General features: G+C 56.1%; 3 protein-coding genes across 3 annotated transcripts; all 3 read right to left on the bottom strand.

Moving 5' to 3' along the window:
- Positions 1 to 2144: 2144 nt before the first annotated feature.
- Positions 2145 to 6491, bottom strand: SLC25A6 (solute carrier family 25 member 6). The gene is made up of 4 exons (XM_052663927.1): positions 6300 to 6491; positions 4128 to 4614; positions 2838 to 2978; positions 2145 to 2438 (listed from the first exon to the last, which is right to left on the bottom strand). The coding sequence occupies exons 1-4, from the start codon at positions 6408 to 6410 to the stop codon at positions 2281 to 2283; spliced, it is 897 nt and encodes a 298-aa protein (XP_052519887.1). The 5' UTR covers positions 6411 to 6491; the 3' UTR covers positions 2145 to 2280.
- A 5054-nt stretch (positions 6492 to 11545) lies between these two features.
- On the bottom strand, positions 11546 to 31535 carry ASMTL (acetylserotonin O-methyltransferase like). Its single transcript, XM_052662924.1, has 13 exons — positions 31406 to 31535; positions 29662 to 29793; positions 28791 to 28838; positions 26258 to 26322; positions 25563 to 25624; positions 23827 to 23935; positions 22436 to 22817; positions 21185 to 21347; positions 18463 to 18626; positions 17093 to 17225; positions 15932 to 16075; positions 13067 to 13189; positions 11546 to 12467 (listed from the first exon to the last, which is right to left on the bottom strand). Exons 1-13 carry the CDS (start codon positions 31496 to 31498, stop codon positions 12256 to 12258), a joined length of 1830 nt encoding a protein of 609 aa, XP_052518884.1. The 5' UTR covers positions 31499 to 31535; the 3' UTR covers positions 11546 to 12255.
- Positions 31536 to 38593: 7058 nt separating this feature from the next.
- Positions 38594 to 39658, bottom strand: P2RY8 (P2Y receptor family member 8). Its single transcript, XM_052662925.1, has one exon. The coding sequence runs from the start codon at positions 39656 to 39658 to the stop codon at positions 38594 to 38596; it is 1065 nt and encodes a 354-aa protein (XP_052518885.1).
- Positions 39659 to 71629: the final 31971 nt, after the last annotated feature.

A 71629-nucleotide genomic window follows, 5' to 3' on the forward strand; every position in this document is an offset into this window, starting at 1 on the left:
GCATAGCAACCCACTCCAGTGTTCTTGCCTGGAGAACCCCATTGACAGAGGAGCCAGGTAGTCCATGGGGTCGCACAGACATGACTGAAGTTAACATATACACACACACAGAAAACCCAGGGGAAAGGACTCAGCCCGCACGCGCACACACACACACACAGAAAACCCAGGGGAAAGGAGTCAGCCCGAGTGCGCGCGCACACACACACACAGAGAAAACCCAGGGGAAAGGACTCAGCCCGGCCCCCACAGAACTCAGGGCTTCTCAGGAGACCTCAGACCTCTTTACCCTTGTTTACACGCTTCAATTTCTGGCTGCAAAGAACTCACCCCAAACCGCAGAGGCGGGGTTGCCACGCCTGAGGGAGGGAAGCCAGCCGAGCGAGCACCTGTGGTTATTCCACTGGAGGTGCTTAAGGCACCCGGTAACACGGTGCCCCCAGTCTGCCCCCGCCATCAGCGGAGGTCTGGGCTGACAGGTTCCTGACTCAGCGGCTAGGCCCGGTCGGAAATCAGGACACTTCTGCCTGGTGGGCGCCGGCCTCAACCCCCCTGGGTGAGTGCGGGGCGGTCTCATCCCCGTCAGGCAGTGTGGGCTGGGCGACCTTGGGGACAGCTGGCTCCAACTTCCTGTTCCCGGAGTGACCTCACCCTGATCTGCAGATTATCCAAGCCCTGCCTTCTAAGCCAGCCTGGCGGTGGGGCGCTGTGACCCGCAGACCACCCCCACCTGACCTCTCCAGCCGCTGGGTCCTGACAGCTACAAGGGGAGCCGAGGGACGCCTCTGTGTGCACCCGCTGAGGGCTCAGGCTGGTGATGACCCCACAGACACGCTCCCCGACCCCTAAAGACACCCCCAGGGGGCCTCAGATCCCATCCCACGCACCGCCACACCCCCCACCCTGACATCGGCCGGGGAGGCCTGGTGGGTCCCCGGCGGAGTTTTGTCCCTGCAGTATTAGGGCTCAGGTTTCTGCAGAAATGCTGAGCTGCACAGGGCTGGGGGTAGGGGGTGTGTGTGTTCAGTCCGCCAGTCATGTCTGCCACCCCGTGGGCTGTGGCCCGCCAGGCTCCTCTGTCCATGGGATTCTCCAAGCAGGAAGACTGGAGTGGGTTGCTGTTTCCATAGCCAGAGGATCTTTACCACCCAGGGATGGAACCCAGTTCTGTGACATTGCAAGGGTGACAGCTGAGAGCCTAAAAGCTGGTGAAGAATCCGTCTGCAATGCAGACCTGGGTAGGGGAGGTCCCTTGGAGAAGGGATTGGCAACCCACTCCAGTGTTCTCCCCTGGAGAATCTCACGCACAGAGGAGCTTGTTGGGCTTCAGCCCGTGTGGTCACACAACTTAGCAACTACACCACCAGGGAAGCCCCAGGGTGCCCACCATAGAGGGGATCCCACAGTGAACCCTGGGCACGGGTGGATCACACAGCTGCCCCCACATTGGGGGTCCTGTGTGGTTAAATCCCAGCTACAGCTGAGAAGGCTGAGCGCCCAAGGATTGATGCTTCTGAACTGTGGTGCTGGAGAAGCCTCTTGAGAGTCCCTTGGACTGCAAGGAGATTCAACCAGTCCATCCTGAAGGAAATCAGTCCTAAATATTCACTGGAAGGACTGATGCCCAAGCTGAAGCTCCAATCCTTTGGCCACGTGATGCGAAGAACTGACTCTTTGGAAAAGACCCTGATGCTGGGGAAGACTGAAGGCAGGAGGAGAAGGGGACGACAGAGATGGCTGGATGGCATCACTGACTGGATGGACCTGAGCTTGAGCAAATTCCGGGAGTTGGTGATGGACAGGGAGGCCTGGTCTCCCACCTGGAGACCCTGTGGTCGGCTCGCGGACTGCCCCTCAAAGCCTCTCTGCTCAGAAACGAGACCAGCGCCTGTGTGTCCTGATTTTATTGTTCCGCAGCGGAAATGCCCGACGGAGAAACATAATCGCGAGTATTCGGCTGTGCAAAAGAGAAGATAGTGCTTAAGTACAAATGGAGACATGATTTTCTTAAATAAATACTTAAACACGGGTCGGTCCTACAAGCACCTGGAGTCTAGGTCTGGTGTGCGGAGCTGCCTCGACTGTGGACCCATGGAGACCCCCCCGATTGCCCTCTCCCCCCACCCCAATCAAGACGTGGACCCAGGGCCGATGGTCTGCCAGTGAGGCGCCCCCGGCGCGGGGCGGCCCGGCCCCGGCAGGGACGCTGGAATCTCTGGAAGTCGGTGGTCCGTCACAGTGCGGGATGACGCGGGGCGGTCGCGGCGGCCGGCCAGGCGTTTAGATGACCTTCTTGAGCTCGTCGTAAAGGACCAGCACGAAGGCGCCGCCCATGCCGCGCAGCACGTTGGACCAGGCGCCCTTGAAGAAGGCCTTGCCGCCCTCGTCCTGGAGGATCTTCCGCCAGCAGTCCACGGTGCCCTTGTACATGATGTCGGCTGTGGGGAGACGGCGCGGTCACGGCGCGCTCGGACCCGGCGCCCGGGGGGCCCGGCAGGGCTGCTGAGGCCGGGGCCGCCGCGTGCGCGCCAGGAGCTCTGAGCGGAGAGGCGGCGGCTCTGGGCATGCGCTCTCGGGAGGGGCTCAAGCCCAGGACGCCAGCCCCCACGAGGCTCGGGGACGCCAGGGCCAAGACCGAGCGAGCCGCGGGCGCCCGCGGGGGACGCCCGTATCAGATCGCAGGGCGCCCGCGGGCCCCGTGCCCGCCGCGCCCCGCCCGCCCCCACGAGGCCCGGCTGCTGCTCTCCGGGCGCAGACGCTGCCCCCGCGCCCGTCAGCGCCGCCCTGAGCGCGTGCTCCGCGCAGCGCCCCCCGCCTGCGCCTCCCGCGGCCGGTACCTCCTTTGCGCCCCGACTGCATCATCATGCGGCGCCGCACGGTGTCGAAGGGGTAGGAGACCACGCCCGCCACGGCCGTCACGGTCTGCGCGATCATCCAGCTCACCACGATGTGCGTGTTCTTGGGGTCGGGGAGCATGCCTGCGGGGGCGGGGGGGGGGGGCACGGGGTGAGGCCCCAGGGCCGCCCACACCTCCACGTGGAGTTCCCAGCTCCTCCGGGGACACTTGCCGGGTCGGACTGGGGTCAGCACACGCCCTGCCAGCCGGCGGGACGGGCCCCGCTGGCAAGGAGGGGACGCTCGCTCTGACGTCTGCTGCACTGTAAACGGTGCCAGCCGGCCCGGCCCCGCCTCCGGGGCGGCTCACCTACAGGGACTGAGGGGTGCCGTCCCCCAGGTCGTGGCGGAGCCCCAAACCCCGGCACTAGAGGATGGAAGTGCACGCATAGGAACGCTACCGTCCCTAACTGTACGTGTGTACGGGAAATCAAACATTTCACAGACAAAACCAAGACCACACAGAAAGATGCTAACTCACTACAACTCGGGGCCCTTAACAGGTCAGGGCAGACAGACACACAGGGAGGGGCAGTGAGGAGGGAAGGCTCCGGAGGGACCGGCCCCGCCCCCACCTGGGTCCGACTCCAGCCTCCAGGACTGGAAGCAATAAAGCTGTGCTGCCCAAGCTGCCCTTTCTGTGCTATCTGCCCAGGCCAACCAGGAATCCCTCTTATCAATGGTGATGAATTTACATGTATTCCTAACCCTCAGGAACCTAGAAGGTAGCTGTCTTTGGAAATGAGGGTGGTGGCTCAGATGCTAAAGGATCTGCCTGCAATGCCGGAGACCCGGGTTCTTTTCCTGGGTCGAGAAGATCCCCTGGAGAAGTAAACAGCAATCCACTCCAGCACTCTTGCTTGGAAAATCCCATGGATGGAGGAGCCTGATAGGCTACAGTCCCTGGGGTCACAAAGAGTTGGACACGACTGAGTGACTTCACTTTCACTTTCAAGAGAGAATGAAGGTGAAATGAGGTCACCAGGCGGCTCTGGGGTCAGACAGACACACCCAGAGGGAGGAGCGCATGAGGACTCCGGGAGTCCACTCGCCAGGAGAGAGCCCCGCCCACACCTGGGTCTCAGCCTCCAGCTGCCAGGGCTGGGAGCCCTCAGCTATCAGCAGCTGAGGTGCCTCCGCCCTCCCCCCAGGACTAGTCCCCTGCCCCAGGGAGCAGAAGGCCCCGGCCCTCCCGGTGCCGCCCCCACCGTCGCCTCCGGCAGGGAGCTCACCCTTGGCGGTGTCGTAGATGCCGAAGTAGGCGGCACGGTAGATGATGATGCCCTGTACCGACACGTTGAAGCCCTGGTACAGCCCGCGGATGCCGTCGGACTTGGTGATCTTCACCAGACAGTCTCCCAGGCCCCTGAACTCGCGCTCACTGCCCGACTTGCCCACGTCGGCCGCCAGGCGGGTTCGGGCGAAATCCAGCGGGTAGACGAAGCACAGGGAGGTGGCCCCGGCCGCCCCGCCCGAGGCCAGGTTGCCTGCGAAGTACCTCCAGAACTGCGTGTGCTTGTCCACGCCCCCCAGGAAGATCTGCTTGTACTTGTCCTTGAAAGCGAAGTTGAGGGCTTGCGTGGGGAAGTAGCGGATGACGTTGGCCAGGTTGCCCCGCCAGAAGGACAGCACGCCCTGCTCCTTGGGGATACGCACAATGCAGTCCACGATGCCCTTGTACTGCTTGTCGGCCGCGATCTGCTTGCTCGCGTGCTGCACCTGGGGGCGGCGGAGGGAGACACAGGGCTCTACTGGGGGCCTGGGCACACCGCCGTGACTTAGAGGAGATTCTGGTGAAACTCAGACAGCTCTGAGTGACTGCTCCGAAGAGGTGAGGGAAAGGTCGGTATGGATGGGATTCTGCTCAACAGAAGTTCATACGAGCTAGGACATATTTTCGCAGAGCGTTTCTTACAGTCTCAAGGTGCATTTGTCACCGTGAAGGTTTTTAATGCTTTTTCACACACGACAGACAGGGAAGCTTGGCGTGCTGCACCCTGGGGCGGGAGTGAGGGGGAACAGGGCTTCACCCAAGGCCTAGGGCAGACCTCCATGGCCACTTATAAAAAATACACGGCCCGACAGTGGCGAGTTAAGATCTGGGGCAAGACGAGGACTACACCCCCGGGGGAGAGCAGCTCAGATAGCTGAGAGATTGAGCCAAAGAGGTGAGACTGGATGAGATTCTGGTCAATGGGAAGTTCCTAGAGCAAGCACCCATTCTCGCAGAGCCTTTCTCAGAGCCTCAAGGAGCACTCGTCACAGTAAAAGTTTTTAGTGCTTTTCTAAACGATGGGCAGGGAAGCCTGGCGTGCTGCAGCCCATGGGGTTGGCAATGATCGGACACGTTTGAGCGACTGAACTGAAACATGAGGTGGGCAAGCAAGAAGTGGGCTCACAATCAGCCACTGGAAACATCTGTCTGATGACCTGGCCTGTCACTTTTTCCCAGAACCCGCATGCCTCATTCCTGCTCTCCACCCTGAAGTCCTTTCCCGGGGTTTGAAGGTCAGCAGCACCTGATTCAATACTCATAGAGACGGCTCAGACGGTCGAGAATCACCCTGCAATGCAGGAGACCCGGGTTTCACCCCTGAGTCAGGAAGATCCGCTGGAGGAGGGCATGGCAACCCATTCCAGTATCCTTGCCTGGAGAATCTCATGGACAGAGGAGCCTGGCAGGGCTACAGTCCATGGGGTCGCAAGAGTCGGACACGACTGACCTACTACCGCTTTCAGAGGTAAACAGCAGGTGCCCACAAGCGCCAATGTGCGGTTGACACCTGCAGAGGTCACCAACGACAGACGTGTCGTTAATAAGACATTTACACGGGGCCTTTAAGCTCTCCTAGCATCCTTCCTGGGGAATCCTATTTTCTTTAGGGGCTGCAATCCCATCGCAACGCTAATTCCACTGGCTCCCCATTTGTGACGCTCCAAACAGACCAGCGCAGTTTATTCCACCTCAGACCCGCGCAAACAAGTGCGAACAGTGGGCAAGACCAGTACAACTGCGGGGACTAAAGATCTTCCCCCGTCCACGGCCCAAGGGGACGGGACCCCGCCCACAGCCTCGCAGGGTCCGTCCACGCGGCTCTCCCCGAGCGCATGCGCACCCCAAGTCTGCAGCCCCCCAGCGCGCACGCGCGGAGGGCGCCACCGCCGGCCGCCCGGCGCGCACGCGGCCCCCCGCGCCCCAATGCGGACATCGCCGCCGGGCGCCCCCCGCGCAGGCGCTCCCTCGCGGCGGTGCCCACGTGACGCGACCCCCCGGAAGCCAGCCGGGCCGGCCGCGCGCGGACAAAGCGGCGCGACCTCCCCGCTTCCGGTCCCGCGGTCGCGCGCGCCCCCGAGCTCCCCGGGGCCCGGCGCCGGCGGCCGCGCGCCAGCAGCCTGACACGCACCTGCAGCAGCAGCTTGACGCGCTCGATCGGGGCCACGGCCGTCTTGGAGATGGCGGCGGCGATGCCCCCGGCCAGGAAATCCTTGGCGAAGGAGATGGCCTGTTCCGTCATGGCGGCGGGCGGAGAGCGGAGCGGAGGCGCAGAGAAGCAGAGAGAGAGCCGGAAGGTGAGCGCCGCTGGCTCAGCGCTGCCGCCGCCGGGACCGAAAGGACAGGGCGGCCACCGCGCAGCCGCTAAGGGGCCCGCGCCCCGCCCCGCGGCCCCCGCGCGCCGCGCCCATTGGCTGCGCCGCCGCCCGGGCCCCGCCCCCTGGGTGCGCGCACCGCCCCCGCGCGGGCTGCCGGGAGCGGCGCCTCGTCCCGCCCCGTTTGTCCATACGGCCTCGCCCATTGGCTGCGCCGCCGCCCCGGCCCCGCCCCCTGGGTGCGCGCCGCGCCTCCCGCGGGCTGCCGGGAGCTGCGCCTCGCCCCGCCCCGCGGGCCCCCGCGCGCCGCGCCCATTGGCTGCGCCGCCGCCCCGGCCCCGCCCCTGGCCCGCGCGTCCCGCCGCGGGGCATGTCGGGAACCGCGACCCGCCTCTGCGCCGAGCGCGCCCCGGGCGGGTCGCGCCGGGTTGCGTGGCGGCCACTGTGACCTTTTCAAGGTCATGCTTGGCCTGGCGGCGGCGACGAGCGACACTGGCGTAGGGGACAGGCCGGGCTTTGCGAAGCCCCGCGCCCTCTCTTCTCGCAGTCGTAGCACCGGGCGCTCGGGTCCGCAGGCTCGTCCAGTCTGGCCGGTCCGATCGCTGGGGCCCCGGCGCCGCGCCGCAGACCGCCGAGTCCGGCCCGCGACCCCGCATCCCCCAACCCAGCCGCCCGGAAAGGTCCTGATGACCCCTGGCGCCCTCCGGGCCCCTGCTCGCCCCGCGGGACGAGCGATGCAGTCTGTGGGCTCTGACCCAGCGTACGAGACGGCCCCGAACCCCGGCCGGCCCGGCTCCGGAGTAGGGTTTGCCTGTGCGCAGCCCGGGAGACCCGGGTCCGCCCAGGAGAGCGCCTCCGGAGGACCGAGCACCCCCGGCTCTGACCCTGATGACTCTGGGTGCATTTGGGGGTCCCGGGATGGAGGAGGTCCCGCTGCATTTCCAGGACCCACTGGGGCTCAGACTCGGGGAGTCCCTGTCAAGCCGGGCACTGCGACTTGGGTGGCGGGGGTGTTTCCTAGAAGAACAGGGGCACGTGTGTTGGTTTCACAGGCTCACTGACACGCTCACGTGTGTATACGTGTGTCTACTGACACGCTCACGTATGCAGCCATTGCACATGCCCACGCGCCGACAGGTGTGCACACACGTCACACGCCGCGGTATAGGCCCCCTGCCTCCAAGGGCTTGTCCGGAGACCTTGATATTTGGAAGGCCTTACGCATGCAGTGTTCGCTCAGTCGTGTCTGATGAGGACTGCAGCCGTGGGAGGCAGCATCTCAGATAGCTGAGAGACTGCTCCAAAGTGGCAGTGGGGGAAAGTCAATATATGAGGTTTTGGTGAAGGGGGAGTTCAATGCCGTGAAGCAGTTTACAAAAGGTTTTTGTTAGTCTTGAGGATCTGATGTCACCCTGAAGGGATTTAGTGCTTCTGTAGGTATGAAGGACTGATGTTGAAGCTGAAAGTCCAACCCTTTGGCCATCTGATGCGAAGAGCTGACTTCATTTGAAAAGACCCTGATGCTGGGAAAGATTGAAGGCGGGAGGAGAAGGGGACGACAGAGGATGAGATGGATGGCATCACTGACTCAATGGGCATGAGTTTGAGTAAACTCCAGGACTTGGTGATGGACAGGGAGGCCGGGCATGCTGCAGTCCATGGGGTCGCAAAGAGTCGAACACAACTGAGCGAGTGAACTGAGCTGAACTGGACTAGATATGAGGAGTTGCAAGGATTGAGATCATAAAATCTGTTCCTAAAAACAGAGAGACCTGTCCCACCACATTCCCCGGAGCACAGAGTGCCTCACTCCACCCTGAACTCCCTCAGGGATTGTTGAAGGTCAACAGCGATAGCAGCATGGGGTTCAATCTCCGTAGAGGCAGATGGCAAATTGCCTTTGTTGTCCAGTCATCTGGACAATGCTTTGTTGTCCAGTGCTCTTTAAGTGCCGATTTGTAGTTGACACGACCCAGTAGACCGTAGCCCTCCAGGCTCCTCTGTCCGTGGGATCCTCCAGGCAAGATTACTGGAGTGGGTTGCCATTTCTCTCTCCAGGGGATCTTGCCCACCCAGGGAGTGAACCCAGATCTCCCGCATTGCAGGCAGGTTCTTTTCCCATCTGAGCCACCAAAGGAAGACCCTGTGAGCTCTTTATTGAAACAAGTACTAAGTGTATCGTCCTGTGAATTTTCACAAAGCGAAAGCCGAAGTGCGTCAGTAGCCAGGTCCAGAAAACAAATTCTTTGTAGCGACGCAGGTGCAAGAATTCTTTCTTAATTTGCCTCTCTCTGCCCTGTTGCTTTTTCCTCTTTCTATCCCCCTTCGTCTTTTTTCTTTATGCCCCTCCCCCCACATTGGCTCTGATGGTCAAGAACCTGCCTGCAGCCAGGTTTCGATGGCGGGGTCTGGAAGATCCCCTGGAGGAGGGCATGGCAACCCAAGTCCGGTATTGTTGCCCGGGAAACCCATGGACAGAGGAGCCTGGTGGGCTACAGTCCATGGGGTCGCAAAGAGTCTGACACGACTGAGTGACTGACACTTCGCTGTTTCTGTTGCTTCTTTCTCATCCCTGCCCCTCTGTCCTTTCTGCCGCCCCGCCCTCCTCATGAGGGGGTCTCCTGCAAGTGACGCTGGATGGAGGGATGGATGCTAGGGGCTGCTGACCCACGAGAGCCGAGGCACCCCCCCACCCCAGCCCCTGGTGTCCTGGCAGGAGGGCCTTCCTGAGTCCTCTTCCTGGGGAGAGGCAGGTAAGAGGTGAGGCCTGAGAATGGCTGGGCCCCAGAGGGGTGGGGACAGATCAGGTCGCTGACAGCAGATGACGATCGCAGCGGGGCTAAGTGCCTTGGTGTTCTGGCATCTTCTGAGGCTTCACTGAAGCTGGCCTGGGGCCTGGAGGATGGAGCTGGCTGGTGGCCCAGCCCGGTTCCGGCCGGTCACGACCACACGGCGCTGGAAGAGAGGGCGAGGCCGCCCTGGGTTCTGGGCGGGGACGCATCGCTGGCTCCGGGGCACGCCCGGGTGAGGGAGGCGTCCCTCCTGTCATCTGCGGTTTCTACACATCGGGTACCCGCCCGTGTGGGCGGGGCGGGACCCTGCGATGCTTATCTCTGCCCGCTGGGCCAAGGAGGATTTTCCAGCCGGAGCTGGTCCTTCAGGCTGCGAGGCCCTGGCACTCTGAACTTTGCTTTAAGAGCCGGCGTTGGGCACCCCAGGATGGCTCTCTGCAGCCTTGGTGGTGGAGGCGGTTAACCTCTGCGCCACCCTGTCCCCTCCCCTATGTGACGGACCCCCCCCCCCAACTCCCTGGGGTCCTGCATGCATCCCAGGGGTCCCCCCTCCCCCTGGCCCTGACTCCTCAGCCTCTTGCTCTGTGCGGGAAGGACTGGATCAGTGTGACGTCTGTCCTCGCTAACTAGGCCGCAGAACGTGTTTCTCCTTTAAAAGCACTTCACGTGGGCCTTAGATGGGTGTCTGCTCCCTGTGTGTTCTGGGAGGACGGCTGGGGGGCATCGGTGGCCCAGGCCTTGCGCTCCCCTAACGGCTGACCCGGGAGGGCGGCAGGACCACAGACACCCTGGGTGTTGGGGGAAAGACTGCACCCGTGGGAATTAGGATGGGGATGGTTAAGGGAGGTGGGATGGTGGGTGGGGATGGGGGAAGGAAGGGGTTCTGTTCCAGGACTCCGGGGGGCAGGGGTGCAGAGACCAAAGGCTGGTCCCTATTCCTCAGCACCGGCCCGAGCTTTAATTCCGACGTGCACAGCGTTAGAGGCTGCGTACCCGAGAGATGGTTTTTGTCCTGTCACGTCCGACTCCCCGACCCCACAGACTGTAGCCAGACTGCTGGAGCGGGTTGCCGTTTCCTCCTCCAGGGGGGTCTTCCCGACCCCGGGATCGAAGCCAGGTCTCCTGCACTGCAGGCAGATGCTTTACTGTCTGAGCCACAGGGAAGCTCCAGCAGTCTTGGCTGAGAAATCCCACGGACAGAGGAGCCTGGCGGGCTGCAGGCCGTGTGGGTTGCAAAAAAAAAAAAAAGCCAGACAGGACTCTTAACGACTCAGCGACATCTGAAAGATGGCTGGGTTAACTAAAAGAGGTGGTTAAAGACGATTGGCTGAGTATCGCAAGAGCTGAGGGGCACATTTCGGGGGTGGGGGGGAATGGGGTGCACGAGCCAAGCTCTCTGTGAGTCCCCCCTCGGTGTCAGCCAGAGACAGCATTGCCGTCTGCTCAGTCGCTCAGGTGTGTCTGACTCTCTGCGACCCCATGGACTGCAGCCCACCAGGCTCCTCTGTCCATGGGATTCTCCAGGCAAGAATCTTGGAGTGGGTCGCCATGCCCTCCCTCCAGGGGGTCTTCCCAGTGCAGGGATGAAACTGACATCTCCTCCATCGGCAAGTGGCCTTTTTGTTTGTTTCTTTTTTACCACTAGCGCCGCCAGGATCAGACCCTGCCTTTAAGGGACCTGGTCTGGTGACTGATGGGTGGCCCGCTCCGTGACCGTGCCTGCTGGAGACCCCCAGGGATCCTACAGGGAATGTTGGTGAGGTGGGCAGGCCGGACACACTGGTGGTCAAGTTACATCCTTTTGGCCTATGGTCGTGCCCACCCACGCACCCCAGAGGTGTGAAGAGGGCAGATGTGAGCCCGTGATGGGTCCAGACAGTCCTCCTGGGCAGTGGGCAGGCCGTCATCTGCTGAGTGAGTAAATGAATGGATTGCGCCTGGAGGGTGGGGCCAGGCCCTGGCAAATTCTAACCTAGAAATCCTTGTGCAGGCTCAGTTGCTTTGGTCGTCTCCGACTCTCTGCAACCCCGTGGACCGCAGCCCCCCAGCCTCCCCTGTCCGTGGGATTCTCGAGGCAAGGATACTGCCGTGGGTCACCATTTCCTCCTCCAGGGGATCTTCCCCACCTGGGGATCGAACCTGCGGCTCTTAGGTCTCCGGCACTAGCAGGCGGGCTCTTTGCCCCTAGCGCACCTGCTTGTTCGCGTTCGAAGCGATGAAGAGACGGGTTGCATGTCCGTCAGCCGTATTCCACCTCTCGCGTTTAATGTGGTTTTTTTTTTTTAACTGCGAAGAGTCCCAACAGGAAAAGGAGAGTGAGGCGGATAAGGCCCCCACGGGCCGGCGCGCCTCGCTTCCGCAGACGTTAGCTGCCGTCAGCCTCCAGCTGGGGGTCTCGCTCGGGCGTGTCCTTGGCTCGCGGGCCTGGTCGTGCGTGTGGGACCCCTGAGTCCGCCTGCATTAGGCGGACTGCAGCAAGGGCTCTCGGGGTGGGGTGGGGGGCTCGGGTACGCCCCCTCCCCGCGGGCGGGTGTTCAGACCCCTCTGGTTAGAAGGGAAAGTTGCTTCTAGGGAACCTGTTGTCCCGAGGGACCGCGCCCCCCACGCGCCCCCGGGGCTGGCTTTGCACGTCACTTGTTGTCACTGGGGGCCCAGCCCGGCTGCGACCAGGTGCCCTCGGGGCGACGACCGCGCCCCCTGGCTTTCCTGGGGGTCCCCTCTGTCGGTCGCCTCCAGCCCCGGGGCGCCCCAGGCCCCTCTCCGAGTCCCCGCGACGCTCCCCCACCAGGCACTCCCAGCCCGCGCAGCCTTCCGCTCCCGGGTTGGGGGTGCGCACGTCCTGGGCCCAGGGCGCCCCTACAGACGCGCGCGGAGACTGCCCGCTTTCCGCCTCCTTTAATCATCGTTGCCCCGCGAGACACCTCTTCTCTGGGAATCACCCCGGCCGGCTCGCGCTGTGACCCTCGCGGCGGGGCGACCCTCAGGGTGGGGCCCGGGTCCCCAGGACCACGTGCAGCAGGCCTCCCGCGCGCGCCGCCTGCACGTCCTGGAAGCCGAGCCGCTGCACGAGGCGCCGGTACTGCCCGGGGCGCCGTCCCACCCCCAGGGTCCGCAGCCCGGGGGGCCTCCGCGCCGCCCCGCTGGCCTCCTCCTCCTCCGCGGGCGCCAGTTCGGCCAGCAGGAGGCCAGCGCCTGGGGAGACAGACACGGAGATAAGGGGAAGGGACCGGCAGGCGTCGCAGGACCCAGCCCGCGGTGCCCCCGGGGCTCCCCGCGGGAGGACTTCCCGGTGGGGAAGGTGGGGGGAATTCTGTCCGCAGGCCCAGAGCCGCAGCCTCTGCGATGCCCGGAGCTGCGCTGTGCTCAGTCCCCCAGCCGTGTCCGACTCTGCGACCCCCTGGACTGCAGCCCGCCAGGCTCCTCTGTCCGTGGGATTCTCCAGGCAGGAATACTGGAGTGGGTCGCCTTTCCCTTCGCCAGGGGATCTTCCCAACCCAGGGATCGAACCTGTATCTCCCGCATTGCGGGCAGGTTCTTTAGCCACCAGGGGGAGCCCATGAGACCCGCATTCGCATACTGCTGCGGGAAAGCTCAGAAATGAATGAGGACAACTGGGAATCAGCTATGTCCCGGGCAGACGGTAAACTGGGCCCCGGACCCCGAGCCGGATGGGTGGGGAGGCGGACTGTGAAACATTCATTCCGTTTCTTTCTTTCTTTTTTGGATGGGAAATTGTCTTTAAGTGTGAAGAAAGGCAAGTGCACGGAGAAAAGGCAAGTCCAGGGTCTCACCTGGTTTGCAGCTGCCGGAGATCCGGCTCAGGAGCCCGTGGAGTCGGTCGTCCGGCCAGTCGTGCAGGAGGCTGCAGAGAATGTATAGGTCTGCGGGCGGGAGGCTGTCGCTGGAAAGGTCACCTGGTTTAAACACAGACGGGGTGGAGGCGTGGAGGCCACAGGGACCCCTGCGGCCAGCGTCCTACACACAGATGTGACACACAGACACAGTGACACACAGACACACAGCGACACACACAATTATATACAGACACACACAGTGACACAGACACATACAGCTATATACACAATTATACACACACTGTGACACACAGACACAGCGACACAGACACACAGCTACACACAGACACAGTGACACACAGACACACAGCGACACACAATTATATACAGACACACACAGTGACAGACACATACAGCTATATACACAATTATACACAGATACACAGCGACACATGGATGTAACACACACAACTACATACAGACACACAGCGACACAGACACACAGCTATAGACACACAGCTACACAGACACAGTGACACACAGACACAGCTACACACAGACACACAGCGACACACAGACACACAGCTACACACAGACACAGGTATACACACAATTATACACAGAGACACACACAGCTATACACACAATTATATACAGACACACAGTGACACACAGACACACAGCGACACAGACACAACTACACACAGACACACAACTATAGACACACAGCTACACACAGACACAGTGACACAGACACACAGCGACACACACAATTATATACAGACACACACAGTGACACACAGACACATACAGCTATATACACAATTATACACAGACACACAGCGACACATGGATGTAACACACACAACTACACACAGACACACAGCGACACACACACAGCTACAGACACACAGCTACACACAGACACAGTGACACACAGACACAGCTACACACAGACACACAGCGACACACAGACACACAGCTACACACAGACAGGTATACACCCAATTATACACAGACACAGTGACACACACAGCTATACACACAATTATATACAGACACACAGCGACACACAGACACACAACTACACACAGACACACAGCTATAGACACACAGCTACACACACAGTGACACACAGACACACACAATTATATACAGACATACACAGTGACACACAGACACATACAGCTATATACACAATTATACACAGACACACAGCGACACATGGATGTAACACACACAACTACACATAGACACACAGCGACACACAGACACACAGCTATAGACACACAGCTACACACAGACACAGTGACACACAGACACAGCAACACACAGACACACAGGTACACACAGACACAGGTATACACACAATTATACACAGAGACACAGTGACACACAGACACACAGCTATACACACAATTATATACAGACATACAGCGACACACAGATGTAACACACAGACACACAGACACAGAGACACACAGCTACATAAAGACACACAGCTACACAGACACACAGCTATAGACACACAGCTACACACAGACACAGTGACACAGAGACACCTACACACAGACACACATAGAGACACAGACACAACTACACACAGACAGACAGCTACACACCGACACAGGTATATACACAATTATACAGAGACAGTGACACACAGACACAGCTATACACACAATTATATAAAGACACAGCGACACACAGATGTAACACAGACACAGCTACACAGAGACACAGAGCTACACACGGACACACAGCTACATACAGATACACAGACACAGCTACACACAGTGACACACAGACACAGGGACACACAGACACACAGCTGTACACAATTATACAGAGACACACAGTGACACAGACACACAGCTATACACACAATTATATACAAACACACAGCGAGACACAGATGTAACACACAGTTATACACAGACACACACAGTGACGCACAGACACATGCAGCTACACACACATACAGACGCACAGACACAGGCAGAAACGTAGACGTACACAGGCCACAGAGAGACAGATACGCACCCTGAGGCACACTCACGCGGAAGCATGCATGTGTACACAGACACGTGCACACACAACACCCCGGTGGCCCAGACAGTAAGGACTCCACCCCCAGTGCAGGAGACGCGGGTTCAATCCCTGGGTCGGGAAGGTCGCCTGGAGGAGGGCCTGGCAACCCCCTCCGCCATTCCTGCCTGGGGAATCCCCATGGACAGAGGAGCCTGGCGGGCTAGTCCACGGGGTCTCAGAGGGTGAACAGCTAACACTTTTCCACTTCACACGCACAGACACGCAGACACACAGGAACGTGCATGCATAGACACACAGACCCACGGGCACATACATGTTTAGACATACACACAGACCACACATGCATGCATGCATACACACACAGACACACATGCACATACTCACAGGCACGCACTCAGATACACACTCAGATACAGAGACAGAGATGGAGACACAAAGACACACTCACAAACCACACATGGACACACTCACAGGCACGCACACTCAGATACAGAGACAGATGGAGACACAAAGACACACACACAGACCGCATACGTGTGCGCGCTCAGTCGTGTCCAGCTCTCTGACACCCCATGGACTGTGGCCCCGCCAAACTCCTCTGTCTGCTGGATTTCCCAGGAAAGAATACTGGAGTGGGTGCCACCTCCTCCTCCAGGGGATCTTCCCGACCCAGGGACCGACCCACATCTCCGGCTTCGGCAAGCTGGCTCCTTACCACTGCGCCACCAGGGAAGCCCCACTCACCCCATACAGGAGACAGACAAGGCCGCCCAAAGACGGACAGCAGGCAGGCAAGGACGCCGCACTAACCTGGCACAAAGTGGACCCGCTCTGACGGCTGTGCGTCGGTCTGGAAGTCCCTGGCAAGCCTGATGACCTCTGGGAGGTCAAACACAGTCACCTGCAGGCGCGGGTACTCCTGGACGAGCTTGTGGGCCAGGGCGCCCGTGCAGCCTGTGGGAAGACACGTGGACTCTGGGCCATCCTGGCCTGTCTCCAGAGGTGCAGCTCTGGCAGGGCCAAATCAGCGCGCTCGGACGTGACCTGAGCCTGTGCCCTCAAAGGAGGTCAGCCAGTGGGGAGACCTCTGCTGTCTCAAGCTCAGGGCCTTGGGGAGCGGTGCTGGGGCAAGCGCTGGCCCGAGCCAGGTGAGCAGGGTGGACAGAGATCCACGGGGAACCCTTAGAGCAGAGTTCTAGAGAGTTATACGCTTTCCTTCTCCGTTCTGTTGCGGGAATGCAGATGTGATGGCTGGTGCCACAGCAGCCACTCTGGGCCACTCTGGAGGAGAGCTCTGCAGAGGATGGGAAAATGCAAGCTGGCAGCTCAGGAGCCCTCCTAGGACCCCAATCCCACCGCACCCCTTGGGAAAGCATCTGCTCCTCCTCCGACCCATGTCCGGGGGGAAGCACTGGCTGGGAGGGGTGGAGGATGTGTGTGTGTGTGTGGCATAATCAGAGCTCGTGAGATGGCAGCAGACAGGTTCCACGGTCCCCTCCTCTGCTTGGCAGCCCCCAGGAAGGGTCTGATAAACTCTACGAGGGTCCCGAGCCATCCCTGGGACCTCCTAGCACTTGGGAATATCACCCCAAGCCCCGCATCCACCCAGGATACACGTAGATGCTTGTGTGGTTTGTAGAGATAAACCCATTTTCCAAGTCTTATTAGTAGGTGGTGCATATTAGTCGCTCAGTCGTGTCCAATTCCGCAGCCCCGTGGACTCATAGCCCCGCCAGGCTCCTCTGTCCCTGGGGATTCTCCAGGCAAGAACACTGGAGCGGGTTGCCATTCCCTTCTCCAGGAGATCTTCCCGACCTAGGGATTGAACTTGGGTCTCCTGCCTTGCAGGCGGATTCTTTCCCATCTGAACCACTGGGTTAGCCTATCTGCAGGTACGGCAGCTGCAGCTTCCGACAAGAGAAGGAACGCTCGCACCCGTTTGCCTGACTCCTGTCGGGCGAAGGGACGTACCTCCCAGGTGGCAGGCGGAGGTGAATGGGGACAGGTCAAAGGCCGTGGCCACGTGCTGGGCGGTCAGCTTGCTGAGGCCATGCGAGGCCCTCATGAACTGCAGGGTCGCCTCTGTGCTCCACTTGTGGGGGCCCTGAAACGGAACAGGATCTCAGGAGAGACCCACCGGGGGCCCAGGCGGTCCTGCATCCGGGATGACGTTCTGCGTGGCATCTCTTGAGGGCAGGGGGCATCGAGGGCTTCCCTGGTGGATCAGACGGTAAAGAGTCCGCGTGCCGTGCAGGAGACCTGGGCTCCACGTCTGGGTGGGGAAGACCCCCTGGAGGAGGGCATGGCAACCCACTCCAGTATCCTTGCCTGGAGCATCCCATGCGCAGAGGAGCCTGGGGGGCCACAGTCCATGGGGTCGCAGACAGTCAGACACGACCGAGGGACTAAACATGGGGGGCTCGGTAGGCAGATGGGGAGGGGCCCGGGGGACACAGCAAGGGAGGGAGGGGAGGACAAGAACCAGGAACAAGGAGCCAGGAACTGCGTCCTCACCGGACACTAAGCCCAGCCTCGCCGGGATCTCAGACGTCCAGCTTCTACAGCCATAGGAAATAAATGTCTTCCGTTTCTAAGTGAAAAGAAGCTGAGAGTCGCTGAGTCTTGTCCAACTCTTTGTGACCCGTGGACTATACAGTCCGTGGGATTCTCCAGGCCACAGTAGTGGACTGGGTTGCCGTGCCCTCCTCCAGGGGACCGTTTTCAGCCAGGGATCGAACCCCGGTTTCCCGCATTGCAGGCAGATTCTTTACCATCTGAGGCACCAGGGAAGCAAGTTGCTCAGTTGTGTCCGACTCTTTGCAACCCCGTGGACAGTCCATGGGATTCTCCAGGCCAGAATACTGGAGTGGGTTGCCATTTCCTCCTCCAGGGGAATCTCCACAACCCAGGGATCAAACCCAGGTCTCTGGCATTGCAGGCAGCTTCTTCACCAGCCGAGCCACCAGGGAAGCCCCACCCGCACCCCCGCCCAGACCCACTGAACACCCCCCCAAGGCTCTCTCTGGAGGGTCGGGAGCCAGGAGGCAGGGCAGGGAGGGATTTGCAGACTCCGAGCTCACAAGGCACACTCTCTGCACAATCTAACCTCACGAAGGAAACGGGGGGCATTGGCTTGCGGCAGCCCCTTCATGGAAACACCCTCTTCGGCAGCTGTGGGCGGCTGGGTGCCCCCCACGCCGTCCCTAAGAGCCCGCATCCACAGCCTCCCACTGGGATAACGGGTTCTGATGGTCCCTGGGTCTGGGATGCTTTCGGTGCCCGTGGCCAGTCCCTCAGCGGCAGAGACGGCACGTGAGAAGCAGCGTCAGGTTCTGGGGTACCTGCAGCAGCGGCTCTGGGGTCCACGCTGCCCCCTCCCGCACGGCCCGGCCCAGGTGCGTGAAGGCGTCCCAGACGGGCCCGTCGTGGTAGGCGGCCAGGCCGTGGAGAGACTGCTCGCCGTCCGACGCCAGGTGCAGGCTGGCCGTCTCCGTGTTGCTGTAACCTGAAAGGACGGGGCGTCGTGAGACCCCCATAAGGGCTGCCCTGAACATCAGAGGGACGGGGAGGGGAGCGGGGGGAGCCGCCGCTCGGGTTCCCGGCGGGGTTAGCGCAAGCATCGTCCGGCCGACAGCGTGACGCCCTCGCACGCGCCCGACTCTCTGCAACCCCATGGACTGCAGCCCGCCGGCTCCTCTATCCATGGGACTCTCCAAGCCAGAATACTGGAGTGGGTTGCCACTTCCTCCTCCAGGGGATCTTCCCGACTCAGGGGCCGAACCCGCGTCTCTTGCACTGGCAGGCAGGTTCTTCTCCACGGAGCCCCCTGGGAAGCCCGTCTATGTATCAGCCTGTCTGTTTAGTATCTGTCCATCACCTCCATCTCTCTCTCGCGTCTGTTAACCATCTATCTGTCCGTGTATATACGTATCATCTCCCTGTCTGTTCAGCAGCTGTCATCTGTGTGTGAATAAATCTATACCTGTCATCTGTCATCTCAGCTCATCTATTGTTTATCCATCGACACATCTGTTGCCTATCCGTCAATCCCTCCATCTATCACCCATTTATCCATCATCTATCTCTCTACCCTGGAGAAGGAAACGGCGACCCGCTCCAGTACTCTTGCCTGGAAAATCCCATGGATGGAGGAGCCTGGTGGGCTACAGGCCATGGGGTCGCAAAGAGTCGGACATGACTGAGCGACTTCACTTTCCCTTTTCACTTAATCGGTCTACCTATCTGGCTATCATCTGTTATCAGTTTATATCTCTTAATCTATCAGTGTGTCTACTATCTGTTTATCCGCCTGTCTGTCCGTCAGCCTGTATTTATCTCATGTGCCTGTCTTCCTGTCATCCACCCATCCCCTTATCCTATTTTCTGTTTATCTGTCTATCTGCCCTCTGTTTCTTTGTCAGCTATCTGTCTGGGGACCTTTCTGCCAACTATCAGTTCATCCATCTACTTGCCATTTACATGTCTATACATTCACCTGTGAATCAGCCACGCTACCTATCATTTACCCATCCACCCATCTATCTACTGGGCTCCCAGGGGCCTCAGCAGTAAACAATCTTGTGGCCACTGCAGGAGACACAGAAGACGCAAGTTTGATCCCTGGGTGGGGAAGATCCCCTGGAGGCGGGAATGGCAACCAACTCCAGTCTTCTTGCCTAGAGAATCCCGGGGACAGAGGAGCCTGGTGGGCTACAGTCCGTGGGGTCTCAAAAAAGCTGGCCATGCCTGCAGCGCCTGAGCAAGCGGCATGCATCTGTTACCTGTTTGCCCACCCGTGAGTCCATCCATCCATCCGTCTAAGCATCATTCCACTGTCAGACAGCCTCTAGGCATGCACCTCGCCTGTCTGCCTACCTGATCAGATGAGTAAGGATACGCAGGTATGTATGCTGCGCACACACACACACCCTATGAGTTGTTTCCTTGGAGAACCTTGGCTGATACAACCCCTCTGAGTCCATAAGGAAATCTCTCTCTTGAACATCACACACATACACACACACACACACCCCTAGTTCCTCCTAAACATCACACACACACACACATACACCTGTTTCCTCCTAGACATCACACATACACACACAGACACACATTTCCTCCTAAACATCTCTTTCTCACACACACACACGTTTCCTCCTAAACAACACAGACACATACACCTATTTCTTCCTAACATCAAACACACAGACCTGTTTCCTCCTAAACACCACACACACACATACACCTGTTTCCTCCTAGACATCACACACACACACACACCTTTCCTCCTGAACATCACGCACACACACACACACGTTTCCTCCTAAACATCACACACAGACACATACACCTGTTTCCTCCTAACATCACACACACACCTGTTTCCTCCTGAACAACACACACACACAAACTGTTTCCTCCTAAACATCACACACACACACAGAGCTGTTTCCTCCTAAACATCTCTCTCACACACACCTGTTTCCTTCTAAACATCACGCACACACACACCTTTCCTCCTAAACATCACACACACACACACCTTTCCAACATCACACACACACACAGCTGTTTCCCCCTAAACATCTCTCACACACACACCTTTCCTCCTAAACATCATGTACACACACACACACCTTTCCAACATCACACACACACACACACAGAGCTGTTTCCTCCTCAACATCTCTCTCACACACACACCTGTTTCCTCCAAACATCACACACACACACCTGTTTCCTTCTAAACATCACACACACACGCACCTTTCCTCCTAAACATCACATAGACACACACACCTTTCCTCCTAAACGTCACATACACACACACACACACAGCTGTTTCCCCCTGAACATCTCTCACACACACACCTTTCCTCCTAAACATCACACACACACCCCTCTTTCCTCTTTGCCCCGCCCCCCTCCCCACCTCTGGGAACCGCCCTGCGCCCGGGACACAGGGCCGGCAGGTCTGCCCATCTCTGCTCAGGAGCCACCATCACTTGGCGGCCGGGTCCTGCCTGCGGAGCTGCCGCGACGACACCCGGGAAGCCCCCTCACCTCTGTCCGACTTGTTCAGCAACCCCAGGGCTGCACAGACGTCAAGCAGGCGCGCGGTGCCTCCCACCGAGGCGTCAATTTCGCGGGCGACGTCCGCGGCCGACAGGGGTCCTCGGTCTTTCAGTACATCGAACACTTGGAGCTTGCAGGCCATGAGCAGGACCTGACCGTGAAGGAGGGCCACAGTCAGGCTACGACGTGTCTGACCGATCGCTTGTGACCCCCATGGACGGCGGCGAGGCAGGGGGAGGGGGCCCGGGACTGTCAGAAACGCCCCGCCCATCAGGGAGCCTTCTTCCGCAGGGGAGAGTTGGCTTCAGGCTCCAGCTTGCACGAGGCTTGCTCCAGGGAAGAACAAGTCGGTGAGGGTTAAGCAGAAAAGCTCTCTCGGCAGAGAAAACCCAGCGTGCCACAGTCAAGGGGCGCGTGGTAGCTCCCCACGGTGCCCACGTCGAGACCACAAGCCCTGGGACCTTGAGGTGAGGCTGTGTGTGGACTTGGGCGCTCTCTGCAGGATACACACTGTCCATGCCGCTCACCACACACCTCACGGGACAGCCTGACCTCCCCGCGGCTCTCGTAACAAAGGGGCCTTCCCCGGACACGTGGGGCACAGGGTGGTGTGAGCCCTGTCAGCCTCAAACACCCACATGGACCCCGCCCCAGCCCTGCCAGCCGTGCTCAAACACGATGACACTCACGTCCTGACCCCCAGAATGTGCGAACGAGGCCTTCTGTGGAGATAAAACGTGAGCCCTGTCAGGCTCAGACACCCACACGGACCCCACCCCAGCCATGCCAGCCACGTTCAAACACGATGATGCTCACGTCCTGACCCCCAGAATGTGCGAACAAGGCCTTCTGTGGAAATAAAATGTTTTCATAGACGTGATGGAGTGAAGGGTCTGAGATGAGGTTCCTCCTGGATGGGGGTGGCCCTAAACCCTGTGACAGGGTCCTTATAAGACACACAGAGGAGAGACACGAACGCAGAGGAGAAGCCACGTGGAGACGGAGGCGGAGACGGGAGGGAGGCGGCCACCAGCCCAGGGACGCACGCCTGGAGCTCCCGGAAGCTGGAAGGGGCGGGGAGGACCCTCGCCTGGAACCTCTGCAGGAAGCTCAGCCCTGGGACCCCTTGACCTCAGATGTCTGGTCCCCAGGGCTGGGGTGGTGGGTGTGTGATGGATGCCTGTGGTTTGAAGCGCTCCCCATGCTGGGGGTCAGCTGACTGCGAATGCACATAGGTACCTTGGATGCTTTGAAGCCATCCATCAGCTCCAGGAGGCCCGCGGGGAGCCGGGGCTGGCTGTCCGTCACCCCGTTCAGGTCCGCCTCCTGGGTGCGGGGAGCCTGCAGCTGCGCCCCGCCAGCCTGCAGGCCCTCACTGGCCCGAGCGGGGTCAGAGCCGCCTCCCTCGGCGTCGCTGAGATCCTCGAACGTGTCGACAGCCGGGATGGAGTCGTGCTGGACCCGCCGCGGGGCGCCGGGGGCCCGGGGTGCGTGGTACAGGCGTGCCAGCTCCTTGCAGAACCGGTTCAGCGGGAAGCCCACCACGTTGAGGAAGTCGCCGCGGACGTACTCCACCAACATCCCACCCAGCGCCTGGATCCCGTAGCCGCCGGCCTTGTCCCTGCACGGCGGGAAGCAGAGAAGAGATGGACACGGTGATGCTGAGCTTTGCTGGGTGCGCACACCCGGCCGGCCCTGGGCAGCCGTGTGCCGGGAGTGGCCGGCTCCAGGACCAGCCCCCAGGAGCATCCGTCGGTCCCGCCCCCAGGACGGGATGAAGGCTCCATGGCGGCTTCTGGGGGTGTGCGAGGGGGCACCTGCCCCCACACCAGGCCTGGGCCTCCTGAGGGGGTGAGCTTCGCCCACAAGAGACTGGGGCCCCCCAGTGGGGTTTTCCCGCATGTCTCTGACTGGAGCCTCAATAGGACGACTCCTCGCGGGGGTCCACAGCCCGGGTCTTCCCGGAAACCTCTGCTGAGACCTCCTTACAGGGGAAAAGGGGTCCAGCCTTTTCTGTCCATCCTGACTGAGCCCCCAGCCCTTCTCAACTCTAACCAGCACCCCCCCACAGACCAGGGTGGACAGAACGGCAGGAGCTGGGATTTGGGGTGTGGGGGGTTTCCTTGAAGTGCCAAAGGGCTTCCCAGGTGGCACTAGTCGTAAAGAATCTGCCTGCAATGCAGGGGACACGGGTTCGATCCCCAGGTTGGGAAGATTTCCTGGAGAAGGGTCTGGCAACCCACTCCAGTGTTCTTTCCCGGAGAATCCCATGGACAGAGGAGCCTGGTGGGCTATAGTCCGTGGGGTTGCAGAGAGTCAGACACGGCTAAGTGACTATCACGGACACTGGGTGGGGAGACCAGCCCCATGGCAGCATCTGCCCTGACCCGCCCGACCCACAGCGGTGCCCTTTGCTGGGGGAGACGGCAGTGGTGTCGGGATGGGGGGGCGGGGTAAGACATCCTTCCATCCTTCCTAAGCACGCTGCCCGGACCTGGGCCCCTGGGCCCGTGGCAGGCACAGGCCCCCAGCGCGGGCTCAGGCCTGGCCTGTCTCCTGCCCACGGCGGGCATTCAGCACCGCGGTTCCGGACAGAGACTGGGTTCAGCACCGCGGTTGCGGACACTCACATGGGCTCCCCGCTGTCGATGTATTCCCACAGCAGCTCCTCCGACAGCTCCGAGAACTTCACCGTGGTCTCCTCATAGAACTCGGACACCTCAGTGTCCAGCTGACTGTCTGCAAGGAAGTGCGCGCTGTGGTGAGGGGACGCAACCGCTGCCCCTGGGGGCCCGTGGGTCTAACCCTTTGAGCCCAGGAGGAGGCAAGCCTGATGCTGAAGCTGAAGCTCCAGTGCTTTGTCCACCTCATGAGATGAACTGACTCACTGGAAAAGACCCCGATGCTGGGAAAAGATTGAAGGCAGGAGAAGGGGACGACAGAGGATGAGATGGTTGCATGGCATCACTGACTCAACGGACATGGGTTTGAGTAAACTCCAGGAGTTGGTGATGGACAGGGAAGCCTGGTGTGCTGCAGTCCACGGGGTGGCAGAGAGTCAGACATGCCTGAGCGAGTGGACAGCAACAAAGCCTGAGCTTTGCATGCGATCCACACACACACACACACACACACAGAGGATCATTAATACGGGATAAAGGATTCTCCACTGTAGACAGGGAAACAGAGACAGAATAAAACAGAAAGTGAAGTGAAAGTGTTGGTTGCTCAGTCGTGTCCGACTCTTTCCGACCCCAGGGACCGTAGCTCTCCAGGCTCCTCTGTCCATGGGATTCTCCAGGCAAGAATGCTGGAGTGGGCTGCCATTTCCTCCTCCAGGGGATCCTCCCCACCCAGTGACTGAACCTAGGTCTCCTGCACTGCAGACAGATCCTTTACCGTCTGAGCCGCCAGGGAAGCTGATAAAACATTTATGGACTGGAGTTATCATTATGACAGGGTAATTCTGGGATCTTCATGAGGCTTTCGGCTGTAGGGTTGGAAATGCCCCATGCACGTAGCATGCTGGGCACACAGGGGCCACTTGTGAGAAATCTCCACACCAGGCATCCCGGGGTCAACGAGTGTGTGCTTGCAAGGTCGGTGTCTCAGTCGTGTCCGACACTTTCTGATCCCAGGCTCCTCCGTCCCTGAGATTCTCCGGGTAAGAACACTGGAGTGGGCTGCCATTCCCTTCTCCAGGGGATCTTCCTGACCCAGGGATCGAACTCCCATCTCTTGTGTCTCCTGCATTGCCAGGTGGGTTCTTTACCGCTGAGCCACCCGGGAAGCCCCCAGCAGGCTCCATGGTGCTCCTTGAACTTCACGCCCACCTAGAACCTCAGAACAGGACTTTATATGGAAACAGGGTCTCTGCAGGCGTGATGAAGTGAAGGGTCCGAGATAAGGTTCCCCCTGGATGAGGATGGCCCTAAACCCCATGACAGGGTCCTTCCTGGGGCTAAAATCCCTTTTAAGCAGCTTTAAAAGTTATTCCTCAGGCTTTTTGTGCTTTAAAAAAAAAATTAAAAAACTTCTCATCATGGTATGTCGTAATGCCTGCCAATGGGAGCCAAACTTCTCCACCGTTCAGACCAGAGAGCTCAAAGGGAGGCTCTGGGTGGGTCGTGTTGGACGAGGTGGAATGTCCCCCGCACCCTACATGGGGTCCACTGGGTGCTCACGGTGAACCCCCATATTCCCACGTGGGACCCCAACGTTCCCAGGCTAGGTGGGAGGGCGGGCCCACGTGGTAGCAAAGACAGGGACGCCCCAGGGCGCCCAGGTCCTCCTCCCAGGAGCCCCGGCTGCTCCGACGGTGGCCCTGACTCCCAGGGGAGGTGGGGGACGCGGGCCGTCCAGGTACCTTTGGTGCAGCAGTGGACAATGGCCACGCCCGTGAACACGCTGTGCTCCTTCCCGCTGAGCCTGCAACACACGGCCGGGCCGGACGGGTGAGCGTCCGGAGCGTCTCTGGGAAGCAGGGCGACCCCTGCCCCGCAGCACGAGGCCCCTGTCCACCCACCGGCCCCACCCCCCCTCATCACCGCCGCTGCGCGATCGCCAAGGAAACCGTCCCAGGGGGACCGTGAAGCTTCCCCGCGAGACTGTGGTCACTGCACTGAGGGGCTGGGGGGGGTGGTCAGGCCATCTCATGGGACCACGTGGACCCTGATGGGAGCGGCCGGCAGGGCACAGAGGACCCAGATCCTGGCCACTCTGGGCTGCCCCTTTCCTGGGTCCCTGTGCAGTCCTGGGCCTGGACACTCAGCATGACCGAGCCAGGAGGAGACCCTGAGTGTGGGGGGATGGTATGGGGAGTCGGAGCCCGGTTAAGAGTCGAGGTCGGTTCAAGGGCATGGCCTGGTCCTCTGACCTGAACCAGGAGGGGCTGTCTACGGGAGACAGCGGATATGATGCCCATGGCAGACACGGGGACATAATGGGTAATGAGTGGGTGGACAGACGGCTGATGAGTGGATGCTGACGGTGAGTGGGCAGATGGCAAGCGGCCCAGCCTCTGTCCCACGTGTCCCCGGAGGGCCGCCGGGACCCACCCACCTCGAGAGCATGCGGTAGGCGTCCTGCTTGTCCACCGGCTTCTCCAGGATCAGCCCCCCGACCGCCTGGAGAGAAACGCCACGGAGACTTGCTTCTGCTCCCCGAGCTGCTCTGCGCCAGCTGCACTCTCCACCGTTTTAGACTTATGTATTTTTTTTTTCCTTTAATTTAGGTGAGATTCGTATAATATGGCACTCACCATGTTAAATGAAACCACGTGGTACATTTCCACTGTTGGGTGAGGGTCGCTATCCAGCTCCCCAAGTCTTCCATCATCTGGAACACCCCATCCCCACAAGCTGGTCTCCCCACCTCACTCCCCAGCCCCTGACAACTGCTGATCCGATTCCTTCCTCAGTGGATTTCCCTATTCTGGATATTTCATACAAATTCAGTAATATGTACCCTTCTGCGTCCTGCTTCTGTCACTGAGTGCTGTGTGCTCGAGGCCTATCCACATTGTAGCCTGTGTTGGGGCTTCCCTCCTTTTCATGACTGCGTCATATTCCACTGTGTGGATGGACCCCATGCTGCTTATCCATCCATCCACCTGTCATTCTATCCATCCAACCACCTACCCATCTGTGCATCATCCATCCATCCACCCATCATCCATCCACCCATCCATCTAGCCAACCATCCATCAGTCCATCCAACCATCTACCCAACCATCCATCCATGCATCTTCTATCCATCTATCCATCCATCCATTATCCACCCATCCATCCAACCATCTACACAACCATCTACCCACTCATCCACCATCCATCCATCCATCAACCATCCATCCATCCATCATCCATCCACTCATCCATTTATCCATCCAACCATCTACCCAACCATCCATCCATGCATCTTCTATCCATCTATCCATCCACCCATTCATCCATCTGTCCATCCAACCTTCTACTCATCATTCATCCACCCATCCATCCATCAATCCATCATCTATTCATCATCCATCCAACCATCCATTTATCCATCCAACCATCTACCCAACTATCCATCCATCTACCCATCCATCCATCCACCTATCAACTCAACCATCCATCCATCTATCCATCCACCCAACCACCCATCATTTATCCATCCAACAATCTGTCCATCTATCAATCCATCTATCCATTCATTCATCCATCCAACCATCTACCCATCCATCCATCATCTATCCATCTATCCATCCATCATCCACCCATCCCTCCAACCATCTACCCAAACATCCATCCATCATCCACCCACCCATCCATCAACCATCCATCCATTCATCCTTACATCCACCCAACCATCCACCCATCCATCGTCCATCCAACCATCAACTCAACCATCCATCCATCTATCCATCCATCCATCCATCCACCCACCCACCCATCATTTATCCATCCAACCATCTGTCCATCTATCAGTCCATCTATCCATCCAACCATCTACCCATTCATCTATCCATGCATCTTCCATCCATCTATCTATCCATTATCCATCCATCCATTATCCACCCATTCCTCCAACCATCTATCCATCCATCATCCATCCACCCATCAACTCAACCATCCATGCATCTATCCATCCACCATCCATCCACACACCCACTCATCATTTATCCATCCAACCACCTGTCCATCTATCAATCCATCAATCCATCCATCCAACCATCTATGCATTCATCCATCCATGCATCTTCTGTCCATCTATCCATCCATCCATTATCCACCCATCCCTCCATCTACCCAACCATCCATCCATCCACCCATCCACCCACCCATCCATCAACCATCCATCCATTCATCCTTCCATCCACCCAACCATCCACCCATCCATCATCCATCTATCAACCCAACCATCCAACCATCTATCCATCCATCCATTAACCATCCATCCATTCCTCCTTCCATCCACCCATCCATCATCCATCCAACCACCAACCCAACCACCCATTCGTCCATCATCCATCCATCCATCCATCATCCACTGACACACTCCTCCAGGGACAATGCTGCTATGAACAGCTCAGCAACAAGGCCCAGCATCCCTGGGCGATGCGCCCCATCAGGCCAGCCGGGGTCTCAGACAGACAGCCATGCCCGGCGAGACAGAGCTGCTCTACGGGTCACTGTGATGACCCGTCCGAAGGCCCGACTCTCGGTGGCCAAAACCCCTATCTCGGGGAGATTACTTTTCCCCAGGTCCTGACCCGCCAGCCCCGAGAACAGGACATTATCCGATAATAGGATCTTTGCAGATGTAACAGAATCTACCAGTAGGTCGTACTGGAGCCAGGCGCATCATAATCCGTGATGGATGGTGTTCCCGTAACAGGAGAGACACAGAGCAGAGGCCGCGTGGAGATGGAGGCAGAGACGGGAGGGAGGCGGCCACCACTCCAGAGACGCCCAGGAATTGGGAGAAAAAAGCGTCAGCAGCCGGGAGAGAGAGAAGCCTGGGGCGGATTCTCCCCCAGGTCTCACAGAAAGAACCCGCCTTCCCAAGGCCTGGATTTCAGCCGCCAGTGACACAGAAAGCCGGAAAGCAGGCTCACCACGATGGTGTCGGCTCCGATGACCACGTCCGGGGCCCGCAGGTCCTTCTGCAAGAAACGCAGACTCGGCTTTAGGCAGGACGAGCCTGTACGTCTTACACATTTTCACGTCACGACGCGCGGCACCCAGCATCACAGCTTAGTTAAGGATCCAGTCTTGCTCTAGAGAGCAAGCCTGGACTGTCCTCAAGCCACCGATCAAGGGAGACAGTGGAAGAGAAAGCTAGCCGCTCAGTCGCGTCTGACTCTGCGACCCCGCGGACTGCAGCCCGCCAGGCTCCTCTGTCCCTGGGATTTTCCAGGCAAGAGCACTGGAGTGGCTGCCATCGCCTGCTCCGGTAAATGCCACAGTATATAGTATATTATGTGGCAATTTAGTGTTAAAGCTGCATTAATTCTAGATCACGCTCAGTCGCTCAGTCGCGTTCAAGTCTCTGCGACCCCATGGACTGTAGCCGCCAGGCTCCTCTGTCCATGGGATTCTCCAGGCGAGAATACTGGAGTGGGTTGCCATTTCCTCCTCCAGTATTCTATCCAGAATCCAGGGAATTCTGTATCATAAATGATGCTGTTATATTAGTCACAGTAGCACACGGCATGGTAACATCTCGGAATAGACTACGTACATGAATTCTTTATCCTGAATGGCGCTCTGATATGAATTGCAACAGCACCTTACGTACTAGCAAAGTGACGGATAACACTGTATAAACGATACCATCCCGTGAATTACACGTGTCCACGACACAGGGACACTCAGTCGCAGAGAAGCTACACCTACCGCCTGCTGCAAAGGGCACTGATTTACAACAGGTGTGAGTGAAACCTGAGGACACCCCGCTGGCAGGAGACCCAGGAAAGGAGCCCTCGCCTGGTGCATCCGGTCGGCCACCTCCAGCGCCTTCTGCTTGGCCGTTTCCACGGCGTACGCGTGCGGGGCGGCGAACGAGCCCTTGTGCAGCTTCTCCTTGAACCTGGACGGAACCACCTCGAACCTGAGGCCCTGGAACAGGAGAGAAGAGGGGTTTGGGTGGGGGGAGCCCCAGGATGCTGACAGTGGGCAGGAACTGAAAGTCCCTGCCCAGCCCCCCTTCCCTGACTATGGACACTGACCAAGGGCCGACGCCCGGCTGCTGCGTGAGTGTGACCGGTGTGTGTGGAGCGGGGGCGGGCGGCTCGGGGACCCTGGTGGGAAGAGCTCTGTGCACGCAGAGGCCAGCAGGGCACTATTGATTGGGGTGCAGCCCCGAGGGGTCAGAGGGCTCCTGGAGAGTCCCAAAGGCCGGCATTTCGCCCTTACAGCGGTCAGACTACTGAGACGGCAGCACCTGCAGGAAAGGCTGCGTGTGTGTGGGAACAACTAGGCTGCTCTGACTTGGTGCCCGACACAGGCGACCCGGCAGTGCCTGCGGAAGGCGGGTCACGGACACCGCTGCCTCCAGAGTCGGGGCTGGGGGGTCTTGGCCACACAGGGTCAAACTCCCCCTCCCGCTCTCCCCACACAGGGACCTCTGTGAGCAGCCTCTGCCTCTTACTTTTCTGCACCCCAGCGCCCTCCCCACCTCCATCGTGGACCTCCCAGACCCCCAGTTAACCCCTGGGTCACACTATGAGACACCCCCCACCTCCGGTTCTGTACCCTCGCTGGGAGATACATATAGCGCTTCTCATTCTGTACCTGCCCCCCACCCAGCCCAGCTCACGCCCCCCCCAGCCCAGCTCACGCCCCCTACCCAGCCCAGCTCACGCCCCCCCCAGCTCAGCTCACGCCCCCCCCAGCCCAGCTCACGCCCCCCACCCAGGCAAGAATTTCTGGCTCTATCTGTTCCCCTAGCTGGTCTCCCCACTTCTCTGCCCCCCGCCAGATAGGGCCGCCCCATGCAGACCAAGCCCTGTCCAGGCGCTCTGTCCCCTTCCCCGCCGCCCCCCGCCCAACACCAGCTCCAGCACACAGACTTGACCTTGGCCCGGCAACCCCACACCCCCTGGCCAGCAGATCGCCAGGTCACTGAGCCCTGGCTGGAAGACCCTGGCCCTCCCCCGATCACGGACACAATAGATCTGGACCCTGGTCACTAGGGTCCTACTTACTCTCTGGCCACCGCAGGCCCCAGTCCTGCAGACCCCGGATATCCAGTCACTTAGGCCCCCAGCCCTGCAGATTCCTGACCCCCACGCCCTGCTCACCAGACCCTCAGTCACAAGGCTTCTGTCCAGAGACCCTGCATCTTTGACCCCGTCAGTCGGTCCCACTGCTGACCCCGGGCCTGCAAATACCCACCCTCTCTTACATCCCCCCCTCCCAAGTCAGTAGGATCCCCAATAACTAAGCAGTGGCCCTGCAGACCCACCAAGGCGCCTGTTATCTCCCGCGCCGCGCCCCGCCCACGAAGCCTAGGTCATCAGGACCCTCGGGCACTCGTCTCCGACCTCCGGACACTGGCCAAAGCCCTCCCCTAACTACTAAGACGCCCCCAGTTTCTAGGCCCCGGACCCGCAACTCCGGGGCCCATCCGGGAGGCCCGGGTCACGGCGCCGGGGGTCCCGAGGCCTCGGGTCACTAGGCCCGGGCCCGCAGGCCCTGCCCCCCCAGACCCCGGGCCCGGGCCACTCACCGCATTGCTGAGGATCTCCCGGCGGCGCGGGGAGGAGCTGGCCAACACCACGCGCTTGTGCTGCAGCGTCCCGATCACCGGGCGCAGCAGCATGGCGCCACGCGCCCGCGCCGGGAGACCAGGGCCGGGAGACCCGCGCTGCGCGCGCAGCTCCCCGGCCCAGGCCCCGCCCCATTCTAGGCCCGTCCCCGGTCGCTGGAGCCACGCCCAGGCCTCATCACCAATGAAACCCCGCCTCGGCCCGCACAGGCCCCGCCCCAGGCCCCTGCCCACCATGAAGACCCGCCCCATCCGTCGGAGCCACGCCCAAGCCTTGCCACCAACGAAGCCCCGCCCCAGGCCCGCCCACAGCCGGACCTCACCACCAATGAAGACTTCGCCCAGGCCGCACCACCAACGAAACCCCGCCTCTGCCCGCCCACGGCCGGGCCTCACTATCAATGAAAGCTCGCTCCAGGCGGGCCACCAGCGAAGCCCCGCCCCAGCAGCTGGAGCCACGCCCAGGCCTCTCTGCCCAAGGCCACGCCCTCCCCCGAGGCAGGTGAGGCTCCGGCGGCGCATCCGGGCAGCCAGGGAACGAAGCCCCGCCCCACCCTCGAAGCCCCGCCTCCAGCTCTCCCCGCCCCCAGCGGCTGGGGATTCCGGCCAGGCCCGGGCGGAGGGCGGGACCCGGTGCCCGCAAGGCATCTTGGGAGCGCAGAGACGGGGGTCCCCGGGGCTCGATGCAGCGGAGACGGGGGTCCCCGGGGCTCGATGGGGGCGGAGACGGGGGTCTCTAGGGCTTCATGGGCCGGAGACGGGGGTCTCTAGGATCTGATGGGGGCGGAGACGGGGGTCCCGGGGGCTCGATGGGGGCGGAGACGGCGGTCCCCCGGGGCTCGATCGGGGCGGAGACGGCGGTCCCCCGGGGCTCGATGGGGGCGGAGACGGGGGTCCCGGGGGCTCGATCGGGGCGGAGACGGGGGTCTCTAGGGCTCGATGGGGGCGGAGACGGGGGTCTCTAGGGCTTCATGGGCCGGAGACGGGGGTCTCTAGGATCTGATGGGGGCGGAGACGGGGGTCCCCGGGGGCTCGATGGGGGCGGAGACGGGGGTCTCTAGGATCTGATGGGGGCGGAGACGGGGGTCCCGGGGGCTCGATGGGGGCGGAGACGGGGGTCCCCGGGGCTCGATGGGGGCGGAGACGGGGGTCCCCGGGGGCTCGATGGGGGCGGAGACGGGGGTCTCTAGGATCTGATGGGGGCGGAGACGGGGGTCCCCGGGGCTCGATGGGGGCGGAGACGGGGGTCCCGGGGGCTCGATCGGGGCGGAGACGGGGGTCCCCGGGGCTCGATGGGGGCGGAGACGGGGGTCCCGGGGGCTCGATCGGGGCGGAGACGGGGGTCTCTAGGGCTCGATGGGGGCGGAGACGGGGGTCTCTAGGGCTTCATGGGCCGGAGACGGGGGTCTCTAGGATCTGATGGGGGCGGAGACGGGGGTCCCCGGGGGCTCGATGGGGGCGGAGACGGGGGTCCCCGGGGGCTCGATGGGGGCGGAGACGGGGGTCCCCGGGGCTCGATGGGGGCGGAGACGGGGGTCTCTAGGATCTGATGGGGGCGGAGACGGGGGTCCCCGGGGGCTCGATGGGGGCGGAGACGGGGGTCTCTAGGATCTGATGGGGGCGGAGACGGGGGTCCCCGGGGGCTCGATGGGGGCGGAGACGGGGGTCTCTAGGATCTGATGGGGGCGGAGACGGGGGTCCCCGGGGCTCGATGGGGGCGGAGACGGGGGTCCCGGGGGCTCGATCGGGGCGGAGACGGGGGTCCCGGGGGCTCGATGGGGGCGGAGACGGGGGTCCCCGGGGCTCGATGGGGGCGGAGACGGGGGTCTCTAGGGCTCGATGGGGGCGGAGACGGGGGTCCCCGGGGCTCGATGGGGGCGGAGACGGGGGTCTCTAGGGCTCGATGGGGGCGGAGACGGGGGTCCCCCGGGCTTCAGGGGCCGGAGACGGGGGTCCTCGGGGCTCGATGGGGGCGGAGACGGGGGTCCCGGGGGCTCGATCGGGGCGGAGACGGGGGTCCCGGGGGCTCGATGGGGGCGGAGACGGGGGTCCCCGGGGCTCGATGGGGGCGGAGACGGGGGTCTCTAGGATCTGATGGGGGCGGAGACGGGGGTCCCCGGGGGCTCGATGGGGGCGGAGACGGGGGTCTCTAGGATCTGATGGGGGCGGAGACGGGGGTCCCCGGGGGCTCGATGGGGGCGGAGACGGGGGTCTCTAGGATCTGATGGGGGCGGAGACGGGGGTCCCCGGGGCTCGATGGGGGCGGAGACGGGGGTCCCGGGGGCTCGATCGGGGCGGAGACGGGGGTCCCGGGGGCTCGATGGGGGCGGAGACGGGGGTCCCCGGGGCTCGATGGGGGCGGAGACGGGGGTCTCTAGGGCTCGATGGGGGCGGAGACGGGGGTCCCCGGGGCTCGATGGGGGCGGAGACGGGGGTCTCTAGGGCTCGATGGGGGCGGAGACGGGGGTCCCCCGGGCTTCAGGGGCCGGAGACGTGGGTCCTCGGGGCTCGATGGGGGCGGAGACGGGGGTCCCGGGGGCTCGATCGGGGCGGAGACGGGGGTCCCGGGGGCTCGATGGGGGCGGAGACGGGGGTCCCCGGGGCTTCATGGGCCGGAGACGGGGGTCCCCGGGGCTCGATGGGGGCGGAGACGGGGGTCCCGGGGGCTCGATGGGGGCGGAGACGGGGGTCCCCCGGGCTTCAGGGGCCGGAGACGGGGGTCCTCGGGGCTCGATGGGGGCGGAGACGGGGGTCCCCCGGGCTTCAGGGGCCGGAGACGGGGGTCCTCGGGGCTCGATGGGGCCGGAGACGGGGGTCCTCGGGGCTCGATGGGGGCGGAGACGGGGGTCTCTAGGATCTGATGGGGGCGGAGACGGGGGTCCCCGGGGCTCGATCGGGGCGGAGGTGGGAGTCTCTAGGACTTGATGAGGGCGGAGACGGGGGTCCTCGGGGCTCGATGGGGGCGGAGACGGGGGTCCCTGGGGCTTGTTGGGGGCGGAGACGGGGGTCCCCGGGGCTTGATCGGGGCGGAGACGGGGGTCCCGGGGGCTCGATGGGGGCGGAGATGGGGTCCCCTGAATGCAGTGCGGGTGTGTGGAGATGGGGGTGTCTCGGGGCGCGGTGGTCTGTGCAGATGGTGGTTCCCAGAGTGCAGTGGGGGTCTGCGGAGATAAAGGTGCCCGGCCTGCGTTGGGGGTGCGGGCACTTCTCAGCCTAAGCACTACTAACGGTCTGGGCCGGATCATGCGTTTTCGTGGGGCTGCCCTGGGCGGCTGCAGCGCGTTCGGTAGCGGCTCTGGTCTGTGTCCACTAGAAGGCAGTAGCTGCCCACTAATGGTGACAACCCGGACGTCCGCACGCGTCCTGTCCACTGGGGGACTGAATCACCCCTCCTGTGTGCCCCGGCTAGACAGGGCTGGAGAGGTGGGTGATGGACGGATGGATAGATATGATGGATGGGTAGATGGATGGATATGATGGATGGATAAATGGATGGATAGATATGATGGATGCATGGATGGATGGATAGATAAGATAGATGGATGGATAGATATGATGGATGGATGGATAGATAAGATGGATAGATAGACTAGATGATTGGATTGATAGATATGATGGATGGATGGATGGATAGATATGTATGGATAGATAAATAGATGATGGATAGATATGATGGATGGATAGATGATTGGATGGATGGATAGATGGATAGATATGATGGATGGGTGGATATGATGTATGGATAGATAAATTGATGATAGATATGATGGATGGATGGATAGATATGATGGACGGATGGAAGGATAGATATGGATGGATGAATGGATAGATATGGATGGATGGATGGATAGATATGGATGGATGGATGGATAGATATGATGGATGGATGGATAGATATGATGGATGGATGGATAAATAGATAGGTCATAGATAATGATGGATGGGTGGATGGATGGACTGGATGGATGAATGGATAGATAGATGATGGATGGGTGGATACTATCTTTATTTATTTATACTATAGAAACCAACAGATCTGACTGACGGATGGATGGATACATACGTAGATAATGAGAGATGACAGATTAAGTAGGCAAGAGTCATGCCTGGTCAGGGTCTCTGCCCTACCGCCATCTGGGGCTGGACGAGTCTCTGATGGGGGGCGTCCTGGGCACTGTGGGGTGTGGAGGCGCTCTGGTCTCCCCCCACCACACACCAGGGGCAGCCCCCGCCCCCAGAGCTGAGAAGCAAAATGACCCCTAATTCATACCACGTATATTTAAACGAATACCCATCTTTGTGTTTGTGTGACTGTATATAAGAACCCGGGTCTCTTGCCTTGCAGGCAGATTCTTTACCACTGCGTTCCCAGGGAAGCCCCCCCCTATATATATAGGGTATATCATGGAATGTGCTATAGATCGGGCTTCCCTGGTGGTTCAGACGGTAAAGAATCCGCCAGCAATGTGGGAGACCGGGGTTCAATCCCTGGGCCGGGAAGATTCCCTAGAGGAGGACATGGCCACCCACTCCAGGATTCCTCCCAGGAGAATCCCGTGGTCGGAGGAGCCTGGCGGGCTATAGTCCACAGGGTCGCCAAGAGTCAGACACGGCTGAGTGACTTAGCACACATCCACCCCTGTGTGGAGTTAGGCTAAACTCTTCTTTGCTAGGTTAAAACACACACCTTGCTTAGAAAAAAAAAAACAAACAAACAATGGTTTATTTTGAAGAAGTACTAGATTTAAAGAGCAGTTGTCAACATAGCATTGAGACCCTAAGCAGTCATTCCATCCGACACATTCCATCCCCCTCAGGGACTCCCACACAGTTTGTTCATTTACACGCATTCCTGCTCTTGAGGCTTTTTAACAGCACTGAGAAATATCAGTGAAATGACAGGATCACAGGTTTCCAAAGACACAGCAGACACTGGGAAAAAACAATAAATCAATGTCTTCGTCTGACGAATTCCAGCAAACCGCATGTCTTCAGTGTGGGTGCTTTAAAACAGGTTCAAGAAAAGAGATGTCGTACTCTGACCACCTGATGCGAAGAGCTGACTCTTTGGGAAAGACCTTGATGCTGGGAAAGATTGAAGGCGGGAGGAGAAGAGACAACCGAGGAGGAGATGGTTGGATGGCATCACTGACTCTATGGACGTGAGTTTGAGCAAACTCCGGAAGATGGTGAAGGACAGGGAAGCCTGGCGTGCTGCAGTCCACGGGGTCGCAAAGAGTCGGACACGACTGAGCGACTGAACAAGAACTATATTATTAACGTGCTGAAACAAGGAAATCCACCCCTGGGATTTCCACTGAGCCGACAGGCACCGCTCGGAAAGGCCGGCGGTTCCCTGAAGATGCTGTTGGAATCTGGCAACTTCAGTGGAACTGGGGGTCCTTGGGACGCAGAAATCAGGGAGATGTCGGTGGCCCTGAGGAGCTGGACAGCGAACTGTTGGTGACGATGGTGACGAAATGTGACCTGAGCCGTCTGGGACCCAGAGGCTGGATGGACATCACGCCCATTGCAGGCTGGTGGGTGGGAGTGGTGAGGGGCAGTGTTACTGCTTAGACCGGCTTCCTCCAAATTCAAACGGTGATGCTTGTTCTCAGCTCAGCAAGAAGACGGTTCTGTGACGGTGGTTTGAGGTTTTCACAGGTTTTTAGTCAGACGCTGGAAGCCCACTCGCAGGACGTGGCTGCCACTGTCTTGCTGGGTCAGGGTTTTTCTGCCTGCGGACTGTTGTCGTGGCGACCTGACTTTCTAGGGGCTTGGCTCTGGGAACAGTCGGGAAGAGCGGGTGGACCACACGCCATCCTGGGGCGTTCCGAGTCCTTGAAGCCAGCCCTTCTCCCGCCACCCGTGGCGCACGTCCTTTCTCAGGCGGGGGGCATGTCTGGCCGGCATTCTGAAAGCAGCAAACGGAGGGTCTCTGCCCTGTGCAAACACTGCGGACTGGCTTGGACACTGTCCTCTGTGTGGGCCTCCCATGGTGGGGATGGGGATGGATGGGACCCCCAGGCGAGTCCTTCTCCCCACCAAGAGCACGGACTGCCCTATGCAGGTCCCACCCTGGGAGCCAGCACCAGGCACTGCGGCCCCTAGAATCACCCAGCCAGTGGCCAGAGGCCCAGTCTCAGAATCGCAGACTGCGGGGGTCTCCTAGGGCGGCTGTGAGAGTTCTATAAATGAGGGCCTTAACGCCCCAGACAGGTATCCACCCTCCCCGGGTCCTGGGGACCACACGTCTGAGGTCAGGGTGTTCCGGGGCTGGGCTCCCTGCAGAGGCTCCAGGGGAGGGTCCTCCCCGCCTCTTCCAGCTTCCAGGGGCTCCAGGAGTCCGTCCCTGGGCTGGTGGCCGCCTCCCTCCCATCTCTGTGTCCATGTCTCTCCTCTTGGGTGTCTTTTAAGGACCCTGTCACGGGGTCTAGGACCACCCTGATCCTGTGGGTCACACTCTGATATTCCAGGCAGACGTGGATTTGTGGGGTTGGGACACTATGTTCTGCACCACACATGTGTGTGGTTCTCATTCCCAAGCAATGATGTCCGGGGACCAACTGCTCCCGTAACATCGGCTCACAATCCCACCGGCATCTCTGAGGTCTGATGGGGGCGGATGTCACGAGCTTTGCAGCCACCCTGCCCTGGGGGTTCTCCCCAAGCCCCTCCCCGCTGGCTCCTGCCAGGTCTCACCTTACGGGCTTTAGAGCTGTTTTCTTCCCTGCCCCCCTCCCCCCGAGGGAACCCTGAACTTGTCCTATGTTTCTCCCTCTGATGCGCAGAGGGTATTTCAGGCAGACCCTGACGACCTGCTGTGTCAGCATCCCCGGCGCTGCAGGAACTGGGGTCCATCATCTTTTCGAAACCTCACCGCTGCAGGGGGGAGGGGGGTGGCTGCTGCGGGCTCGTGTGCTCGCTGGTCTGGCCGGGTCCTCAAAGCATCGCAGGGGTCAGGCCAGGAACCCCGGCAGACCCCAGGAGGAGGAGCCGTGGGCGGGGGGGGGGCGCTCGGCGGGGAGGCGGCAGGCAGAGCGTGGTCAGGCTGAATCCCAGCGCGCCCGGAGTGACCGAAAACAGGCCGCAAAGACCCCTGCTGTCCCTGAACGCCCCCCCCTGCACTCGCGATGAGGGGTGCCTGTCTCAGAACACGCTCTCCTGCCGTCTCACGCTGGGCCTCTCGGGCGCCTCGTGCTCATCCACGGAGCGCGCGGACAGCGTCCGCCCGGAGAAGAGGCTCTCGCGGCGGCTGTCGGGGCTGTCGGCGGCGGGCAGCGGGCCGTAGCCCAGGTAGTCGCGGAGGCGCAGCTGGAACTCGCTGGACGCGAAGTAGTAGACGAAGGGGTCCAGGCAGTTGTTGAGGCAGCTCAGGCAGAGCGTGAGCTTGTAGATGTGGTAGTAGCTGCGGCCCAGGAAGAGGCGGCTGACCATGTGCACCAGCAGCACGAAGTTGCTGGGCGCGAAGCAGGCGACGAAGGCCAGCAGCACCACGGCGGCCAGGGAGACGGCGCGGCGGCGCTGCGCGCGGCCGTGGGGGTCGGCGGAGCGCAGCAGCGTCAGGATGGTGGCGGTGTAGCAGGCCACGGTGATCACGAAGGGCACCAGGAAGAGCACGACGAACAGCGTGAAGAGGAAGGCGGCCCACATGGCCACGCTGGGCAGCATGTTGGACTTGAGCACGTCGAAGCAGGTGACGATGCCCAGCGCGTCCACGGCGTAGGTGAGGTCGGTGCGCGCCAGCGGCGACAGCGCCGCCAGCAGCAGCAGCCACGCGGCGGCGCAGGCGGCCAGCGCGTAGCGGCGGCGGCGCCACCGCGCGGACGCCAGCGGGTACACGACGCCCAGGAAGCGGTCCACGCTGATGCAGGTCATGGTGAGGATGGACGAGTACATGTTGGCGTAGAAGGCCACGGTGACGGCGTTGCAGAGCAGCACGCCGAACACCCAGTGGTTGCCGTTGCAGTGATAGTGTATCTGGAAGGGCAGCACGCAGGCCAGCGCGAGGTCCGTGACGCTCAGGTTGATCATGAAGACCACCGACGGCGTCTTGGGCCCGATGTGCCGGCACAGCACCCACAGCGAGAACAGGTTGCCCGGGATGCTCACCAGCGCCACCAGCGAGTACACCACGGGCAGCACCACCGCGATGGCCGGGTCGCGCAGCATCAGGATGGTGGCGTTGTCCGGGCGCGTCATGTTCACGTCCATGCTGCGGCCGTTGGGGGGGTGGCCGGGCCGGGAGGGGGCGGTGGCCTCGGGATACGGGGTGCCGATCTGCAAGACAGGAGGGAAAGGGGGGGGGGGTACCCGGGAGGTGAGAGGCGCGGGAGGACGGGGTGTCCTGGGAGAGGGGCCGACACACGGGAGCGTCACAGGTGCACACACACGTTCGCGGAAGCGTTTACGTCGTATGGCATATGCACGTGTGATATAGACACACACATTACATACAATATATATGTGACACACACACCATATTGCACGTATATATGTATATATATGTCATATACACACACACACCATATTGCATGTATATATCTATATATATGATACACACACACCGTATTGCATGCATGTATGTATGTATATATATGTGATACACACACTGTATTGCATGTATACATCTATATATGTGATATATACACACACACCATATTGTATGTAAATATGTATGTATATGTGTGACACACACACCATATTGTCTGCATACACATATATATATGAGATATGCACACATACTCCATATTGTATGTATATATCTATATATATGATACACACACACCGTATTGCATGCATGTATGTATGTATATATATGTGATACACACACTGTATTGCATGTATACATCTATATATGTGATATATACACACACACCATATTGTATGTAAATATGTATGTATATGTGTGACACACACACCATATTGTCTGCATACACGTATATATATGTGATATGCACACATACTCCATATTGTATGTATATATCTATATATATGATACACACACACCGTATTGCATGCATGTATGTATGTATATATTTGTGACACACACACCATGTTGTCTGTATATACGTATATATATATGTGATATACACACACCATATTGTATGTAAAGATGTATATGTGTGTGTGACACACACACCATAATGCGGGTCTGCTGCTGCTGCTGCTGAGTCGCTTCCGTCGTGTCCGACTCTGTGTGACCCCATAGACGGCAGCCCACCAGGCTCCTCTGTCCCTGAACACTGGAGTGGGTTGCCATTTCCTTCTCCAACGCATGAAAGTGAACAGTGAAAGTGAAGTCGCTCAGTCGTGTCCAGCTCCTAGCGACCCCATGGACTGCAGCCCGCCAGGCTCCTCCATCCATGGGATTTTCCAGGCAAGAGTGCTGGAGTGGGTGCCATTGCCTTCTCCATATTGCAGGTATACATGTATATGTCTGTGACACACACCATATTCTGTGTATATATGTGATCTATATACCCACACACCATATTGCATGCATATATGTATATATGTGTGTGTAACAGATAGACACACCGTATTGCATGTATACATGTATAGATATGTGACACACACCAGATTGCATATATATGTATATATGTGTGAGACACACACACACACTATATTGCATGCATGTGAAAAAAGTGAAAGTCACTCAGGCCTGTATGTATATATCTATATATATGATACACACACACTGTATTGCATATGTATATCTATATATGTGATATATACACACATACACCATATTGCATGTATGTATGTATATATGTCATATATACACACACAGCCTATTGCATGTATGTATGTATGTATGTATATGTGATACACACACACACCGTATTGCATATGTATACCTATATATGGGATATATACACACACACACCATATTGCATGTCCTGGGAGAGGGGCCAGCACACAGGAGCATCACGGGTGCACACTCACGTTCACGGGAGCATTTACATGGTGTGTTATATGCACATGTGATATAGACACACACATTACATGTATATATATATGTGTGATACACACACCATATTGCATGTATGTATGTGTATATATGTGATACACACACACTGTATTGCATGTATATATCTATATATGTGATATATACACACACACCATATTGCATGTATATATGTATATATATGTGACCCAAACCATATTGCATGAATATATATATGTGTGTGATACACACACACACTGTATTGCATGTATATATTTACATATGTGATATATATTCACACACACCATATTGTATGTATGTATCCCTGGGGTTTCTTTGGAAGGAATGATGCTGAAGCTGAAACTCCGGTACTTTGGCCACCTCATGTGAAGAGCTGACTCATTGGAAAAGACTCTGATGCTGGGAGGGATTGAGGGCAGGAGGAGAAGGGGACGACCGAGGATGAGATGGCTGGATGGCATCACGGACTCGATGGACCTGAGTCTGAGTGAACTCTGGGAGCTGGTGATGGACAGGGAGGCCTGGCGTGCTGCAATTGATAGGGTCTCAAAGAGTTGGACACGACTGAGCAACTGAAATGAATTGAACTGAATTGAACTGATGTATATATATGTGATACACACACACACACCATATTGCATGTAAATATCTATATATGTGATATATATACACAGACACCATATTGTATGTGTATATGTATAGATATATGTGATATATACACACACCATATTGCATGTCCTGGGAGAGGGGCCGACACATGGGAGCGTCATGGGTGCACACACACGTTCATGGGAGCATTTACATCGTATGGTATATGCACGTTGGATATAGACACACACATTACACACATCATATTGTATGTGTATATGTGTGTATATGTGATATATACACACACACACCATATTGCATGAATATATATGTGACACATTGCATGTATATATGTATATATATATATGTGATACACACACGCCATATTGGATGTATATATCTATATATGTGATATATACACACAGACCATATTGTATGTGAATCTATGTGATCAGTTCAGTTCAGTTCAGTTCAGTCGCTCAGTCGTGTCTGACTCTTTGCGACCCCATGAATCGCAGCACGCCAGGCCTCCCTGTCCATCACCAACTCCTGGAGTTCACTCAGACTCACATCCATCGAGTCAGTGATACCATCCAGCCATCTCATCGTCTGTCGTCCCCTTCTCCTCCTGCCCCCAATCCCTCCCAGCATCAGCGTCTTTTCCAATGAGTCAACTCTTCGCATGAGGTGGCCGAAATACTGGAATTTCAGCTTCAGCATCATTCCTTCCAAAGAAACCCCAGGGCTGATCTCCTTCAGAATGGACTGGTTGGATCTCCTTGCAGTCCAAGGGACTCTCAAGAGTCTTCTCCAACACCACAGTTCAAAAGCATCAATTCTTCGGTGCTCAGCCTTCTTCACAGTCCAACTCTCACATCCATACATGACCACTGGAAAAACCATAGCCTTGACTAGACGGATCTTTGTTGGTAAAGTAATGTCTCTGGTTTTCAATATGCTATCTAGGCTAGTAAAGTAATCCTCAAAATTCTCCAAGCCAGGCTTCAGCAATACGGGAACCGTGAACTTCCAGAAGTTCAAGCTGGTTTTCGAAAAGGCAGAGGAACCAGAGATCAAATTGTCAACATCCGCTGGATCATGGAAAAAGCAAGAGAGTTCCAGAGAAACATCTATTTCTGCTTTATTGACTATGCCAAAGCCTTTGACTGTGTGGATCACAATAAACTGTGGGAAATTCTGAAAGAGATGGGAATACCAGACCACCTGAGATTGCCGGGAGAAATATCAATATATGTGATATATATACACACACCCCATACTGAACTGAGCTGATGTATATATGATATATAGACACACACACCAACCAGGTTGCATGTATATATGTATATATGTGATATATAGACACACACACCATATTGTTTGCATATGTATATATATGTGATATACACACATCATATTGTGTGTATATATGCATGTATGTGTGACACACAGCATATTGTACGTGTATGTGTATATATATGTGATATACACACACACCATATACCGTGTACACATGTGTATTTATACTTGACACACACGACATTGCATGCATCTATGTGATATATCACCCACACACCACGTTGTGACACATACACCATATTGTATGTAAACATGTATACACATATGTGTCACACACCGTATTGCATGCATATATCTATGTATGTGATACATATACACACACCATATTGCATGTATATATGTATATATATATGTGATAAATATACACACACCATATTGCCTGTTTATATGTGTATATATACTTGACACCCACCATATATTACCCACACACCATGTTGCATGTATATATCTGTGACACACACACCATGTTGTCTGTATATACGTGTATATATGTGATATAGACACACACACCATATTGTATGTAAAGATGTATATATGTGTGTGTGACACACACACCATAATGCGGGTCTGCTGCTGCTGCTGCTGAGTCGCTTCCGTCGTGTCCGACTCTGTGTGACCCCATAGACGGCAGCCCACCAGGCTCCCCCATCCCTGGGATTCTCCAGGCAAGAACACTGGAGTGGGGTGCCATTTCCTTCTCCAACGCATGAAAGTGACAAGTGAAAATTGAAAGTGAAGTCGCTAAGTCGTGTCCAGCTCCTAGCGACCCCATGGACTGCAGCCCGCCAGGCTCCTCCATCCATGGGATTTTCCAGGCAAGCGTGCTGGAGTGGGGTGCCATTGCCTTCTCCATATTACGGGTATACATGTATATATATGTGGCACACACCATATTCTGTGTATATATGTGATCTATATACCCACACACCATATTGCATGCATATATGTATATATGTGTGTGTAACAGATACACACACCATATTGCGTGTATACATGTATAGATATGTGACACACACCAGATTGCATGTATATATGTGTATATGTGTGATATACACACATACACTATATTGCATGTATGTGAAAAAAGTGAAAGTCACTCAGGCCTGTCTCTTTGTGACCCCATGGACTATAGAGTCCATTGAATTCTCTAGGCCAGAATACTAGAATGGGTAGCCTTTCCCTTCTCCAGGGGATCTTCCCAACCCAGGGACTGAACCCAGGTCTCCCACACTGCAGGTGGAGTCTTTGCATGCAGAATATTCTTTACCTGAGCCAGCAGGGAAGCCCAGAACGCGCGCGCGCGCGTGTGTGTGTGTGTGTGACCTATACACACACACCACACTGCATGGACGCATTCTTAGTCACTGCACTGGTGTCTGACTCTTTGTGACCCCCTGGACCGTAGCCCACCAGGCTCCTCTGTCCATGGGGTTCTCCAGGCAAGAGTACTGGAGAGAGTCGCCATCCCCTCCTCCAGGGGGTCTTCGTGACCCAGGGATCGAACTCAGGTCTCCTAAGTTGACACATGGGTTCTCTACCATGGGTGCCACCTGGGAAGCCCATTGTATGTATATATGTGTGTGTATATGTGTGTGTGTGTGTGTGTCTATACATTAACACACAAATATAAATCTGGTATATACATGCGTGTGTTTCTATATGTATAAACACACGTGTATTCAATTGCGGGCTTCTCTGGTGGCTTAGATGCCAAAGAATCTGCCTGCAGTGCAGGAGGGCCCAGTTCGATCCCTGGGTCGGGAAGATCCCCTGGAGGAGGAGGGCATGGCAACCCACGTCAGTGTTCTTGCCTGGAGAATCCCGGGGACAGAGGAGCCTGGTGGGCTACAGTCCATAGCGTCGCAAAGCATCAGACAGGACTGAATTACTTAGCATTCGCCCTGCAGCCTGACTCGGAGTGCCAGCCCGCTGGAGACAGTGAGTTCTGAGCTGACTCCTCCTGCTGCCGGAATCTGAAACTTGCACCCCTGAACTTCTGTTTTTTCCTGCTGACCTTCCTCCCCCCGCTCAAAACAGAGAAGTCCCCGGAGCACCTTGCTCGTGACTGGCTGGCCCCGCAGACTCACACAGAGAAAGGGGCCCAGGGCCCAGGGGAGAAGCAATTCCTGGGGCTGCCTGCCCCCCGCCTTCTGGACACAGTGGGTCCCAACTGTCACTTTCTTTGTAATTTCTTATGTAAATGCAACCCAAAGGCAGCTCGCAGTTCATTTCTGTTGGTTTTTTCAAAGTCTGGGGGATGGTTTTGTTACCTGTTTGCTCAGCCGATTCAGCCGCGTCCGACTCTGCAACCCCATGGACTGTATGTACCCTGCCAGCCTTCTCTGTAGATAGGGTTTTTGCAGGCAAGCCTAGTGGAGTGGGTTGCCATGCCCTCCTCCGGGGGATCTTCCCGACCCAGGGATCAAACCCGGGTCTCCCGCCTTGCAGGTGGATTCTTCAGTGTCTCAGCCACCTGGCGAAGTTGCTATTTTTCCTGTGGCTGAAGCTATCACTTCTGTTTTTCACCGTGTCTGTGTGTGTGTGTGTGTGTGCGCCTGATATCGGGGCTCCAGAAATCAGGGCGTGGGGCTCAGCTGGGCAACCGTTATAGCTTAGGCCCGGAAGACGCCCCCTGGCTCACATGCGCCTTGCAGCTGGACACCTGCTGGTGCGGCCCCGGGAGGGCGTCCATCCCCGGCGTGTCTGTTGGCAGGAATCATGGTCCCTGGGTCGCCGGGGAAGCCAGCACGTGGCCCTTCAACGCTTATGGCATTGCAGCTCCCCTCTCAGGCCCTGGCGCCCCGGGCATCTGTCTTTTCCTCCGCAGGAGATGTAACATCTGCGGTGGGGGTGTGCGGAACGAGGTTCCTCAAACCCATTTAAAAATGGCCCGGGTTTCGCTTTTAGTAGGAAACTTTCCGCACCACTAGCTCACGGCCAGGTGTGAGCTTACAGTTATTGGGGGGGTGCAACCTCACACCTCACAGCCCCCCACCTCCATCCATTTTTGGGGTTCAGGAGCGAAAGGGACCCGAATGTCTCAGGATCGCACGTGGAGGCCACGTAGGGGGGTGGTGGAGGGGAGAGAGGTCTCTGATCCGCAGGGGAGAGGGGAACTCTGGGAGGCCGGGGCTGGGGGTGACTAGGAGGCTACTGCGTGCCCACAGTCGGGGCTGGGGGGAATTTGAGAAGACGGGGGGTGTACAGAGCTGGAGACAGAAAGCCCAGCCTCCCCCGTCGGGTGGCACTGGGGGGCACAGAGCCTGCTGGGGGCTCCCCTGGGGGCTCAGATGGTCAAGAATCTCCCTGCAATGCAGGAGACCTGGGTTCGACCCCTGGGTGGGGAAGATCCCCTGGAGGAGGGCATGGTAACCTGCTCCAGTATTCTTGCCGGGAGCATCCCACGGAGAGTGGAGCCTGGCGGGACTACAGTCCACGGGGTCGCAGAGAGTTGGGCTACGACTCAGCGGCTAGCACACTTTTTCATTTCTGCCCGGTGATGACTCCCCCTCTTCCTTCCCCCGGATCTGTCGTAACCTCCCGGTGGGAGCTTCAAAAGAGACTTCATTTGCATAACACAGCGGCTGGCCCCCCGCAGAGAAGCCACGTGGGCGTCTGGGAGGCCTCCGTCTGCACCCCGAACCTGCCGCCTCCCCCCCCCCAGCCCCCCGGGGCCCCCCTCCAAGCTTTCACCTGTGCCCGTCTCGTGGACCGGGCAGGCAGCCCCCTCGCCTGCGACACGGCGACGCATGGCTGATTCATAAAGAAATCACTTCTAACAGATGCGGCCAGCTCCCAAAGCCACGGGCGGGGCGGAGGCCCAGGGGGTGGGGGATGGAAGTGGCTTGAAATGAGCCAGAAACAGTTGCCGTAGACCACAAGACGGTCCCCGGGGCGCTGCGCGGGCAGAGGCAACTCTTTGCCAGAGGCACGGGGCAGCCTGCAGGCTTGGGGGCCACAGGGTGCAGAGTGGGGCAGAGGTTCTGCAGGAAGCTACATGCAGGCGTCACACACAAGCTCGCACAGAGCTGCAGCCCCGGCGCCCTTGGCTCCTGGGAACCCCCCATCCCCGTCGACCTCTCTTCTTAACGGCTCTACAGAGCCACCAGGAAAACATCATCAAGGTCACCTCTGCAAAGTGGATATAGCGGTGTGGGCGTTAGCCCCTCAGTCGTGTCTGACTCTCCGTGACGCCCTGGACTGTAGCCCGCCAGGCTCCTCCGTCCATGGGATTCTCCAGGCAAGAATGCCGGAGTGGGCAGCCATGCCCTCCTCCAGGGGACCTTCCTGACCCGGGGATCAAACCTGCCTCTCCTGCATTGCAGGCGGATTCTTGACCATCTGACCCACCGGAGACACTGCAGTGGGTTTTCATATATTAGCAAAGAGACGCAACCAGCCCCATCACGCAATCCCAGAACATCCTCATCGTCTTGAAAGGAAGCCCTGCACGCCACGGCCATCACCCCTGCATCCCTTCCCTGGCGCACTCGGATACACGTTTAAAAAACCGAGCTCAGATTCACCTATCATGCCATGCTGAAAGTGGAGGGTTCTGTGGCGCAGAGCAGGGCTCACGAGCCTTCACGACCACCATCTCTGTCTGGCTCCAGACATGTCCATCCCCCTCAAAAGGAGATGCTCTACCCTTAAGACCTCCCACGTCTTCCCAGCCCCTGGTGTGCCTTCTCAGTCTGTGGATTTGCCTGTTCAGGACGTTTCCTATAAATGGAATCACACACCGTGCGTCCTTCTGTGTGTGCTTCCCTCACTGAGCAGTGTGTGTTCAGGGTCCAGCCACGCTGTAGCCTGTGTCAGAGCTTCACTCCTTTTCCACAGCTGCGTCATATTCCACTGTGTGAATAGATCACATGCTGCTTATCCATCCATCGTCCATCCACCCACCCACTCACTTATCCACCCATCCATCCACCCACCCATCCATCCATCCACCCCTCCATCTATCCATACACCATCCATCCATCCATCCACCCACCCATCTATCCATCCACTCACTTATCCATCCAACCATCCATCCACTCCTTATCCATCCATCCATCATCCATCCACCCACCCACTCACTTATCTATCCATCCATCCACCCACCCACCCACCCACTCACTTATCCATCCACCCATCATCCATCCAACCATCCATCCACTCCTTATCCATCCATCCATCATCCACCCACCTGCCCACTCACTTATCCATCCATCCATCATCCACCCACCCACCCACTCACTTATCCATCCATCCATCCACCCATCATCCACCCATCCATCCATCCATCCACCCACCCACCCATCAATCCATCCATCCATCCATCCACCCACCCATCCATCCACCCACCCATCCATCCATCCACCCCTCCATCTATCCATACACCATCCATCCATCCATCCACCCACCCATCTATCCATCCACTCACTTATCCATCCATCCATCCACCCATCATCCATCCAACCGCCCATCCACTTCTTATCCATCCATCCATCATCCATCCACCCACCCACTCACTTATCTATCCATCCATCCACCCACCCACCCACCCACTCACTTATCCATCCACCCATCCATCCATCCATCCACCCACCCACCCATCTATCCATACATCATCCATCCATCCATCCACCCACCCACCCATCAATCCACCCACCCATCCATCCATCCACCCCTCCATCTATCCATACACCATCCATCCATCCATCCACCCACCCATCTATCCATCCACTCACTTATCCATCCAACCATCCATCCACTCCTTATCCATCCATCCATCATCCATCCACCCACCCACTCACTTATCTATCCATCCATCCACCCACCCACCCACCCACTCACTTATCCATCCACCCATCATCCATCCAACCATCCATCCACTCCTTATCCATCCATCCATCATCCACCCACCTGCCCACTCACTTATCCATCCATCCATCATCCATCCACCCACCCACTCACTTATCCATCCATCCATCCACCCATCATCCATCCAACCATCCATCCACTTCTTATCCATCCATCCATCATCCATCCACCCACCCACTCACTTATCTATCCATCCATCCACCCATCATCCATCCAACCACCCATCCACTCACTTATCCATCCATCCATCATCCATCCACCCACCCACTCACTTATCTATCCATCCATCCACCCATCATCCATCCAACCACCCATCCACTCACTTATCCATCCATCCATCATCCACCCACCTGCCCACTCACTTATCCATCCATCCATCATCCACCCACCCACCCACTCACTTATCCATCCATCCATCCACCCATCATCCATCCAACCACCCATCCACTTCTTATCCATCCATCCATCATCCATCCACCCACCCACTCACTTATCTATCCACCCATCATCCATCCAACCGCCCATCCACTCACTTATCCATCCATCCATCATACATCCACCCACCCATCCATCCATCATCCACCCATCATCCATCCAACCATCCATCCACTCCTTATCCATCCATCCATCATCCATCCACCCACCCACTCACTTATCTATCCATCCATCCACCCACCCACCCACCCACTCACTTATCCATCCAACCATCCACCCATCATCCATCCAACCACCCATCCACTTCTTATCCATCCATCCATCATCCATCCACCCACCCACTCACTTATCTATCCACCCATCATCCATCCAACCGCCCATCCACTCACTTATCCATCCATCCATCATACATCCACCCACCCATCCATCCATCATCCACCCATCATCCATCCAACCATCCATCCACTCCTTATCCATCCATCCATCATCCATCCACCCACTCACTCACTTATCATCCATCCACCCATCCATCCATCCATACATCATCCATCCACTCCACCCATCCATCTATCCATCCATCCATCCACCTATCCATCTATCCATACATCATCCATCCATCCATCCACCCATCCATGTATCCATACATCATCCATCCACCCATCCATCCATCCATCTACCCATCCATCTATCCATCCATCCACCCATCCATCTATCCATACATCATCAATCCATCCATCCATCCATCCATCCCCTCACTTATCCATCCATCTATCCATCCATCCATCTATCCACTCACGTGTCCATGCATCCACCCATCCATCTATCCATCCATCCATCCATCCATCTATCCACTCACTTATCCATTCATCCACCCATCCATCTATCCATCTATCCACTCACTTATCCATCTATCCATCCATCCAACCACTCATCCATCCATGCATACCTAGCTACTAACACTTAAACCAAGCCCGGGACTCCACTCCCCACCATCTGAAGGTCAGAGACGCTCAGGACAGTGGTCCTTCTGTCTCTTCTGAGGTGGGTCTTACTCAGATGGGGTGAGTGAAAAGCAGCCCCAAGTCAAAGGGATGGCTGCTCTTTAAGGACCTCTCCTGTGTCTTTTCAACAACAACAGCCCAAACTTCCCAAAAGCTGGGGGGTTCTCCTGGGGCTGAGCTCACAGCAGGGACTGGAGGGTCTGGACCAAAGGAAAACCATGACTCAGCCCTGTGCAGCGTGGGCTGGCCTCTTTTCTGGGTTTCTTGAGGGTCTTATGCCACCCAAGTAGTGGTGCTTTGTGGGGGCAGCTCTGGAAACCTCGGCCCCAAAGCATTCAAGGGGCACGGCTTCAGAGAGCTGGTGACGTCACAGAGTCCAAATGAGTGCTGCCGCGTGGTCCACAGAATATTCACTCCTGGAATGTTGTTTAGTTACTCAGCTGTGGCCGACTCTTTGTGACCCCATGGACTCTAACCCGCCAGGCTCCTCTGTCCATGGGATTCTCCAGGCAAGAACACTGGAGTGGTTTGCCATGCCCTCCTCCAGGGGATCTTCCTAAGCCGGGAGGCCCGGATTTGAATCCTGGGTGGAGAATCTTGGGATGATTTAACCACACGGAGCTCACAGCCACCTGGTGCAGGAAGGGTTGGGAAGAGGCAGGCTGTGGGGTCTTGCCCACCCAGACCCTCGATTTCCTCATCTGTCATAGCACAGATAGAGACTCACCCTCTGAGGGTGGTCGTGGTGCCGAGGGGCTCAGCGACGGCAAAGCGCTCTGTCAGCTGGCGTGTGTCCATAAATACTAGCTAGACCAGTAACTGGGGGGTGTCCTGGACTGTCCTAACAGACGACCACTAACTGGGGGACTAGTGACAATAGGCATCTATCCTTCCCCAGGCCTGGAGGGTCTGGTCTGAGGTCAGGGGGTCCCAGGGCTGAGCTCCCTGCGGAGGCTCCAGGGGAGGGTCCTCCCCGCCTCTTCCAGCTTCCGGGGGCTCCGGGTGTCCGTCCCGGGGCTGGTGGCCGCCTCCCTCCCGTCTCCGCCTCCATCTCCACGTGGCTTCTCCTCTGCGTCCGTGTCTCTCCTCTTCGCTGTCTTGTAAGGACCCTGTCCCTGGGTTTAGGGCCACCCCCACCCAGGAGGACCTCATCTCAGACCCTTCACCATGTCACCTCTGCAGAGACCCCGCTTCCTAATAATGCCCGGCCTGAGTTTCTGAGTGGGCATGAATCTTGGCAGGGCAGCCTTCAACCCACTACACCACCCCACTGAGCTATAGCCCTATAAATAACTCAGCAAACAACAGGTGGATTTCTTCTGAAATTCGATCATGATAGTTAATGCACTCATCTTTCCAGGATCTTTTTTGGGGCATTGTTTTTTTAAATTACTTAATTAATTTTAATTGGAGGCTAATTGTTTTATAATATCCAGAATCTTTATGTAGGTGCCCATCATCTATTGGCAGGATTTTAAAAAATGTCTTAGAGTCACTGACTGATGAACTTTGTGGAAGGTTACTTGCCATTGAAATAGGGCCATCCTCATCCAGGAGGGGGCCTCCCTGGTGGCTCAGCTGGTAAAGAATCCACCTGCATTGCGGGAGACCTGGGTTCAGTTCCTGGGTGGGGAAGATCTCCTGGAGAAGGGAATGGCAACCCATTCCAGTTATTCTTGGGTTTCCCTGGTGGCTCAAATGGTAAAGAATTTGCCTGCAGTGGGAGAGACCTGGGTTCTATCCCTGGGTCGGGAAGATCCCCTGGAGGAGGGCATGGCAACCCACTCCAGTATTCTGGCCTGGAGAATCCTATGGACAGAGGAGCCTGGTGGGCTACAGTCCACGGGGTCACAGAGAGTCGGACACGACTGCGTGCCTGAGCACAGCACGGCTCAGCATCCGGGAGGGCCTCATCTCGGGCCCTTCCCTTCATGACATCCGCAGAGACCACATTACTCTCCCCACTCAGAGGTTCCAGGGGGTCAGGATGTGAGCACCTCTTGGCTGGTCCCCACTTTAGGCATCAAGGAGAAGACCTCTAAGGGCTGTTCAGACCTCAGTGCATCCGGGAGGGGAGGGTTCTAGCTGAGTCCAGCCACGTCCCCGCCGGCATCAGGGCGGAGTCACGCGCGTGGACAGAAGTCTTTCCAAGGGGCAAATCCTGAAGAGATGGGAGCTACACAGGCCACTTTGGAATCTGACCATCATGCCCAGACATTCGGGCCACTCCCTGCCGGGGAAGGGGTGCGTCGTCAGCCTTGTGTGGGAGATCCTGCCCTCTTGCCCTTGACCCGCGGCTCCGGGCGATGCTTGTGAACCTGTCCAGCAGAGGAAGCTGCGATGGGTTTTCTGGTTGACCGTGGGGGTGACACAGAGAAGACGCCGGAAACTCTGTGGCTGTCACGGGTGAATTGTGTCTCCCGGCCGCAAGTTCAAGCGGAAGGTCTAACTCCCTGTATGTAAAAGGGTCGCCTTCGTTCCAAGGCGGGGTGTGGGGGGGTGTCTTTGCAGATGTAATTGTTTTAGGGTCACGTGAGATCCATCTGGACTTCTGAACTGGCTCAGCAGGTAAAGAACCTGCCTGCAAATGCAAGAGGTGCGAGTTCGATCCCTGGGTCGGTAAGATCCCCTGGAGGAGGGCATGGCAACCCACTCCACTATTCTTGCCTGGAGAATCCCAGGGACAGAGGAGCCTGGTGGGCTGCCGTCTATGGGGTCGCACAGAGTCGGACACGCCTGAAGCGACTTAGCAGCAGTAGTAGCAAGGCGTGAAAGGATGAGATTGCAGGAAAGACAGAGATGAGAGGATGTGGGCAACAGCTTCGCAGGTCGTTTGGCGGACGCTGACCCAAGTTAAAGATGGGAAAACGACCCCAGCGTGATGTGAACACACACTGAGGGACTTCCCTGGTGGTTCAGGGGTTAAGAAGCCACCTGGCGAACCCGCCTATACTGTTGGCTGTACATGGGTGCAGCCGCTGTGCAGAAGAGCATGGAGGTTCCTTAGAAAACTAAACAGAGGCCTACTGTGTGATCCGGCCATCTCACCCCTGGGCAGGCATCCAGAGAAAAACATGCTCTGAAATGATCCACGCACCCCAGCGTTCACTGCAGCGCCGTTTGCAACAGCCAGGACATGGAAGCAACCGGGATGTGCGCCAACAGAGGACGGGACGACGTGGTGTGTTTACACAATGGAGTATGACTCAGCCAGAAAAAGGAATGAAATAAAGCCATTCGCACCAAGAGGGGTGGACCCAGAGATTCTCCTACTGAGTGAAGTAAGTCAGACAGAGAAGGGGAAACATCTTTGACATCACTAATACATGGAATCTAAAAAGACATGATACCCATGAGTTTACTTACAAAATAGAAAGACGCTCATAGAGTTGGAAAATGAACTTATGCCTTCCAGGGGGGAAAGATGGGGGGAAGGGATAGTCAGGAAGTCTGGGATGGACATGGACACACGGCTGTATTTAACATGGAGAACCAGCAAGGACCTGCTGGACAGCACAGGGAACTCTGCTGAATCCTCTGTAATAACCTTATGGTTCAAATGGCAACCCACTCCAGTATTCTTGCCTGGAGAATCCCATGGACACAGGAGCTTGGTGGGCTACAGTCCATGGGGTCGCAAAGAGTCGGACACGACCGAGCGACTTCACTTCACTCCCGGGGGAAGGATGGGGGAAGGGACAGTCAGGGAGTCTGGGATGGACATGGACACACTGCTGCATCTAACATGGAGAACCAGCAAGGACCTGCTGTCCAGCACAAGAGACTCTGCTCAATGTCATGTGGCACCCTGGATGAGAAGGGAGTTTTGGGGAGAATGCGTACATTAATATGTAAGCCTGAGTCCTTTTGCTGTCCACCTGAAACCATCACAACATTGTTAATTGTCTATACACCAATAATAAAAACCTTACAGTTTGAAAAAAAAAAATAATAAAGGAATCCGCCTTACAACGCAGGAGACGTGGGTTCGACTGCTGGCTGAGAAACAAAGGTCACATGTGCCTCCAGGCAGCTCAGCCACGAGCCGTAATTACTGAGCCCAAGTGTCACAGCTAAGGCCCGACACAGCCAAACAAACAAATATTAAAAAGAAAGAGTGTTGGACCTTATTTTCCCTCCAGGGCCGCGGCCCACTCCATGGCTGACCACTGGGAGACGTCTGCCCTGTAGCATCCTTGCAGGCGCGTCTCGGTGTGCGTGAAACACACATTTCACACACGCACACTGCGAAATGAGAATATCTCCTCCCATAACAGGAAACTAGAAAGGTCACGGCCATCAGCAATTTCTACCCTCTGCGTGAGCTGTGGTTTTCCCAGGAGTCGTGTATGGATGTGAGAGTTGGACTACAAAGAAAGCTGAGCTCAGGAGAATGGATGCTTTTGACCTGTGGTGTTGGAGAAGACTCTTGAGAGTCCCTTGGACTGCCAGGAGATCTAACCAGTCCATCCTAAAGGGAATCAGTCCTGAATGTTCACTGGAAGGACTGATGCTGAAGCTGAAACTCCAATACTTTGGCCACCTCATGCGAAGAGTTGACTCATTGGAAAAGACTCTGATGCTGGGAGGGATTGGGGGCAGGAGGAGAAGGGGACGACAGAGGATGAGATGGCTGGATGGTATCACTGACTCAATGGACGTGAGTTTGAGCAAGCTCCCAGACTTGGTGATGGACAGGGAGGCTTGGCGTGCTGCAGTCCACGGGGTCGAAAAGAGCTGGACACGACTGAGCGACTGAGCAACAAGGTAACCAAACAACAGGATTTGCCCAGACAGCTGAGGGGCGTGTGAAAGGAGTGAATTCAGTGAGCCCAGAGGCTTGCATCCTCCCATACGCAGAATGCCCAGTTGCTTCACTTGATGTCTCATCTTTGCTGTTCACACCACCTGCTCCCTTTCTTGCAAACTTGTATACAGCCTGACTCCCCCTCCCGCCTCCTTGGAGCAGTTTTCTCAGAGCTCCCGAGATGCTGTCCACCCCCCCAGGCTCAGATCCTCAACACGTCCCCCAAATAAAATAACTGCCTCATGAATTTCTGCTGGTGACTATATATTTCAGTCAGCGACACTCACCCACACAGGCAGACGCTTTACGTTGCATGCTTCACACGTCGCCTGTCATGACCTTCTCGCTTGGAGCGTTTACGAACGTCTCCATCACATATATACAGTTTCTCTCTGCCATTTTCCACACTGGAATACGCAGTGGGTGTGTGTCATCTTGTTCCCCAGGTTGTGGGCACTCGGACGTGTTGCCTGAACGCCACACTCTGTAGACACACACCTATGCAAGCGTTTCTCTACATCGCCGTGATAACGTCTTCCAAAGCCCAGATTGTGGTTCGAATGGTGCAGAACCTGCCTGCAGTGCAGGACACCCGGGTCTGATGCCTGGGTTGGGAAGATCCCCTGGAGGAGGGCATGGCAACCCACTCCAGTCTTCTTGCCTGGAGAATCTCACGGACAGAGGAACCTGGCGGGGCTACAGTCCACGGGGTGTCAAAGACTCACATACTACGGAGCGGCTAACACACACACACAGGCTTGCCGATACAAAGGCTGCGCTCATTTTAAATTGAATGCATTACGTTAGTTAGAAAGGAGAGTGGGTGTAAAACCAACCCTCGAGACTGCCACCTTAGAAAACTAGAATGGGAGGATCCGTTTAAATCCCAAGGGAGTAGAAGCGAAGACGTGAATAAAAGTGACAGCAGAAAGTGGTGAAACCGAAAACAGAAAATCAAGAGAGGAAAGAAAAAGAAATCAAAAGCTGGGTCTTGGACGCGATCGAGAAAATCAAGAAACTTCTACTCAGGCAAAGAAGAAACAAAAAGAGACAGAGAGAGGAAATACATGGACACCACCTGGGGAAGGGGTGGTAGGATGAGTTGGGAGATGGAACGGACGCAGATATACCCCTGATATTCTGCATAAAGTACATAACAAACGAGAAGCTACTGTCGAACACCGGGAACGCTACTCACTGCCTTGTGGTGAGCTAAACGCAAAGAAAAATCCACGAAGGCGGGGACGTAGGAATGCGTGCGGCTGATTCACTTGGCTGTACGGTGGAAACTAACGCAACGTTGTGAAGAAGCTGTCCTCTAATAAACACGATAAATGAGGCGGAAGGCGCACATCACAAAAAATCCAAAACCAGAGACAGGCTGTCACTGCAGACCCCTGGCTTAGTTGCTCAGTCGTGTCCGCCTCTTTGCGGCCCTGTGGACTGTAGCCCGCCAGGCTCCTCTGTCCGTGGGATTCTCCAGGCAAGAAAAGGGGCGTGGGGAGGGACGTTCAGGAGGGGAGGAAGGTATGTATTCCTGTGGCTGATTCATCTTGCTATACGGCAGAAAGCAAGACAATATTGCCAAACAGTTATCCTTCAATTAAAACTAAATTAATTCGAATTAAATAAAAAAGAATACTGGAGTGGGTTGCCCTTTCCAAAGACACTGAAAGAACAATGAAGCAATGCTACAAACAGTTCTATGCCCACCGATTTTATTACCTAGATGGACAGGCGCTGCAGAGACACACCCAAGGCTAAACAGGCCGTTAGAATCACTCTGCGTCTATTAAAGGATAGAATCAATCATGAATAACTCCCCCCCACCCCCAAAAAAAGCACCATGTCCAGATGGACTTACTGGTGATTTCTACCAGGCACCTGGAGGACAGAATGATAGCAATTCTCTACATTTTTTTCTCCCCCAGAAAAGAGAAACCGAGCCACCAGCAGCCCATATCCTTCCCACACGCGGAGCTAATCTGAAGTTGCAGAAAAGACAACAGGGCTGGGGTGGGGGGAGGGGGCACTCAATTGTCACACTGTCAACAACCCCAGACCGCCAGCAGCCTGCGTCATCTTTTCCATCTGAGGGGTGAGAGGTGCCACGCCACCCAGGGTTCAAGTCACACCTCACATGGGGGCCACAGAGGTCAACCGTCTCTGCTGCTATTGTCTGGGGTTCACTGTCTTTCTCGAGTTCTCAACTGGCGCCTCCTCCGTGGAATGGCTTTGACAAACCGAGCCAGACCCGCCCCTGGGCCACTCAGCTCTGTCTTATCAGCATGATGCTAGCGGCCGTTTCTGCACAATCGAGTGGGTCATATTCGTGTGCATATATTTCTGGGCTCGCTATTGTGCTTCCATTGATCCGTGCGTCTCTCTTTCATCCAAATCACACTGCTTTTTTTTTCTTTCTTAATTATTTTGTATTGCAGTCTAGTTGCTTCATATTGCGGTACTGGACTTTCCCGGTGGCTCAGCTGGTAAAGAATCCGCCTGCAATGCCGAAAACCTGGGTTCATTCCCTGGGTCGGGAAAATCCCCTGCAGAAGGGCTAGGCTACCCACTCCAGTATTCTTGGGCTTCCCTGGTGGCTCAGCTGGTAAAGAATCTGCCTGCAATGCAGGAGACTGAGATTCAGCCCCTGGGTCCGGAAGATCCCCTGGAGAAGGGAACGGCAGCCCACTCCAGTCTTCTTGCCTGGAGAATCCCGTGGACAGAGGAGCCCGGCGGGCTACAGTCCACGGGGTCGCAAAGAGTCGGACACGACTGAGTGGCTAAGCACAGCACGTGGTTGCTTTAGAATGTTAGGTTCGTTTCAGCAAAGTGAATCAGCCATACGTATATATATATCCCCTGTGTTTTTGCATTTCCTTCCCATTTAGGTCAACACAGAGTGTGACTCTTTTTGTTACTTACTTGGGTATCTAACAGTATAAAAAAAACCATCAAAACTCTTCACAAACTACAGCAAGTTAAATATAAGGCTTTTTCAGTCACAAAATACCATGTGCACTTTAGGTTTAGGCTACTGATTCTTTTTTTTTTTTTTTAGGCTACTGATTCCTTTTTTTTGTTTTTTTAGACTTTAAACTTTTTATTTTATATTGGGGTACATAATATAACTCCTGGGTGGCGTCCCCTGTGCTATCCAACAGGGTCTCATTAGTTATCTATTTTATACACAATTTCAATAGTGTATATTTGTCATCCCCAAGCTCCCATTTTTTTTTGTTAAAAAATATTCTTTATTAAAATTTTTTTTTCTGAAAGATAGTTGATTTACAATGTTGAGCTCATTTCTGTTGTAAAGTGAACCAGTTTGTTATATACATATATATATGTAAGATTTTTAAGATTTTAAGTTTTTTTAAAGATTTTTAAGATTCTTTTCCCATATAAGTTATTAAGATTCTTTTTCAGATTCTTTTCCCATATAGGTTATTAATATTCTTTTAAAGATTCTTTTCCCATATAGGTTATTAAGATTCTTTTAAAGATTCTTTTCCCATATAGGTTATTAAGATTCTTTTTAAGATTCTTTTCCCATATAGATTATTAAGATTCTTTTTCAGATTCTTTTCCCATATAGGTTATTAAGATTATTTTTAAGATTCTTTTCCCATGTAGGTTATTAAGATTCTTTTCCCATATAGCTTATTAAGATTATTTTTAAGATTCTTTTCCCATGTAGGTTATTAAGATTCTTTTCCCATATAGCTTATTAAGATTATTTTTAAGATTCTTTTCCCATATAGGTTATTAAGATTCTTTTAAAAATTCTTTCCCATACAGGTTATTAAGATTCTTTTCCCATATAGGTTATTAAGATTCTTTTTAAGATTCTTTTCCCATATAGGTTATTAAGATTCTGTTTAAGATTCTTTCCCATATAGGTTATTAAGATTCTTTTAAAGATTCTTGTCTCATGTAGGTTATTAAGATTCTTTTCCCATATAGGTTATTAAGATTCTTTTAAAGATTCTTTTCCCATGTAGGTTATTAAGATTCTTTTCCCATATAGGTTATTAAGATTCTTTTTAAGATTCTTGTCCATACACGGTATCACAGAATACTGAGTAGAGTTCCCTGTGAGTACGGGCGCTCTTTGTTGACTGTCTGTCTCTATATAATTGTGTACTTGTCCGTCCCAATCTCCCAAGTGATGCCTCCCCATCCTCGCAGGTTTTAGTATTTTTCCTGTTGTGAATGGTTTCTGTTCGTGTTAACGAAAGAATTTCAGTCGCTAGAAAGGAAAGATGACATGTGCTGCAGCGCATATTTATAATCAATATATGTATTTGTCTTGATTACAAATAGGATCATAAGCTCAGAAATTTGCAACAGTTTTTTAGCCATTTTTATAAGAGAATATAGTTGATGTACAGTGTCGTACCGGCCCTCAGGTGCACAGCAAAGTGAATCAGCTACACGCGGACATATATCTCCCCTCTTCCTCAGATTCTTTTTTTCCACTTAGGCCGTTACAGAGTATTGGGTAGAGTTCTCTGTGTTATACAGTAGGTTGACGATAGGTATCTCCTTTACATACAGCTGTGCGTATTTGCAAACCACACTGTCCTGTTGGGGTCTCGGAGTGGCCGCCCGGGAACTCTGCTCTGCTCTCTGTGTATTCTGCTGACGACCCTGAATCGCGCCCCCTTTCCTGGCCTGTGATGAGCAACTTTTACTGTTGGTGGTGGCGTCTGATAGATGCATTCGCATTTTGCAGCTTTAAAGATGTGTTTCACGTGGAGCATTTTTTGAAAGTGGTTTGCTTTATGGAATTTGCTCCAGTACTGCCTCTGGTTTATGTCTTGGCTTTTTGGGCCGAAAGGCATGTGGGAATTTAGCTCCCCGACCAGGGATTGAACCTACTCCCCCTGCCCTGGAAGGCAAAGTCTTAACCACTCAACCACCAGGGTAGTCTCGATATTTGGTATCTTTCAGTTCAGTTCAGTTCAGTCCAGTCGCTCAGTCATGTCTGACTCTTTGCAGCCCCATGGACTGCAGCACGCCAGGCCTCCCAGGCCATCACCAACTCCCGGAGCTTGCTCAAACTCAAGTCCATCGAGTCAGTGATGCCAACCAACCATCTCATCATCTTTTTATCTTTATCACTATCTTCAGGTTACAAGATCTTGCCACTATGTCATGTAAATTTCATACCTAGCTCAGGAGAACCTTCTCTAACCAGTAACCAAAGTTTTTCCTCCTTTTTTTTTTTAAGGAAAAAAATTCTTTCTACTTTAAAATTTTTTCTTATTTGGAAAAGAGATGAAACAACTGCTCCATGAGGAAGGTGAGATGTCAGTTCCCCAACCAGGGATGGAACCCGCTCGCCCTGCCGTGGCAGCACACAGTCTCACGCACTGGGCCTCCAGGGGAGTCTGACGTTTTGCTACTTCTGTGTTGCCCAGGCTGTGTTGTAACTGTGGCATTACCCACAGGGACGGTCATGACGCCTGCCCTTGGCAGAGGCTCCGTGTCTGCTGAGCAAACGCATGATGGGATCCGAGAGAACAGGCTGCAAGGAAAATGTCAAACTCTCGGGAAGCAGGGGTGTCTGAGATGTCCCCGAGTTCGCTCACCTCTCTGAGCTGTGCTGTCTTCCCAGCTGGGGCCATTAGCCTTGCCTGAAGGTACCTATCTGGGGGCACTGGAGATATCCCTGCAATTCTAACACCTTTTATGAGACGTGGATACTGACCAAGTGATTCTAGACGGTACATGCAGGTGCTAAGTCCCTTCAGTGGTGTCCGACTCTTTGCGACGCCGTGGACTGCAGCCCGCTGGGCTCCTCTGTCCCTAGGATTCTCCAGGCAAGAACACTGGAGTGGGTTGCCATTTCCTTCTCCAATGCATGAACGTGAAAAGTGAAAGGGAAGCCGCTCAGTCGTGTCTGACTCTTAGCGACCCCATGGACTGCAGCCCACCAGGCTCCTCCATCCATGGGGTTTTCCAGGCAAGAGTACTGGAGTGGGAGGGAAGCCCTTAGCAAGAGGCAAAAAGCCCAGAATAACCAACACACAACTTAAGGAGAAGGGGAAAATGGGCTCATTGACACCACCTGACTTCCAGACTTACTACAGTCATAAGCTGTAGTAATTACCGTAGTGTACTAATAAGCTACAGTCATCAACACGGCGGGGTGGAAGGGAAGCGAGGTAGGGAAATTCAGAGGGAGGCGAATAAGAGGCACCGACTGTCATCTATAAAACAAGCTTCAGGGATGTTATGTATAAAATAGAGTAACTAATGAGAAAGCATGAAGAGGGGATGGCACCCCACCCCAGTGCTCCTGCCTGGAGAATCCCATGGACAGGGGACCCTGGAGGGCTATAGTCCACGGGGTCGCAGAGAGTCAGACACGACCGAGCAGCTAGCGCTTTCAAAGCTGATTCACAGCAGAAAAACTAACACCATATTCTAAAGCCACTACGCTCCAGTGAGGAATTGGTCCCGAATGTTCACTGGAAGGACTGAGGCTGAAGCTGAAACACCAATCCTGTGGCCACCTGAAGTGAAGAACTGACTCATTGGGAAAGACCCTGATGCTGGGAAAGATTGAAGGCGGGAGGAGAAGGGGACGACAGAGGATAAGCTGGTTGGATGGCATCACCAACTCGATGGACATGAGTCTGAGCAAACTCTGGGAGCTGGTGATGGACAGGCAGGCCTGGCGTGCTTTGGTCCATGGGGTCTCAAAGAGTCGGACATGACTGAGCGGCTCAACTGAAGAAATAATTTTACAAATGTTGGGGAAGATCCAAAAAAAAAAAAAAGCTACAAACACATATTGTACACTACAGTTAATACAGCCAATATTTTATGATAGCCGTCAAGGGAGTATTGTCTTTAAAAACTGTGAATCACTGGATTGTACACCTGAAACTTAAACACTATTTCATGCCAATCATAGTGAAGTTAGAGAAAAAAAAAAAAAGATTCATGACCTTTTAGGAATATTTTAGGTAAAGCTGTTTTTTTTAAAGACAGTGTGGCCTTGGTGATACCGTGGAGAGATGGATCAAAGCCTCAGAACAGAGAGTACAGGGTCGACACTCTTCACGTGGTTACCTGGTCTTTGACAAAAAAGCATTATAATGGAGCAAAAAGAAAGAAAAAGGCAAAAACGAGCAAAGATCTTCGACAAAAAGGAGCAAAGGCAGTCCCTTCAAAAAATGATATTGGAGCAACTCACATCCACATGCAGAAAAGAAAGAGAATCTAGGCACAGGCTTTTCTCCCTTCACAGTAATGAACTCAAAACGGATCACAGTCCAGGTGTAAAACGCGAAGCGGTAAGACCTCTACACAGTGATGCAGAAGAAAAACCCAGATAACCCCGTGTGTGGTGATACCTTTTTATCTTGGCTTGGCCAAAACCGTCCCTGGGGTTTCTCTGTAACATCCTAGACACAACCCCAGAAGCACAATCCATGAAGGAACTCACAGATAAGCTGGACTTTGTCAACATTAAAAATATCTGCTCTCCCAACAAGTCTGTCCACAAAATAAGACAAGCCGTAGACTGTGCAAAAATATTTGCAAAAGACATATGTGGGGCGGGGGGGGGGGGGCGGGGGGGGAAGACCAGAATCCACAATATGTAAAGAGCTGTTTAAAAAATCAATAGGAAAATAACCATCCCAACTGAAAAAGGGGTGGCCAAACATCCAAGAGCTTCACTGAAGAAGTTGTCCAGACGGCAAAGAGGCCCAGGAAAAGAAGGAACAGGTCGTAAGCCCGTCAGGTAATTGTAAAGTAACACCCCACCGAGGACGAGCTGCCACCTGACCGGTATCAGAATGACTGAGATCTGAAAACACCGACGTCCACCACCCGCCGGCGAGGAAACGGGAGCTCTATTCCACACCGGGTGTTGTTATGAGGGCCCTTGCGCATTCCATGACCCTCCGGTCACTGTGAGGCCAGAACCACACTCTAAGTGGGGCCTGATGACCTCAAGAGTCCACGTTCTCCAGGGTGCCTCCCCTGTCTTTGTCACCCCGGGACGTTACCTCTGCTGTGTCGTCCCTGAGGGGACTCTCTGTTCTGCAGACGGAGCGCTGGAGATGGGGTGGCGGGTGGAGACTGGACCGGGCGCCCGTCCCTCTGTGTTCTGAGTGGAACGCTCGGATCGCAGGAGGGCTGAGCAGAGAGGCACGGGCAGGGCTCTTATCTCTGTCCCCCGTTCACGAGCCCCACAATTGCACAATCGGCACGCAGAGAATCACAGATCATTTGCATGCCCACACGTGTGTGATTTTCATCTGTCTTCTCCGCCACCCAGCCTAGTGTTCTCAGCCTCCCGTGTGTCTCTCTCTGCTCTCCAGACTTCCCCAAACGAGCCAGAGTCCACTTTCTACCCAAAGGGGGAAGAAAAAAAAAAGAACACCTCTGCTATTCTTTTGCATAACAATGCTTTGTTCTTTAATTTTTTTTTTCCATTGTCAAACGTGTCTGAATCACACCTGCCAATTTAGCCTCTGTCTCTAAGGCAGGAAGCCACTCAAAGTGGATGCATTAATTAAGCATTAATTAACAGTGAAGCGCCACTGTGTAAAGAAAAGAAAAAAAAAAAGAAAAGAGCTGGCCTGGCGTAGGGGGTTGGGCGGCGGACCTGCCGGGAAATAGGAGTTTGCAGGTTGCATGTATTGTGAGAGTCACAAGGGCTTGCTTCGCGGGTGAACCAGAACGCCAGCTGTGTGAAGAAGTGGGAGAGATTTGCTTAGCAGATCAGTAGCCAGAGAAAGTCACAGAGACGAAGAGATAAAGGCAGAGGTATAGAGAGAGTTCTGCACACCCTTGATTCCCCAGTGTATGCGTGTTACGTCGCTTGCCTAGCGACTCTTTGCAACCCTATGGGCACCTCTGTCTACGGGACTTCCCCCGGCAGGAATACTGCAGTGGGTTGTCATGCCCTCCTCCAGGGGATCTTCCCGACCCAGCGATCGAACCTGTGTCTTCTGCCTTGCAGGCAGATTCTTTACCGCCTGAGCCACCAGGGAAGAGCCGGCACCATGGAAAAGCTCGCTGGCATGCCACTGAACACAGACCCAGCTGCGTGTCTTGGCAATTTCTCAGGAGGTGCTTCACGTTCCCCCAGAAAAGGATATTTTAAGCGAAGGCACCATAGTGAGCCCTCTTGGGTACTAGTCTATATTAGACATGAAACTCCACAGACACGTCTCCTACCTGGACCGTCCCCAACCCCCACAAGCTCAGCTGGAGAAGGTCAGAGACTAGCGTCTCCCAGGCTGGACAGACCACACACCAAAACCTATAAGGATAACTCGGTGAATCTGGGACCCTCGGAGAAAGGGTCTCCAAACAGCCCGTCCCCCGGAGAGGGTCCCAGATGACCTGGGGGGAGGGGAGCCCAGAAGGACATTTCAGGGCTTGCCAACTTAATTCTGGTTTTCATTTGGAACATAGGAAAGACATGGCGCTTTGCTGAGAGTTAGCTGATGGACTGACAATCAGCCTGTGTCTGGTTTACGAACGAAATGAATATAGGCGTTTTGAGATGCACGGTCAGACACTGACCACCCGCCCCCCCAGTCAGTAAGAGTTGGGTCTGGAAATGAGTAAATGAAAACCAGGCAGAGCTTGGAAGCTGTTTAATGAGGAAGAGGAGAGATGTCAGTGGACTTTCAAAGGAACTCTCATTCACCACCAACCTCAGAGGGATCTGCAGGGCCAGAGGGCTGCAATACGAGGTCAGAAAACGGCTAGTTCTCCTGGGAAACAAAGGTACGATAAACCTAGACAGTCTATTAAAAAGCAGAGACATCTCTTTGCCGACAAAGGTCCGTCTCCTCAAAGCTATGGTTTTTCATGTACGGACGTGAGAGTTGGACTGTAAAGAAAGCTGAGCACCAAAGAATTGATGCTTTTGACCTGTGGTGTTGGAGAAGACTCTTGAGAGTCCCTTGGATTGCAAGGAGATCCAACCAGTCCATCCTAAAGGGGATCAGTCCTGAATATTCACTGGAAGGACTGATGCTGAAGCTGAAACTCCAATCCTTTGGATGCCTGATTTGAAGAACTGACTCACTGGAAAAGACCCTGATGCTGGGAAAGACTGAAGGCAGGAGGAGAAGGGGACGACAGAGGACGCGATGGTGGGATGGCATCACCGCCTCGATGGACATGAGTCTGAGCAAGCTCCAGGAGTTGGTGATGGACAGGGAGGCCTGGCGGGCTGCAGCCCGTGGGGTCGCAAAGAGTCAGACATGACTGAGCTAACTGGGTGGGAGGAGGGGCTGCCCACGCGCCTGGGCTTCTCTGCGGGGCCAGAAAGTGAGCAGAGATGAACCAATGAAGAGGTGTGGAAGGCTGAGCTCTGGTCTACGGTAGAAAGTGCCAACTGGGGATTGTGGCTTCCCGGCGCCCATGGAGAGAGTGGAAACTTGCCAATATGGGTCAGTCTCCTGAGGCTGCCGGAACCCAACACCCCAAACTGGGGGGTTAAAACCACACACATCCATCCTCCCCGAGTCCTGGGGACCAGACTTCTGAGCTCAAGGGGACCCAGGGCTGAGCTCCGTCCAGAGGCTCCAAGGGAGGGTCCTTCCCGCCTCTTCCAGCTCCGTCCAGAACAGGCAAACACACAGAGGTTAAAAAAAAAACAAAGAAAGAAAGCAGACTTTTGGTTCGCAGGGTCTGCAAGGAGTAGGGACCTTACTCATGGGGGTGGGTGTCTCCTTTTGGGGGCGCTGAGAACGTTCTAGAACCAGAGACGACGGATTGAATAGCGCTGTGTATATCCTAAATGCTCCTGTATTGGTTTGGGACTTCCCTGGTGGCGCAGATGGTTACGAATCCGCCTGCCAACGCAGGAGACCGGGGCGCGATCCCTGGGTCGGGAAGATCCCCTGGAGGAGGAAATGGCAACCCACTCCAGTATCCTTGCCGGGAGAATCCCATGGACCGAGGAGCCTGGCGGGGCTGCGGTCCACGGGGTCGCAAGAATCGGACACGGCTGAGCGACTAACACGGACGCGCGTATGGTTCACTTCGAAGGGTTAGCTGCACATGGTGCAAATGCTGGCTTGGTTCTGAAAACAAGCCTCGGGAACGGGAACGCCAGGGGAAAGCCTAGGGCTGGGTCTGGGGTGCTTTGCTGTATCTCATTGGCCTGATGCCCCGCGGACTCCCTGGCTCCCCGTTCGCCCCTCGTTTGGAGACCGTCCCTCCCTTGATTCCAACATCCGCACCCCTTCGGTCAGCGCTGGGTGTCTCGAGCTGACTGCTCGCCTGGCCTGCGTGTCTGGGTCTGCTGTCCCCGAGGGTCCTTGAATACCCGCCAGGACTTGAAGAGAGGAAGAGATGGCCTGGGCGTCCTCACTGTTTGCGCAAAGCATGCTCCCAGACGCCTCCGTGGACTGGGAGAGCTGGCGGGGGGCTATGGTTCTCATTCCCTTCTTTGCGAAGGTCACACATGACTCCTTCCTGGCCCTGCGCCCCGGGGGGAAAGAGTTCGGAAGGGTCGGGCCACGGTTCCGGAGCCCTCGGGCCACATCGTCGGGTGTTTGGAGGGCATCGCCCCGTGGGCGTGCCTGCTAAGTCACTTCAGTCGTGTCCGACTCCTTGCCTCCCTGTGGCCTGCAGCCGGCCACGCACCTCTGTCCACGGGGCTCTCTGGGGACCCTGAGGTGCAGAGGGGTGAAGGGCCTGGTGTGGGACATGGTCAGCTCTGCGCTGAGTTCAGAGCTGGACACGGCGGGGGGGGGGGGGGGCGGTGCTCCTGGTAATGACGGGAGGCAGGGAGGGAGCCGGTGAGAGGTCGAGGGGAGGTGGATGCTCTCTGTGACCTCACAGGAAGAGGGTGGGGACCAACAGAGGCAGGAGCGCTGGGGATGGGGACCCGCCGGGGCTGGGACTCTGGACAAGCTGCCCAGGCAGCACCTCGTGTCTCCCGCTGCATGGGACCTGCGTCCAGGCCCCTCGTGTCCCCTGCACTGACCTGGCATCCAGGCCCCTCGTGTCCCCCATAATTACCTGGCGTCCAGGCCCCTTGTGTCCCCTGCACTGACCTGGCGTCCATGCCCCTCGTGTCTCCCGCTGCATGGGACCTGCGTCCAGGCCCCTCGTGTCCCCTGCAATGACCTGGCGTCCAGGCCCCTCGTGTTCCCCGGCACTGACCTGGCCTCCAGGCCCCTCGTGTCCCCTTACTGACCTGGCCTCCAGGCCCCTCATGTCCCCTTACTGACCTGGCCTCCAGGCCCCTCGTGTCCCCTGCACTGACCTGGCCTCCAGGCCCCTCGTGTCCCGTTACTGACCTGGCGTCCAGGCCCCTCGTGTCCCCTGCAGTGACCTGTTGTCCAGGCCCCTCGTGTCCCCAGCACTGACCTGGCGTCCAGGCCCCTCGTGTCCCCTGCAGTGACCTGGCATCCAGGCCCCTCATGTTCCCCGGCAATGACCTGGTGTCCAAGCCCCTTGTGTTCCCTTCACTGACCTGGCGTCCATGCCCCTTGTGTCCCCTGCACTGACCTGTTGTCCAGGCCCCTTATGTCCCCCTGCTCAGGGAAGACAAGAACGGACAGGGCATAAATGATGACTTCAGCCCCTGAATCAAGCCCTCCTGAAGCTTCCCCGACATTTCTGATGACCCAGCTTGTCAGTTTCAGCATCGACCTGTGCTTCTCATGAGCCAAATTTCTATGCTTTCCCACCAAAACCATTATGACTCACCCACCAGGAGCTAGCGGGCACCAACCCCCTCCGGTGGGAAGCCAGAAGTCCACAGAGCCGTCATCTCCTCCTTTGACCAAGGCTTGGACAGCACGGTAGCCACATGCACTCAGCTGTGGGCGCCCACCTGCTCCCCTCCCCACCTCTGGATCTTAGGCAGATTCCTCAACTCAGAGCCACTGTTTCCATCTCAAAGGCATGACAACAAGAGCACCTTAGGGTGTGGAAGGATGGGGGACGTTTCCATGTACGCCTCAGGCATCCCTAGAGCCCCCATCTCATGACCCGTTCACATCCTTCATCCCCTCTCTGCAAACCCCACGAGTAACCCTTACATCTCTGGGGTGCCCGGGTTACTCTCACACAGTCCTGAGAAGAGCTGATGTGATGTGAGCCCTCTCGGCACAATTATTCATAATTGCGAGCTAAGTTGCTTCGGTCGTGCCCGAGTCTTTGCGACCCCATGGCCTGTAGCCCAGAGGCAAGAACACTGGAGTGGGTTGCCATGCTCTCCAGGCATCCTCCTGACCCAGGGATCGCACTCGCGTCTCTTGTATCTCCAGCGTTGGCAGCCAGGTTCTTTACCAGCAGTGCCCCCTGGGAACCCCATTAATAAACGTCATCTTTAAAATGGACACTTTGCGTCCCCACGCCTCCTGGGGCCTCTGTGGCGGACACTGTCCCCTTTGTGGTCCCTCCGCCCCGTCCCGGGTCCCGTGACTCACGTGGATGCAAGGAGGGAGGCCGTCCTAGGTGAGCAGACTCGAGCCGGGCACTGGGGAGACCCTCCGGGCCCCCTTCAGAGGGGGAAAGCCCAGATCACAGACACCAGATCACAGAAATGGGGCGGAAGGACAGCTTCCCCGCGTCTCCCGGGGACCCTACTGCCCATCCGCCCACCAGCACTTCAACCGACACAGTCCACAACCCTCCAGGGACACAGTCGCCGCCTTTTAACGGTAATCTGTCAGCTGAATGCTTTAATTAAATGCACAAACGTTACGAAACTCTCGGAGCCTGCCCGCAATGGAAAAGCTTCCTCTTTTTCACGGTGGGGTCCCTGTAGCGGGGCTGGGGGGGCAGTTGGTGGCAGTGGACGAGGTCACCAGAGGGGATTTTACGCATTTTCATAGTACCTCTTTTAAAAACACGGGTAAAACGAAGTAAGTCTCACCAAAACAGATTCAGGAATCACTTCCTAAGACTTGCTAGTGGATGATGAGAAAGTGTAGCAACTTGAAATGAGGTTTTGTTGGAATATATTTAATATCCATTTGTTTTGGAAAAGCTGCTAGTTAGGAACTATTTAGGAAATCATATGAAGAAAGCTGAGCGCCAAAGAATTGATGCTTTTGAACTGTGGTGTTGGAGAAGACTCTTGAGAGTCCCTTGGACTGCAAGGAGATCCAACCAGTCCATTCGGAAGGAGGTCAGCCCTGGGATTTCTTTGGAAGGACTGATGCTGAAGCTGAAACTCCAGTACTTTGGCCACCTCATGCGAAGAGCTGACTCATTGGAAAAGACTCTGATGCTGGGAGGGATTGGAGGCAGGAGGAGAAGGGGACGACCGAGGATGAGATGGCTGGATGGCATCACGGACTCGATGGACGTGAGTCTGGGTGAACTCCGGGAGATGGTGATGGACAGGGAGGCCTGGCGTGCTGCGATTCATGGGGTCGCAAAGAGTCAGATGCAACTTAGCAACTGCAGGACAGCAACATAGACCCAGACCTGGGATGCCTAGATCACACGGTAGCTCTATTTTTAATTGTTTGCAGAACAGGTTTACACAGTGAGGTCCAGCTGTACTGTGGAATATTATACAACCATGAAAAGGGAAGGATATTGTGAGACAGGCCACCACAGAGATGAACCTTCAGGACGTGATGCCCAGGGAGAGAAACTCACAAAAAACACGGATCCTGTGTGAAGACACTCACAGGTGGTCTGACCTGCCTAAGCCGTTGTGCCCAGTGACAACAGTATTGTATTACGCACTGAAAAATCTGTTCTTAAAAATCACATTTAAAAGCAAAAACAAAATAAAGTGAGATAAAGTAACCTGAAAAATATTTTCAATAAAGTAAAATACGGGTTTGCTTTTGTTGTTTAGCAGCTGAAGTGAAAGAAAGCGAAAGTGTTAGTTGCTCAGTCGTGTCTGACTCTTTGTGACCCCCGTGGACTGCAGCCCCCCAGGCTCCTCTCTGCATGGGATTTCCAGGCAAGAATACTGGAGTGGGTAGCCATTCCCTTCTCCAGGGGATCTTCCTGACCCAGGGATCGAACCTGGGTCTCCTGCATTGCAGGCAGAGTCTTTACCACTGAGCCAGCAGGGAAGCCCCTCACGTCCATGTCTTTGTGACCCCGTGGACTGCAGCCCACCAGGCTCCTCTGTCCATGGGATTCTCTGGGCAAGAATACTGGAGTGGGTTGCCATTTCCTCCTCCAGGGGATCTTCCCCACCCAGGGATCGAACCCGGGTCTCCTGCATTGTAAGTGGGTTCTTCCCCAGCTGAGCCACCAGGAACGTGAATATGGGAAATCAATCAGGAGTTTGGGATTAGCAGACAGACTCCACCACATATAAAACAGATAAAACACTGAGTTCCTGCCCAAGGAGTTACATTCAGTATCTTGTAATAATGTCTAATGTAAAAGAATCTGAAGCAAAATCAAATCACATAAGATTAAAAAAAATCATCAAGCTAAAATAGAAAAGAGCTTCTCAGATTGGGAAGGAGGGAAAAAGGGGAATTTCTGCACTGATTCTGGCGTGAGCTTTCGGTGTCCTGTGCAGAGAGTGGAGACCGCACGTGGCTACCCGAGCAATGTCGTTGGGGCTGCCCTGGGCTAGGAGATGACCATGGGTAGCCCAGGTCGCCTGGAGTCACCGTGGGGTCCTTCTAAGTGGCGCAGAGGCAAGAGCGTTAGTTGCTCGGTCGTGTCCGACTCTTTGTGACCCTGTGGTCTGCACCACGCCAGGCTTCCCTGTCCATCACCAACTCCTGGAGTTTACTCAGTGGAGTCGGTGATGCCATCCAACCATCTCATCCTCTGTCGTCCCCTTCTCCTCCTGCCATGACCAGACATCAAATCCACCTCCCGTGCGTGGGGGAAAGTCCAAGAAACCCCAAGGCAGGGACTTTTCTAACCTTGACCTTCTCCAGTGACCACAAAACAGCATGCCAGGGTGTGAGACCATCCCGGGAGTGTCCGGGGCTGGGCCCGGCTCTGTCTGTGTCGAGAGATGATTCCTGACAAGCACGAAGTGTCAGCCCCGGGAGCCGTCGGCAGCGTGACTGTCTGGGACCTGCAGGGTTTCACGTGTCTCTGAGTTTCTGTCTGGCTTTCGCTTCTGGACTCGGGTAAACAGAGCGCTTTCCAGGCATGTGGTGGGTGGAAAGAGACCCCCAGGTGCACGTTGAAAACAGAGTGAATTTCTTTATGCT

Source organism: Budorcas taxicolor, chromosome X (assembly GCF_023091745.1).
Source record: "Budorcas taxicolor isolate Tak-1 chromosome X, Takin1.1, whole genome shotgun sequence".
Classification (NCBI taxonomy): domain Eukaryota; kingdom Metazoa; phylum Chordata; class Mammalia; order Artiodactyla; family Bovidae; genus Budorcas; species Budorcas taxicolor.

Bases quoted from the DNA above. Each gene is read 5' to 3' on its own strand.
- SLC25A6 (XM_052663927.1), bottom strand. From the start codon at position 6,410: ATGACGGAACAGGCCATCTCCTTCGCCAAGGATTTCCTGGCCGGGGGC. The intron at 4,615-6,299 runs GTGCGTGTCAGG...CGCCGCCCCCAG, and splicing joins GCGTCAAGCTGCTGCTGCAG to GTGCAGCACGCGAGCAAGCA. The intron at 2,979-4,127 runs GTGAGCTCCCTG...CCGCCCCCGCAG, and splicing joins CATCTACGACACCGCCAAGG to GCATGCTCCCCGACCCCAAG.
- ASMTL (XM_052662924.1), bottom strand. From the start codon at position 31,498: ATGCTGCTGCGCCCGGTGATCGGGACGCTGCAGCACAAGCGCGTGGTG. The intron at 22,818-23,826 runs GTGAGTGTCCGC...CCCGCCGTGCAG, and splicing joins ATCGACAGCGGGGAGCCCAT to GGACAAGGCCGGCGGCTACG. The intron at 21,348-22,435 runs GTACCTATGTGC...CTTCACGGTCAG, and splicing joins ATGGCTTCAAAGCATCCAAG to GTCCTGCTCATGGCCTGCAA.
- P2RY8 (XM_052662925.1), bottom strand. From the start codon at position 39,658: ATGGACGTGAACATGACGCGCCCGGACAACGCCACCATCCTGATGCTG.